This window comes from Heloderma suspectum, chromosome 1 (genome assembly GCF_057233095.1).
Source record: "Heloderma suspectum isolate Gila_16-S chromosome 1, 16-S_ref, whole genome shotgun sequence".
Classification (NCBI taxonomy): Eukaryota; Metazoa; Chordata; class Lepidosauria; order Squamata; family Helodermatidae; genus Heloderma; species Heloderma suspectum.
The window spans coordinates 439752428-439813375 of NC_139458.1; the positions used below are offsets into that span (position 1 = coordinate 439752428).

General features: G+C 51.3%; 1 protein-coding gene across 2 annotated transcripts; it reads left to right on the forward strand.

The window, feature by feature from the left end:
- Window positions 1-13166: 13166 nt before the first annotated feature.
- On the forward strand, window positions 13167-60198 carry KIF3C (kinesin family member 3C). 2 transcript variants are annotated; one of them, XM_084829560.1, is made up of 9 exons: window positions 13167-14801; window positions 47782-47883; window positions 48178-48300; window positions 50507-50625; window positions 52605-52724; window positions 53573-53708; window positions 55150-55325; window positions 56154-56193; window positions 58866-60198. In XM_084829560.1, the coding sequence occupies exons 1-9, from the start codon at window positions 13389-13391 to the stop codon at window positions 59007-59009; spliced, it is 2373 nt and encodes a 790-aa protein (XP_084685686.1). In that variant the 5' UTR covers window positions 13167-13388; the 3' UTR covers window positions 59010-60198. The 2 variants fall into 2 exon arrangements, with proteins under 2 accessions (XP_084685686.1, XP_084685687.1); XM_084829561.1 differs by lacking the exon at window positions 58866-60198 and having other exon boundaries at window positions 56154-56259.
- The last annotated feature ends 750 nt before the right edge of the window (window positions 60199-60948 follow it).

Genomic DNA, 60948 nt, shown 5'->3' on the forward strand with positions numbered 1-60948 from the left:
TCTAACTGATCTGTGGGTCTTCCCTATTCTCTTTAGTCTGATTCTAAATTGTGCAATAAGAAGTTCGTGATCCGAACTACAATCAGCTCCAGGTCTTGTTTTTACCAACTGCATAGATGTCCGCCACCTTTGGCTACAAAGGATGTAGTCAATCTGATTTCGGTGTCGACCGTCTGGTGAAGTCCATGTATAAAGTCGTCTTTTAGGTTGTTGGAAGAGAGTTTGTTATGCACAGTGAATTGTCTTGGCAAAATTCTGTCAGCCTATGTCCTGCTTTTACAATATTTACAATATTGTAATATTATTTACAATATTGTAAATATTTACAATATTGTAAAGAACAATATTGTTTAGGAACCTGGAATGTCAGATCAATGAATCAAGGTAAGCTAGAGGTGGTCAAACATGAGATGGCAAGATTGAGCATCGACATCTTGGGAATCAGCGAACTAAAATGGACAGGCATGGGTGAATTTAATTCAGGTGGCCATCATATCTACTTCTGTGGGCAAGAATCCCTTAGAAGAAATGGAGTAGCACTCCTAGTCAACAAAAGGGTGGGAAAAGCAGTACTGGGGTACAATCTCAAAAATGATAGAATGATCTCAGTACGAATCCAAGGCAAAACATTCAGCATCACAGTAATTCAAGTCTATGCCCCAACCACTGATGCCGAAGAAGCTGAGGTTGATCGGTTCTATGAAGACCTCCAACACCTTCTAGAACTAACACCAAAAAAAGATGTCCTCTTCATCATAGGGGATTGGAATGCTAAAGTAGGAAGTCAAGAAATCACCGGGATAACAGGCAGGCATGGCCTTCGTGCACAAAATGAAGCAGGACAAAAGCTAATAGAGTTTTGCCAAGAGAACACGCTGATCATAGCAAACACTCTTTTCCAACAGCACAAGAGGCGACTCTACACATGGACATCACCAGATGGTCAATATCGAAATCAGATTGATTATGTCCTTTGCAGCCAAAGATGGAGAAGCTCTATACAGTCAGTCAAAACAAGACCTGGAGCTGACTGTGGCTCAGATCATGAGCTGCTTCTTGCAAAATTTCAGCTTAAATTGAAGAACGTAGGGAAAACCACTGAACCATTCAGGTATGACCTAAATCATATCCCTTATGAATATACAGTGGAGGTGAGGAATAGATTTCAGGGATTAGACCTGATAGACAGAGTGCCTGAGGAACTATGGATGGAGGTCCGTAACATTGTTCAGGAGGCAGCAACTCAATCCATCCCAAAGAAAAAGAAATGCAAGAAAGCCAAGTGGCTGTCTGATGAGGCTTTACAAGTAGCTGAAGAAAGAAGGGAAGCAAAAAGCAAGGGAGAAAGGGGAAGATATATCCAACTGAATGCAGAGTTCCAGAGAATAGCAAGGAGAGACAAGAAGGCCTTCTTAAATGAACAATGCAAGGAAATCGAGGAAAACAACAGAATGGGAAAGACTAGAGATCTCTTCAAGAAAATTGGAGATGTCAAGGGAACGTTTTGTGCAAAGACGGGCATGATAAAGGACAAAGAAGGCAGGGACCTCACAGAAGCAGATGAGATTAAGAAGAGGTGGCAAGAATACACAGAAGAACTATACAGGAAAGATCTTAATGTCCTTGATAGCCATGATAGTAATGTCCTTGATAGCCATGATAGTGCGGTCACTGAACTTGAGCCGGACATCCTCGAGAGTGAAGTCAAGTGGGCCTTAGGAAGCATTAGTAACAACAAAGCTAGCGGAGATGACATTATTCGAGCTGAGCTATTTAAAATCCTAAAAGATGATGCTGTTAAAGTGCTGCATTCAATATGCCAACAAATTTGGAACACTCAACAATGGCCGCAAGACTGGAAAAGGTCAGTTTACATTCCAATTCCAAAGAAGGGCAACGCCAAAGAGTGTTCAAGCTACCGCACAATTGCGCTCATTTCACATGCCAGCAAGGTTATGCTCAAAATCCTACAAGCTAGGCTTCAGTAGTATGCGAACCGAGAGCTACCGGAAGTACAGGCTGGGTTTCGAAGAGGCAGAGGAACTAGAGATCAAATCGCCAACATTCGCTGCATCATGGAGAAAGCAAGAGAATTCCAGAAAAACGTCTATTTCTGCTTCATTGACTACACTAAAGCCTTTGATTGTGTGGATCACAACAAACTGTAGCAAATTCTTAAAGTGATGGGCGTACCAGACCACCTTACCTGTCTCCTGAGAAAACTGTACGAGGGTCAAGAAGCAATGGTAAGAACCGGACATGGAACAACCGATTGGTTCAAAATTGGGAAAGGAGTACGACAAGACTGCATATTGTCACCCTGCTTATTTAACTTATATGCAGAGTACATCATGAGAAGCGCTGGGTTGGATGAATCACAGGTCGGAATTAAGATTGCCGGGAGAATTATCAACTACCTCCGATATGAAGACGATACCACCCTAATGGCAGAAAGCGAAGAGGATCTAAAGAGCCTCTTGTTGAGGGTGAAAGAGGAGAGTGCAAAAGCTGGTTTGAAACTCAACATTAAAAAAACGAAGATCATGGCATCTGGCCCCATCACTTCCTGGCATATAGAAGGGGAAGAAATGGAAGCAGTGACAGATTTTACTTTCTTGGGCTCCAAGATCACCGCAGACGGTGACTGTAGCCATGAAATTAAAAGACGCTTGCTCCTTGGGAGGAAAGCTATGGCAAACCTAGACAGCATAGTAAGAAGCAGAGAGATCACCTTGCCGACAAAGGTCCGTCTAATCAAAGCTATGGTTTTCCCAGTAGTAATGTATGGCTGTGAGAGCTGGACTCTAAGGAAGGCTGAGCGCCGAAGAATTGATGCTTTTGAACTGTGGTGCTGGAGAAGACTCTTACGAGTCCCCTGGACTGCAAGGAGGTCAAATCAGTCCATCCTAAAGGAAATCAACCTTGAGTGCTCATTGGAAGGACAGATACTGAAGCTGAAGCTGAAATATTTTGGCCACCTAATGCGAAGAGAAAACTCTCTGGAAAAGACCCTGATGCTGGGAAAGACTGAAGGCAAAAGGAGAAGGGAACGACAGAGGATGAGATGGCTAGATAGCATCACCGATGCAATGAATATGAACTTGAGCACACTCAGGGAGAGAGTGCAGGACAGGAAGGCCTGGCGTGCTCTGGTCCATGGGGTCACGAAGAGTCGGACACGACCGAACGACTGAACAACAAATGTCCTGCTTCATTTTGTTCTCCCAGACCATGCTTGCCTGTAATTCCAGGTGTCGTTTGACTACCCACCTTAGCGTTCCAGTCTCCTGTAATGAAAACAACATATCTTTTTGGCGTACTATCCAGTAGGTGCTGCAGATCCTCATAGAACTGATCTACTTCTGCTTCTTCAGCATCTGTGGTTGGGGCGTATATTTGGATCACTGTGATGTTAAATGGCTTACCCTGAATTTGAATTGAGATCATTCTGTCATTTTTTGGATTGTATCCAAGCACTGCTTTAGCCACTTTATTATTAATTATGAAGGCTACTCCATTTCTTCTGTGGTCCTCTTGTCCGCAGTAGTAGATCTGGTGGTCCTTTGATGTGAAGTGGCCCATTCCAGTCCATTTCAGTTCACTGACACCCAAAATGTCTATATTTAATCTTGACATCTCCCCAGTAACCACATCCAATTTGCCCTGGCTCATAGATCTTACATTCCAGGTTTCTATGGTGTCTTGATCTTTAGAACATCGGATTCGCTGATCACCACCAGCACCATCGGCTGCCAGCCATCCTTTTGGCTTTGAGCTAGCTGCGTCATCACATCTGGGGCTAGTTGAACTTATCCTCTGTTCCTCCCCAGTAGCATTTTGACCATCTTCCGACCTGGGAGTCCCATCTTCCGATGGTATACCGACATATCTCTGGTTGTACTGATCCATTTAGTTTTCATGGCAAGAATACTGGGGTGGGTTGCCGTTTCCTTCCCCAGGGATCGTATTTAGTCTGACCTCTCTGCCGTAACCTTCCCGTCTTGGGTGTCCCTTCATGGTTGAGCTCACAGCGTCATTGAAGTGCTCAAGCTCCAGCACCACGACAAGGTAACGATCTCCTTTGCTGAAGTGTTATTATTTGGTATTTATTTATTTATTTGGATGGTACTTTCCAAAGCCCATGAGGAGGTTGGTGCTCTGGGGAGCTGAGCTTAAAATCTGAAATTCAACAGTGGGGAGACAGGAGGAGAAGAGGAAGGATATGGCGGTGTCAAAAGTTGATGGGGAAGAATATGCATTTTGGGAATAAATCTTGTTTAATGTCTGAGGCTCTCCTCAGTTTCAAAGTTGGTGGCCTGCACCCACAGATTCAGGAAGACTCTTTTTTACAAACAAATTAAGTCTTATTTAAAGAAGGGTTTCTTTGCAGAGTTCTTTCAGGCTGTGGCCTCTTTCTCCTCTGGCCAGAAGCTGTCAGTATTGCTTGTAACTCCTTCCTGATTCCTCCCAGGAAGCACAACCCACACAGGCTAAATCTGTTATTTCTTTCACATTGTTGCACTCTCTGAAGGGGGTTTGGAGGATGGCAACAAAGAAGAGGGCTTTGTCAGTGGTGGCCCCCCAGTATGGAACGCTTGCCCCAGCAAGGCCAACATGACTCCAACACTGCCCAATTTTTGGCACCAGGTTAGGACTTTCCTCTACTCCCAGGCATTTGATGATATACGATGGACTCTTTCATGCATCTGTCGAATTGTTTAAGGTTGTCACTAATGTTTTAGGGGGTGGTTGAATTTTAGTGAATAATTGTTTTTAACTGTTTTACATTTTGTATGTTTCAATTTTATAAGTTGCCTTGAGTCTTTTTTGAGAAAGGCATCTTAGGAAATGTAATAATAATAATAATTCTAAAAGCTTGGAAAATGCAGGGTGCTACATACAAGATTGAGAAGGGGAAGGGAGATTCATCAGATACTATGATGAAAAGTATAGTAAGAGCCACATCAAGGTGAAGGAATACAGAAAAATGAAAGTGGGAAAAGGGGAGAAAGGCTGTCAGAGAATTCAAGAAGGAGGGTGCAACAAAGGGGCAAAGACAGAGGTGGTTATTATTGGAAGAAGGGAGACTGCAGAAAAGGATCAAAAGAGAAAGAAGAGGAGAGGCAAGGCAACAAAAAAGGTGACTTCAACTACCCTCACACTGACTGGATAAATGCATGTTCCAGTTATGACAAAGAGGTTAAATTTTTCAATACCCCAAATGACCATGCCCTAGAATAGTTGGCCATAGAACCGACCAGAGGGGAGGTGATTCTGAACTTAATCCTAAGTGATGCTGCCCAGGACCTAGTACAAGATGTGAGGGTCAAACCAATTGAAAACAGTGACCATAATGCTACCGAATTTAATTTATATTTAAGTGGAAAACATTCTGCTGGATTGTATACCACAGGTCAGGAAAGGTATCACCAAGTCCAAGAGGTCAGCAGAATGGTTAACAAGCAGAGTCAAGGAAACTATTAGAGAAAGAAAAAGGTTTCTTCAGAAAATGGAAGTCTTGCCCAAATGAGAACAAAAAGGAATACAAACCTGCACAAAATAAATGCAAGCTGTTGTAGATCACAAGCTGAATATGAGCCAACAATGTGATGTGGCTGCAAAAAAGGCAAATGCATTTTGACTTGCATTAATTTGGCATAACTTCCAAATCCTGGGAAGTACTAGTTCCCCTCTACTCAGCACTGGTTAGGCCTCATCTGGAGTCCTTTGTCCAGTACTGGGCACCACACTTTAAGAAGGATGCAGACAAACCGGAGGGGGTTCAGAGGAGGGCAACAAAGATGATCAGGGGACTGGAAACAAAGCCCTGTGAGGAGAGACTGAAAGAACTGGGCATGTTTAGCCTTGAGAAGAGAAGACTGAGAGGAGATAGGATAGCACTCTTGACAGGTTGTCACAGAGAGGAAGGCCAGGATCTCTTCTTGATCCTCCCAGAATGCAGGACATGGAATAATGGGCTCAAGTGACAGGAAGCCAGATTCCAGCTGAACAGCAGGAGAAACCTCCTGACTGTTAGAGCAATACGACAATGGAACCCATGACCTAGGGCGGTGGTGGGCTCTCCCACACTGGAGGCGCTCAAGACGAGGCTGGAGAGCCACCTGTCAGGGATGCTCTGACTTGGATTCCTGCATTGAGCAGGGGGTTGGACTCCATGGCCTTGTAGGCCCCTTCCAACCCTACTATTCTATGATTCTATAGAATCATAGAATAGTAGGGTTGGAAGGGGCCAATAAGACTGTATAAGATCATAGAATATGATTCTATGAAGCAGTAAAGAAGGGAAGCAAAAAAAGGATTTTGAGGAACATATTGCTAATAGCATTAAGACCAACAATAAAAACATTCTTTAAATACGTCAGAAGCAGGAACCAAGCAGGGAGGCAGTTGGACCGTTGGATGAAGTACTAAAGGAGGATAAGGAGACTGCAGGGAAGCTGGGTGAATGCTTCTCATCTGTCTTCACTGCAGAAGATACCGTGCCATGCCTGAACGGATGTTTTCAGGAATGGAGCCTGAGGAACGGAAGCAAACAGTGTTGACAAGAGATGAAGTTCTTGACCTTACAGTCAAATTGAAAGCAAACATATCACCAGGCCCAGATGGCATCCATCTGAGAGTTCTAAAAGTATTCAGCTGCGAAATTGCTAGTCTTTTAAGTGAGGTTGAGAAGACATGACATTGCCAAGGTCACCCAATGAGCTCAGGCAGGAGGGTGGTCTCACGTGTCCCCACACTAGAATCCAAATCCAGCCATCAGCCACTGGACCACACAGCCTTGCTGCCTGTGCTGACTCTTCACAAGTCCCGTTCATCTCCCCATGCAGAAACCTCCCTTCTCTCCAACTGACAACAGGCCTCTCCTCCCGCCTATGGCAACCCGCCTCTATTAAAATAAAAATATGCACACACCATCGGCTTGTGGAACTCCCCTCCCTTCCCCAGTGCACACTCCAGATGCAGCTCTACTAATTTGGCCAGGTGGCGTGTGTTTATGGGGGATGGGGGGGCAGGCGGGTGCTGAGAAACCTCTGCTAAAATTAGGCGATGCACAGCAAGCAGGTCAGCCAGCAAAGTGCATCTGTTAAAAGCATTTTTGGAAAGTATCTTGAGGCTGGCCTGGAGCCACCAAAGTGACAGGATGCTGGGAGGGGAGCCAGATCCTGTTGCCGACACTTCCAGGCGAAAGGGGCATGCCAAGGCTTGTGGGGTAGGTTTACAAAACAGCAGGCCCCTGTGCAGGAATGGGGAGAGAGAGCCATGGGGAACAGCTGCCTTCAGAAAATGCAGACCTCCAAAAACTCTGAAAAGCTGCACCCTAGTGGTGGTTCCTTTGCACCCTGTGACCATCTCCGACAGCCTATACACCAGCCAGATGCCCAGGTGCCGACTTGCAGTTAATTCACCTTGACGTGGAACGGGCATGAGCAACCCCATTTCAGAGATGGGTTAACTGAGAGTGGGGCCCTATGGCTCCCTCAGCCCACAGAATAGGGAGAGGGGAACCCTTCTCAAGGCTGGGCGCGCACCGAAAGGCTCAGCTGCTGGGGGTGGGTGGGAGACGGCCTTGCCGGTTGGTTGGACGCCCGCGGCCAGCCAAGCCCCAGCACCCAGCCGGCTTCCTCAGAAGAGGGGCTATCCCCACGTGGACTGATTCACTGGGGGGTTCGTGTCTTTATTTTGTTCCTGCCTTATCCCAAGCTGTCCTCTGACAGAGAGCCAGTACAGATAGGAGTGCCATGCCCATGCCCTGTGGGCTGGTGGGGAAAGATCCATGAGTGGGATTGGGGCCCCTCGGGGGAGGAGGGGCTTTCGGGCTGCTGGGGGAAAACGCATCCTGAGTTGACCCTTTCCTTCTGGGATCAGGTCAAATTGTGGGGGTCAGAACAGTAAGGCCGGGGGGAGGCAGTGGGGCTTGGAGGGGGGTCTAGTGGGAGGGTGCTGTTGCGCTCCTGTCCTGCTCCTGGGCTTCCTCCATTGGGGCCATTGTGTGAACAGAGTGCTGGACTATATGGACGCTTGGCCTGATCCAGCAGGGCTGACGTTCTCATGCTCTAGCACAGCATTTTCCAGCAGACAGGCGGAAGGACCAACCCAGAGTGTAGCCTGGCCAGGCCTCACCTTGCTCATGAGGGTGCACATCCAATATCCTAAGGAAATGCTGCACTCGTGCACCCTCCTGGGAACCTCTGTAGCAGGAGGGAGGCCTGTGGTGAGGCTAAGTACTTTGCAGGGTAGCCCCATAGCCCAGAGCAGCATGTCCCCCCCCCCCACCAATAGTGATCCAGTTCTGTGGGATTGCCCAAAGTTAAAAGTTTGCTATCCATACAGGCTCTCCAGGATGAAAGCATAACAAGAAAATAACCTGATGTGCTCTTCTAAGATGACAGCTGTTCACATATTTAATTAAAAGATGGAATCAATGTTTGCAGATGTAGAAAAATGTTTTAAAAGTTTTGTTTTCCCCACTTTCCTGACCTGTAGGAAGTCCCAGGGGCAGCTTTTTACTGGGGTTATGTGGGGTGTTGCAAGATCAGTTTAGTTATCAGAATCCAGGTTGAGCAGGGAAGAGGAGGCAAGCACCCCTGCCAAAAGTGCTCATTTGTCAAATAGCAGGAGTTCCACCCAAAGCATCCCCTCCTGAAAGTCCTTTTTTTTGCAAGTTAGTGGCAAAAAAATCCCATCTCAACTTCTCTTTCTCCAATGGTTCCATTCAAACTGCCAACTTTTTTTTCCAGCCCCAACCCCCGGTGGAAGTAGGGTGTGTGTTCAGCTGCAGGTAGCTCTTGTGCTTAGAGGGACAGGACTCTTGGAGATAAGAGTCTGGATTCAGACTATGTTTAATAGATGCAGAGTTTAATTAGAGTATTCCTTAAATAAAGCCACAGGCAGAAGGCTGTTCTTCCTTCCAGAGCCCCACCTGCCCTGCCAGCCCAGTATACGCCTTGGGGTGGACTAAACTGTCATAGCCTAAAGCGTTCTGAAAGCCTAGCCTGGACCAAGGTTTGGATCTGCCACAAACATTACAGTAGCCAACTAGCCATCAAAACCCATCAGTGTTCATTTGTGCCAGCATCTAACTTGCACCCATTTGTTCACTCTTAAACTGAACAAAAGCTTAAGAGAAAATGTCATTTCTCTTTGTGGGGCCAGAACAATGCAGATAGTTGGCCCTGCAGAAGGCACATGATAACCTGCCTACACTGCAGAGTATCCTAGGAGTGTAAAGTTTGCTCAGGAGTTGTTGGTGAGGGACTTTATCAAAGCCTTTTGGAAGTCCAGTGTCCGGCAGGGCATCTTTATCCACATGCTTGTTGACACTTTCAAAGAACTCTAAAACGTTATGGAGATAGGACTTACCTTTTTGGAAGCCATGCTGATTCTTCTCCAGCAAGACTTGTCCTTCTATATGCTTGATCATTTTATATAGTATACTAATGCTTTCTTCCAGTTTACCTGGAAGAGATGTTAAACTAACTGGCCTGTCATTTCTAGGATTCCCCCACCCCCATCCCCCGCCGGATCCCTTTAAAAAACTGATGTTACATTGCCACTTTCCAGTCCTCAAGAATGGAGGCCAAGCATAGATACAAGTTACATATTTCTGTCACAAGATCAGCAATTTCACATTTGAGTTCTTTAAGAACTCTGGGGGTAGATTATGCATCTGGACTCAGTGATTTGTTAATGTTGAAGCTCAAACTAGACATGATAACCTCAGACACAAGTGCTCAAACCTGGAACTGCCCCATCACATAGGAAGTGTAGGGTGCGGGCTGATTTAAAGGGCACGAGGGTGATTTAAGGAGCAGCTCTTCCTCCCAAACTCCTCTCTCCAGCTGGGGGGAAAGTCACCCTGGAGGACAGACTGGGGGGGGGGTCAGCTGTGAGCAAAGGGGGGGATGCTCACACTATGCACACTCCTTTTGCTCCTTAAATTGCACCCCCAACACACACCCCTCTGCTTTCTATGGGATCGAAGACTCAGATCTGCACAGTTTGGGGTGGGGTGTATGTGGAGCCTGAGTGACAGCGGAAGGGCCATCAAAATTGGACCCACCCCCACAGAGAGCCCAGGCCAAGGGCACAGTAGCCCTTTCCTCCCCTGGGTAAACAACAATGGCCATTTAGCAGGGCTCCTCCTCACCCTGCTTGCTTCCTTGGCCCTGCGCCCATGTGCCTTGGCTTGCAACATGACAAATGGGGGGCGGTCCTCAGGGAGCCTCAGTTTGTTTGTTATTCCCACTGGAGAGAAGGGGTTAAAGAACCCTTGGCCTGGAAGCACATCAGGGTGGGAGAGGATGTGTGAGGCAAGGAGACTGTTACATGTGATACCTGAATGCAGCCTCTCCCAACCTGGTGTCAAATTTGCATGGGGGATTCCACACACACACACCCTGCTGGCAACCCTAATGGGAGGAGCCCTTCAGATTAGGGGCGATGCTGGGCAAAGGTAGATGATGGGGAGCCCTTGAGAGCCCGAGTTGTCCAGAGGCCTCCCTTTGGAACAAACTGCTGCAAGATGCGGTGATGGCCACTGACTGAGGGAGCTGTGAAAGGGGATGAGACAGACCCATGGAGGGGGGTGTCTACCCATGGCTATTGGATGCTGCCTGCCCCAATGTGGTGCCCTCCAGATGTGTTGGACTTCAACTCCCATCATTCCAGGCACGAGGGATCTCCTGATGTGCTTACATCCCAAAGCACCTGCATACTGCCATCGCTGCGTGTCAACATGGCTGGGTAGATGTGGGTGGGCTGAGGACAGGAGTTCATCTGGGAAGATGAAGACATCTGCCAAGACAGGCACACCCAACAGGACCCCCTCATCTGCAGAATTCAAGGCTGATTTAGGACACGGGAAGAGTGCTTGGGCCTTGCAAAGTCCAGCTTGTTTGGCTGAAGTGACCGACGAGCGGGGAGGGCTGCTCCTCACCCTCTTTCCCAGAGGCTGAGTCAGCTGGGGAGTGGGAGCCGCACCACCGGGGCTTAGCTGTGCTTGGCAAAGCCGCCAGGGCATTGTGGAGGGGTGGGGAGAGGCACGGCCCCCTGCCTGCTGGCCCCTCGCTCCATCCTGATCCACCTCAGCAGCCCTGCCTGGAATGTTCTCTGCCGGCTGCTTCTGTCCTCGCCGGTCGTTGCAGGGGGGCTCGGAACGGTCTCCCTGCTCGCATGGCATGGTGGACCTTCTCCCCCGAGGGTGCCGCCCACGTGGAGGGGGAGGAAACACGCTGTGCACCAAGATGGACAAAATGGTGGGAAGCGTGCTTCTCAAAGCCTCCAAACTCCCAGACGGCCCATAGAGATGGCAGGCAGGGCTGGGCCGGGTCTCAGGGGCTGCCTGAGGGTTGCTTGGACTGCCATGGGGTGTGTATGTGTATCCCCACCCAGCCACCCCAGGAAAGGCCAGGTCAGTTGGTGACATTGGTGCTTCCACCTTTGCCCCTTCACCTCTGGTTTTCACACCCATGAGTTTAGTACCAATTTGGTGGTCTATTCTTAGGCTGCTTCCTCCTCCACCCCCCTCCTGCTGTTTTCATTTTGTTTTTAATTATTATGTGGTTTTGTGATCTTTTATTATAAACTGCTGATAATTTCTGTTGAAAGAAATGTGTGTGTGTGTGTACGTCGATTAAATAAGGAGAGAACCTGCATTAAAAAAGCAACCCCCCCCCCAGATCTTTTCATTTGTGCTCAGAAATAACCAACTGTGTATTCCCGCCATGCCACTCCTGTTGCTTACAGCCTCACTCCAGGAATCTGGGTGCCTGAAGCACAAAATCCAAATTAAGGGAGGTCCATGGGAGAGCCCCTGCTTAGCATGCAGAGGGTCCCAGATTCCATCCCTTTCCAGGTGGGGATGGGAAAGAATCTTGCCTGTGACCCCAGAGAGCCATGGCTGCCCGCCAGCGTCGACAATGCTGGGCTAGATGGACATAAGGGCATCGGAAGAGCCGTGCTGCATCAGACCCAGGGTCCATCTAGCCCGGCATTCTGTTCACACAGCGGCCAAGCAGCTGTCGGCCGGCAACCCACGAGCAGGGCAGGTGCGCAACAGCACCCTCCGGCCCATGCTCCCCAGCAACCGGTGTACACAGGCTCCCTGCCCCTGGTGCTGGAGGTGGCAGAGCCGTCAGGACTAGCGGCCGTTGACAGCCTCTCCCGCCAGGGATTTGTCCAACCGCGTTCGAGGCCGTCACGGTCGGGGGGGCAGCCCCGATGGCCCTGGATGCAGCGCAGCCCCCCCCGCTGCCGGGGGAGCTCCCCGATGGGCGGGGCTCCCTGCCCCGCTCTCGTGCCGCTCCCAGTCGTGTCGGCGGCTCGCGCTCAAGAAACCGCCCCGGCGGGTCGGGCGCCATGGGCGAGCGCCGCCCGCCGCCCCGCTGCGACGCCGGGCGCCCAAATCAGCCCCGCCCGGGAAGGCCGCTCCGGCCCCGGTCTGGGCCCCGCGGCGCGAGTCCTGCGCGCGCGAGCTGCCGGGCAGGCGGCCGCCGCCGGGCTCGGCCGAAGGCCCTCCGGGGGCGCCCGCGCGCCCCGCTCCTTTGCTCCGGAACGCGCGGGGCGGCGGGCGGCCGAGAAGCAGCCCCGCCCGCCCGGCCGCTCGCCAGGCAGGCCCGGGCCCGGCCGCGCGCAGCCCGGCGCGAGGGCTGGGCGGAGCGGCGGTCGCCGGCGGAGAGGAGGCCGGCGCGGGCGCTCCCGGGCTCGGGCCGAAGCGCCGCGCGGAGGCGCCGGGGCACCCCGGGGCACCCCAGGGCAGGGCGGCCCGGCCCGGCCCGGCCCGCAGCAGCGGCGCGCCACCCTCGGGCAGCCCGGCCGCTCGCCGCCGCACCCCCGCGCGCGGGCGGCGACCAAGGCGGGGCTGCGTCCCCCGGCACGCCTCGCGAGAGGGGGCGGGGCCAGGCGGGGCCGAGGGAGCCGCGCCGCGCCGCGCCAGGCAGCCCCTCCCGCCGGACCGCAGCAGCCCCGCCCCGCCCCGCCCCCTCCCTCCCGCGCGCACCCACGGAGGGCGGCGGCGGCGCTGCGACGCAGGAGCATCCCGCGAGGGACGCGCGAGCCCTCCTGGGCGCCGGGAGCTGCTGACGGCCCCTCGGGCGACCCACGGACTGGTCCACGGGGCAGCGCCGCCCTCCGCTGCCCCCAGGAGCCGCCCGGCCCGGCCCGGCCCGGCCAGGACGCGCTGAGCGGATCGCGCTCGGCCGCACCCGCTGCGCCCCGAGAGCGCGCAGAGCAGAGCCGCGGCGCCGGGGCCGGGGCCGGGGCCGGGGCCGGGGCCGGGGCTGGGGCCGCCCGCGGAGCCGCCGCCGCCGCCGGTCGCTGGCAGCCCGAGGGCGAGCGGGGCCCGGCGGCGGCGGGGCGGCGCGCGCGAGATGGCTCTGCGGCCGCGGAGCAGCGAGGCGCTGAAGGTGGCGGTTCGCTGCCGGCCGATGCACCGCAAGGAGGAAGCCGCGGGCCACGAGCGGATCGTGGAGCTGGACGCGCGGCTGGGCCAGGTGACGATCCGGAGCCCCCGCGCCGCGCCCGGCGAGCCGGCCAAGACGTTCACCTTCGACGCGGTGTACGACGCCGGCGCCACGCAGGCCGACCTGTACGACGAGACGGTCCGGCCCCTGACCGACTCGGTCCTGCGCGGCTTCAACGGGACCCTCCTCGCCTACGGCCAGACGGGCACCGGGAAGACGCACACCATGCAAGGCGTGTGGGCCGAGCCCGAGAAGAGAGGCGCGATCCCCCTCTCCGTCGAGCACATCTTCACGCACATCTCCCGCTCCCAGAACCAGCAGTACCTGGTCAGGGCCTCCTACCTGGAGATCTACCAGGAGGAGATCCGGGACCTCCTGGCCAAAGACCAGAGCAAGAGGCTGGAGCTGAAGGAGAACCCGGAGTCGGGCGTCTACATCAAGGGCCTCTCGTCCTTCGTGACAAAGAACATCAAGGAGATCGAGCACGTAGTGAACGTGGGGAACCAGGCGCGGTCGGTGGGCAGCACCAACCTGAACGAGCTCAGCTCCCGCTCCCACGCCATCTTCACCATCACGGTGGAGTGCAGTGAGCCCGGCCCGGATGGAGAGGACCACGTCCGCGTAGGGAAGCTCAGCCTGGTGGACTTGGCCGGGAGCGAGCGGCAGAGCAAGACGGGGGCCCACGGGGAGCGGCCGAAGGAGGCCTCCAAGATCAACCTCTCCCTCTCGGCGCTGGGCAACGTCATCTCGGCCCTGGTGGACGGCAGGAGCACCCACATCCCCTACCGGGACTCCAAGCTGACCCGCCTCCTGCAGGACTCTCTCGGGGGCAACGCCAAGACCATCATGGTGGCCACGCTGGGCCCGGCCTCCCACAGCTACGAGGAGAGCTTGGCCACCCTCCGGTTCGCCAACAGGGCCAAGAACATCAAGAACAAGCCCAGGGTCAACGAGGACCCCAAGGACACACTGCTCCGGGAGTTCCAGGAGGAGATCACCCGCCTGAAGGCCCAGCTGGAGGAACGGGGCATGCTGAGCAAGAAGCGCCGGAGGAACAGCCGGCGGAAGAAAGCCCCGGGTGGGGAGGGCACCCCCGAGGCTGAGGAGACGGAGGACCGTGAGGATGGGGGCCTGGAGAAGAACATGAAGGACTACCTGAAGGAGCAGAAGGAGCGGCTCGAGGAGGAGAAGGCGGCGATCCAGGACGACCGCAGCCTGATGAGCGAGGAGAAGCAGAAGCTGCTGGGGGAGAAGCAGAAGATGATTGAGGAACTGCGGAAGGAGCAGGAGGCCACGGAGCTCCTAGCCACCAAGTACAAGGTAAGCCTCTTTCCCGTGGCTGTTTCTAGAGTGCTCTCCACACACAGCCTCTTTCTGGGGCATCCCCACAACAGCCTTGGGCAGTAGGGCATTCGGCTTCCGTTACACAGGCAGGGAATTGAGGGCAGGGGGAAGCCTGGCTCCCCAGTTGCCATCCAGCGTGTCCGTGGGCCCACAGTCAAGATCACATAGCAGTGCAGCCTTCTCACAAGCCTTCGCCCGCCAGGTGGGCTTGGCTTTCCCACCCCCGATCGCAACACCTCCCTTTCATCGTAGGAGCAAATCTTGGCTAGTGCTCAGGGGAAGGCAGGGACCTGTGTCTTGGGGGGGGGGACAGCTGTGGCTAATGCTGTCCCTGTGGCCAGCACAAGCCCTTAGTGCCATGGGTCACATGGCACTAAGGGCTTGTGCTGGCCACAGGGCAGCTGGGCCTCGGCCGTCTGTGCCAGGTTCCTTTGCGTGGGCTGTCAGGTGTGGCTCCATCTGGCCCTCACGTAGGCGGGGCCAAGCTGTGGGGCAGCCACGCCCGGGAGGGGGTCGTTGGCGGTTGGGCTAATAGGCTCCAAGAATGCCACCCCTGGGGTGCGGAGGTGACCTCCTGCGTGCGCATTGGCCAGCAGAGCCGGGAGGCCGACCAATGGGATCCTGCCGCTCCAATCCGAGGGGCTGTCCTTTTGTCTCTGCAAGTGGGTGTTGGCCAGAGGGGCCGCCTCCCCCCCCCCTCCCAGGCCACTTTGCCTGCAGCCTCTTGGGGGCTTTCAGGCCCCCCCACACTTTGGGCCTCCCCTGTCGCCTCCTACTGGACCCGCTGTGCCCGGAGGGTGGGGATCTGCCGAGGCTTCTCCTGGTGGGCTCCCTCTGTGCTGAGTCTCGGCTCCTGCTCTGTGGGCAAAGGGGGCTGGGGGGGGCCGCAGCTGCCTCCCAGGGTCAGCCAGGAGCACAGCAGGGCGGTGCCTCTGTCCAGAGGGCCAGGCGTGGCTCAGACCTCAGCGCACCCAAGACGTGGCCTCTGCAGAACGGAGTGGGTGGCTGGCATCTGCCAGGGCCTGCGAAATAGAGCACACGTTGCAAGTCCGGATGGGGGCTCCCCTGGGCGGCACAAAGCCGCAGCTGCAGTGAGGCTCAGGAGAGAACCCAGGAGCTCTGCCTCCCCCCCCCCCCCCGAACCTGGCTCCAGCTCACTAGCCCCCTCCCCTGCCACTCCTCTCCCAGAGCTGGCTGGAGAACCCAGGAACTCAGTTCTTCAGGCAACCACCCAGCGATGAAGGGAGATCCCGCCCTCCTCCCACAGACCCTGTCCAGCCACTTCACCTCCGCCCCATTCCTTCCCAGCACACACACGCGCGATGTGGACTGAAGCTTAATCTGAGCATCTGAGTTCATAATAAAGAAGACAGTGTCCCTGAGCACGCAGAGAGGGCTTCCCCCTCCTTGCTGTGTAATCCCTGGTGAGAGGATGCTGGTGGGCGCAACTTTGAGCTGGCCTGAGCCCGGCCCGTCTCCCGGGAGAAAGCTGGCGCGGCACAGGCTCCTGGGGCCCACCCCAGACTCGGGGCTGCTCAAGAGCCGGGGGGTGTGGGGCCTCCAGCAGCCTCGCAGAGTGGAGCTGGGGCCCTTCGTGCCTCCCCCGTGAGCGGCTGCCTCAGCGCCCCGCCCTCCCGGGACTTGTCCAGGTGCACCAGGCTGAACCGAGCCAGAGCGCCCGGGCTCAGCTCCCCTGCTCCTTTTCAGTGCCAGAAGCGTGTTCCCAGCCCTGGAGCTTCTAAGTTAACAGCATGCTCCTGAGCATGCACAGGATGCCGTTCCCTCGTGCCCGAGGAGCAGCAGCTTCTTCATGTACTCGGGAGCCCTTAGAGGCTGACTGTGTGGAGGTGTGTCCGTGCATGGGGGCACTTGCTGGCCTCACTCCAGACCTCCATGTGTGTGTAGACAGAGGGGGCAGAATCCCCCCATCCCAGCATTCAGCCTACCTGGTTTCTGGCTGTACAAAGAGGGCTTGCGGGGGGCAGAAACCACTGAAGTTGCAACACCGCTTGCTCAAGGAATTCTGCTCTGGAACTGGCCAGCAGTGTGGGGGCGGGGCAGATCGTGCATAGTTCTAGGCTGCCCACTTGCCTGGAAACCCCTCCCCAAATCCTCTGTGATGGGCTACTCTCTGGTGAGAGAGCAGGACTCTGCCCATGCCCAGAGGCACTCTCTTCTGGGCTATTACATCACAGGTCCCTGGGGGTCTTGGCACCGAAAACATGCTCTGGAGCCATGCCCCTGGGACCCTTGGTTCACTAGGGTGCCCATTCTCTTGAATCCCAGAGAGCTGTGGTGGGAGGAACGCCCTTTGCATATGCTTAGAGGCACCCTCTGATTTGTCACTACTGGAGACATGCCAGGGCTGAGCCCTGGCTCCAAGGACCCCCGCCCCGAAGAGCACGCTGGCCCAGGGAGGCGCTCCTCGGTGGGGCCTCGCAGCTTGAGAGGATGGCTGCAGCATCTGGCAGGCCGCCTTCCGCGGTGGAGGGCAGGAGAGGCGCTGAGTGGAGCAGGGGCAGCCGGGACAGCTGGGGCAACAGCCGCTGCCTGAACGGCCCTCTGTCCAGCACCGGTGCCCTCCCTGCGAGCATGCACAACGTCGCTAGCCAGCATCCGGGCCCACGCAGCCCCGGGCCAGTGGCGGCACTCGAGAAGAAAGGGGGCTCTTGTGTGCTGGAGAGAGGCAGCTCCGCAGACGGGGGTGGGAGGAAGGAGGGGCATGCAGGGAATCCCCCCCCGTCCAAAATCCAGCCTCATGGAATACCACGTTGCAAGTGAACAGGGCCCCGCGCCCAAGGACCAGCCAGGCAGGAGCCCTGGCAGGGCCGCGTCCCTGTTCCAGCACGGGCCTGGCTAGCTCGCTTTCCCATGCGCCACCTCCATCTCTCTCCCCGCTTGCTTGTGTGTGGCCCCACTGTAGTGCAGAGGAAGCCATGATCCTGGAAACTGCCTGTTCCTTCAGCTCTTGTGGGCGGTGGAGGCCTCATCCTGTGCCATGCTCTGCAGCATAGCTAGACTCCTCTTTGCCACTGTAAGCGGGAGAAAAGGATTGGAGAAGGCGCTGGGAGGGGGCGGTGCTGCTGCAGCGGCCAGCCCTCCCCTTGCGTTCCCCCGGCATGCGCACCACTGAGCTCTGCCTGCCTGCCCAGTACCCTTGGCTCGGGCGTCAGGGGCCCTCTGTGGCGACAGGCCTTCCCAGCTCTCAAGGGGCGTCTCGCTAGGAGCAGCTACTAAAAGCAAATCTCTTTGACAACTGGGTTGCCCGACCACGACCCAGAAATCCGGCCGAGGCCTTTCAAAGAGGGCCTGCTGTTCTGCTGGCCCTCCGGGCCTCCTTCCTCACCCAACTGCTGCAGCAAGCAGGACCCTGGATTTCCTCCAGGCAAGCTGAGGAGGAGAGTAGACCAAGGATTGATCCTGTGGAGGAAAGGGGTGGGGGGCGCAGCTGCTGCACCCCCTCTTGCTTGGGAGCTTTTAAAGGCCTGGCCATGATCTCCCAGTGTAATCCAGCAGCCCCACAAGGATGCACGTGGGTCAGAAGCTGAGCCACGAAGCTGGAGCAGAAGCGTTGCTTAACTTCGTGCCAGTCTTCTGTTTCCAAGTGGACAAGAGTAGCATAGTGGCCCTGATCCAGGAAGGGGGACCAGGCATGAGGGGGACTCAGGCTTCCCTGCGTGGGTTGTGCTGGGAGGGGACCAGTTGGTGTGGCCTTTGAGGGCCACAGGGAGCCATTGGAGTCTGATGGTGGACCCTGGGTGGGCTTTGGCAAGCTGTGCGCACACAGACTTGCCCAACCCGGTGCCCTCCCGGTGTTTTGGGGCTCAACTCCCACCAGCCGCAGTGAGCATGGCCAATGGTCAGGAAAAAATGCTGGGAGTTGTAGTCCAAAACATCTGGGGGACACCAGGCTGGCAAGAGTGCTTGTGGGCATGGGGGGCGCTGGAAGCCCAGCATGACCGAAAGATGAAGATTGGGCCATGGCTGCTTTTTTTAAAGCCCCGGGTCCCAGCGAACACTCTGTCCTGGCAGAAAAGTGAACCCACTCGCTATTCCAGCATAGGCCCTCCTCTGCCCCTGCCCCACAATAAGCCCCCCCCCCAAGAACACAGCTCCTGCTCCTCTGACCTCCTTCTTCCAAGCCATGAAGCATGTTTCCAGACGACGTGGGCCACCTCCTTTGGCCTGTGGCTTTCCTGCATGGAGCCATTCCGCACCCCCTCCTGCTCCCTGCCCCCTTTCCAGTTTGTGCAGATGTCTTCTCAGCACCCTTCTTTTTGCCTCCCAGAGCCAGATGCTCCTGAAGGCCCAATGGAGGGAGCTGCTGCCCCCTCTGCCACTCAGTAGCAACACCGGGCGAGACGGACCCCTGCTGTGGCTGGGAATAAGCCAGCTCCCCAGGTCTGGTGCTGCCGCTGCCGCCACCATGACTGAGACCAGCAGAAAGCAAAGTCCCGAATCCCAGAGCCTGGCTATCCGTCTTTCTCAGGGCCAGGAAGCACCGTCAGGCTCCTTGGCAGGCGGGATGAGAGTGGCAGGAGAAGTGGACAGTGCCATGTTGTGACGCTCTGCTGGTTACCCGGGGGCACTTGCCGCTCGCCACAGGCGAGCAGGTGAGTGGCAAGTCACACAGCTATGTTGTCAGAGGTACTGGTCTCCAAAACACTTTTCGTTCCACAGAAGTGGTGCGGAGTGTTCAGAGCCAAAACAAAATGAGTGCTGTTGTCCCCCACCACCCGTTTACTCTTGCAACATGGCAAGGAATCCGGAGGCCCACCTTCAGATCGTGCCGTGCAGCTGCTTGGGGTATCGAAAGGTCTGTGCACGGCTTCTTGTGAGGCTGTAATGTGCCACCTTGTCCCAAGTCAGGCCAATAGCTCAACTGCGACTGATGGCTGTTCTCCAGGGCTCCAGGCCAGTGTCTAACTCAGCCTCCCCCACTCTGGCTGGTCTGGCTTAAGCAGAGTTAGCAGGGGAGGAACGTGAAAGGCCCCCTCTTCAGCGCTGGCGCAGCGTGCGCTCTGCCGCGGAGCTGTGGTTTGTACTGGGAACAGGTCAGGAAAGCGAGCAAGAGCTCGAGGAACTCATGGACCCCTGCTCCTTCTTCATCTGTGGCTCATGCGCTTGAGCACTGTGGTGTTTGCTTGTCATCTGCAGTATTGTGGCACGGGCATCTTCAACATGAAGACAAAAAATGGTGTGGGGGGAAGGGCCTTGGCGGTGGAGTGTTGCTCTCTTCCTCCCCGGCATGAAGGCATCAGGAGCATGTAGGAGGATAGCTTCCTCCTACAGAAAGTAGAGGAAGGAACTAGAGGATCGGCTATCCTTGACTTGATCCTAACCAACAGAGATGACTTAGTGGATCAAGTAGCAGTTACAGGAACTCTGGGGGAAAGCGACCATGTTGCACTTGAGTTCTTGGTTCTAAGGGAAGCAAAAGCCGAGTGTAGCCAAACACGTACCCTGGATTTTAGGAAAGCTGATTTTAATAAACTCAGAACAATGATCAGTAAGGTCCCATGGCAAGTGACGCTAACGAGAAAAGGAGTCCAAGATGGATTTGTTGTTGTTCAGTCGTTCAGTCGTGTCCGACTCTTCGTGTCCCCATGGACCAAGATGGGTGGGAGCTTTTAAAAAAGGAAATTCTCAAGGCACAATCACAAACAATTCCAACAAGAAGAAAAGGTGGAAGACAACAGAAGAAGCCAATGTGGCTTCACAAAAAGCTTGGGGATGACCTGAAAACAAAAAAGGACACATATAGGAAGTGGAGAGAAGGCCAAGCAACAAAGGAAGAGTGCAGGCAGGTAGCACAGAATTGCAGGGATGGTGTCAGGAAGGCTACAGCTGAGAACGAGCTGAGGTTAGCGAGGGATGCTAAAAGCCACAAAAAGGCTTTCTTCAGCTACGTGCATAGTAAAAGGCAGAGGAAAGAAATGGTGGTTCAGCTATTAAATAAGGATGGCAAAACGATAACAGATGACAAAGGCAAGGCAGAGGTGCTCAATTCCTACTTTGGCTCAGTCTTCTCCCAAAAGAGGGTCTATGACCCCCCTGGCAAAGGCCAAGTACAGGCTGAAGGGGCAGGATTGTAGCTTGAGATCGATAGGCATATGATATGATGCTGCAGACATCATATACCTCGACTTCAGCAAAGCTTTCGACAAAGTGCCCCATGATCTCCTGATGAGCAAACTAGCTCAAAGTGGGCTAGATGAAACAATGATCTGGTGGATCCACAGCTGGCTACAGATTTGGATTCAAAGAGTGCTTATCAATGGGATCTTCTCAAACTGGGGAGAAGTGACGAATGGGGTACCGCATGGCTCAGTCCTGGGCCCAGTGCTCTTCAACATTGTTATGAATGACTTGGAGGAGGAGGTGCAGGGAATGCTGATCCAATTTGCAGATGACACCAAATTGGGCGGGATAGCTAATACTTTGGAAGACAGAAACAAAATTCAAAGTGATCTGGATAGACTGGAGCGCTGGGCAGAAAACAGAATGACATTTCATGGGGGTAAATGCCAAGTTCTGCACCTAGGAAAAAGAAACCAAATGCACAGATACAAGATGGGGGATACGTGGCTCAACAACACTACAAGCGAGAAGGATCTTGGAATTGTTGTCGATCACAAGCTGAATATGAGTCAACAATATGATGTGGCTGCAAAAAAGGCCAATGCCCCTTTGGGCTGCATTAGTAGAAGCATAGCTTCCAAATCACGGGAAGTACTAGTTCCCCTCTGCTCAGCACTGGTTAGGCCTCATCTGGTGTACTGTGTCCAGTTCTGGGCACCATACTTTAAGAAGGATGCAGACACGCTGGGGAGGGTTCAGAGGAGGGCAACAAAGATGATCCGGGGACTGGAAACAAAGCCCTATGAAGGGAGACTGAAAGAACTGGGCATGTTTAGCCTTTAGAACAGAAGGCTGAGGGGAGATATGATAGTGCCTTTCAAGTACTTGAAAGGTTGCCCCAGAGAGGAAGGCCAGGATCTCTTCTTGATCATCCCAGAGTGCAGGACACGGAATAATGGGCTCAGGTTACAGGAAGCCAGATTCCGGCTGAACGTCAGGAGAAACGTCCTCACTGTTAGAGCAATACGACAACGGAACCAATGACCTAGGGAGGCTGTGGGCTCTCCCACACTGGAGGCGTTCAAGACGAGGCTGGACAGCCATCTGTCAGGGATGCTCTGACTTGGATTCCTGCACTGAGCAGGGGGTTGGACTGATGGCCTTGTAGGCCCCTTCCAACCCTACTATTCTATGATTCTATGATGTCTGAGCAGTGGTCCTTAGAAAAAGACTTGCTGGGGGTGGGGGGAGGCTGGCCTAATTTTGGCAGTGACTGAATTGTGGGTTGTATGGCAAAGCGGAGCAACTTGCCCTCCAGACTGGGCTTCCTCTGGGGATCCGTGCACGCACAGTGCAGCTCTGGAGATGTCATTCTTGCTGGCAAAAAGTCTGGTGGGGAAAGCGGCAGTGTTGTGCTGATAGTGCTGCGACAAGGTGGGGAAGGAACAATGGTGCTGGGCCACAAAACCCAGCTCTTACTCTGCCGTAGAGCCGAACTGGAGGCTGCTTCCAATTGGTCCATCCCGCTTTCGCTTTGGCACAGCTGTGTCTGTGCTGCAGCTTTGTAGGAGCAGACACGAGCCCAGGATGCCACCTCTGGATAATTTCCGCTTTCATTTTAGAGCATGTTTCTTGCCCGTGTGGTGCAAACATGGGCTTGAAAGTGGCAGTGCCAAAGTCTGGTGAAATCCCGGAAGCCCGGGGGGAGGGGCTGAGCAACATTGCCAGGGGCCTAGGGCACGCCGGAGCTGAGCGCTTCTCCCCCAGATTAGCAACACTAGAATGATGCAAAGTGGCAAGCATAGTAAACAATGCAGAATAAACAGTGCAAAATACCAGGAATGAGGCAGATGTGATCAGATACTGATCCTGCCAAGTGTTGCAGGGAATTCTCTTCTCCTGGCAGATGAGCAAAGATTCAGAAGCCGCCCTCTGGGGGCCTCACACAGGTCCCATTACGGTAGCACTCTACACCCTAGACAGACTTGCCCCACCAAGCAGGGTTCCTCCTTGGAATTGCAGATCTCTCAACTGGACGGTCTCCTCTGCTCAGACGGCACCCCACAGGCCAGCTTCCCCCCTCTCCCCAGTCACGTCCATACTGGGGGCAGGTTGTAATGGGATGGGAACCTGCTGCTTTCAAATCTCCCTCCCTTCTGCTCCCTCCGCATCCTTTTAAAAATGTGCCTCATGGCTTTTCCATCCTTCAGGCGGACTTAGAGCAGGAGGGTCAAATTTCTTTCAGCCAGAGGGCTGAATTCAGTTTTGGAGAAGGGACCTGACGAGAGAGGCTGATCTTTTTAACTCTATGGGAATTTCTATGGAAAAACAAATCCATGAGAATCATGGAGTTGGGCATGGCATTGAACGCACTAACATTTGCCTCTTTTTAATGGTCTTTTCATGTTTTTGTCTGTCTACATCCCACTTCTCCTAAAGTTCTTTCCATTCACGCAGATTTGCCCCTCCCAAAACTGCACATGTAGGTGGTGGCTGTTTTTTAAAGGGGTCATGACCCAAAGGTGGCTAGCTGAAAATCCCCGTATTTATACAATTACATATATGCAGCTAGTTGCAAAACTGAATATTTACACGTGCACACAAACACAGCCCTTGACTCAAAAGAGCATTTCTCTGGCTCGACTTTCCAGGAGGTTTTGATGTGTGCAGTGACGTGATGAGCCACCACACCCTTACTTGGCCCACCTTCACTATTATCTTTCGGATGTGCACCATTTTATCAGCATGTGTTAATTATTTAATTTGTACAAAACCCCGTGTGTATTTTTTTTAAGACTGAAATATTTGCACAATAGAATTGAATCGGAAAAAACATTTCCGTGCAAAATTTTAAAATGATATAAGAAATCCAATAACATTGCCTTTTCCAGTCTTCCTGGATGGCACTGTTTTAGCACTGTGTGTCCTCCCCCCACACCCCCATGGAGGGAGGACTTCTCATTGCCCTGGAACACTTCAAAACATTTTTAAAAGATCTTGCAGTGATCGCACAATAGCACTTAATGAAAAACACCTCTATGCAAACTTTCAAAGCTGATGTAAAAATGGCACGTTCAAATGAACTGTAACCTCTTCCCAGCCACACCGCCATGTCATCTTTGCCCAGTCGTGTGGATGAAACATATTTATTTGTATTCGTTAAAATACTTCTATACCACTTAGTATATGAAAATCCCTCAGTGGTTGACATTGTGGGATGGACACCAGTGAGGGAAGTCTATTGTGATCCCACGTCAGCTCACAGTGGAGGCGCGATGGAGCCTTGAGGAGCTGCTTGCCGGGGCGCTCCCTTTGGCGCTGATCTTGGCTGCCCGTCCTCGTGGACCGGGGGAGGGTGGCCGTGAAGGGCGGCGTCAAGCAACTTCAGCAGCAGGGAAATGTCACAAGCTTTTGATTTTCTTGTCAGAGGAGCAGAGCTAATGATTAGTTTAAACCTGGGGTCACTTATGGCTGAAAGCCGGGAGTGCCCTTTTAAAGACTGGAAGTAATTCTCCATAATGCTGTCAGCATGATATGTGGAAGGGCTGGCATAACAGACATGGCAGCAGGGAGCTCTTGGTGTGTGACATGCACAGAGCAACCCGAGAGTCTGTGATGTCTGGAAAATGAATTCCGTGGTCTTCGTTATGGGCTGCATATTTTCAAGAGATGCTGGTTTACATACACATGTGTGTATCTTTTTCTGCCTTACCAACACGCACACTCACAAACTATTGCCCAAACCATATGACAAGTTCATCAGCTTAATAAGCTATCTCAGAGTGTTGTGGAGTCACAAGGAAGGGTCGGCTGGGGAGTTGTTGGGAATGCTTGAAAGAATCACACGCTTTGGGGAAGGGGGTAGAATGAATCATTGCATCCCTTGCAGTTCTATGATTCCAAGTGACAGGAAGCCAGATTCCAGCTGAACATCAGGGAAAACTTCCTGACTGTTAGAGTAATACAACAGTGGAACCAATTCCCTAGGGAGGCAGTGGGCTCTCCCATGCTGGAGGCGTTCAAGACGAGGCTGGACAGCCACCTGTCGGGGATGCTCTGACTTGGATTCCTGCATTGAGCGGGGGTTGGGCTCAAGGGTCTTGCAGGCCCCTTCCAACCCTACTATCTATGATTCTATGATTCCATGGAAGTATGCGCATATATGCCCCTTATATGCACACAAGGCCAGTGGATGGCACAAGCCATTCCAACATTTGGGTGGAGCAGCAGCCTTTTCTGGGCACCACAGAAGCAGCCACATGCAATCCAAAAGCCCCCCCCCCCCCGGATCCCTTGCGCTTTGAGAGTAGCGCCCCGTAACCTCTGCGCTGTTGCAAGGGGTCCTGCAATACCCCCCCCTCAGGTCGTGTGATGCAGCAGCTTGTGGGGGTAAAAGGTCTTGGGCCAGCTCCGAATAAGCACATGGGTGTGGTGCTTTTGCACTTGAGCCAGCCTGGGAACTGGGTGCTGGATGAGCCCAGCTGGAGAGGACCAGCAGCCTTGGATCTTCCAGCAGAGTCCAAGACGCCAGGCCTTTGGCTGAAATTGTCCGGCAGGCTTGAGACAAGCAAACAGAAGTCCCTCTTCCCACAAGCAATAGAATTCATTGCTACGTGGTGTGACGGCCACTGCTGGCATAAATAATGCTGACTGAGTTGTATTACTGTATTACTATTGTTATTATTTATTATATTTCTTGGAGGGGAATAGGTGTCTGCCACTGCCTCCCACCAGCCATGAAAGGCAGCCCTGAAGTCACCGCTGTCTGTGACCGGAGGACAGGCGCTTCTGGCCGCAGGAGGCTGGGGAAGCAAGGGGGCTTGGCTGTCCCATCATGGCTTGTTTGGGAGCTTCCCAGGGGCGTCTGTCGGATCGTGATGACAGAGTGCTGACCTAGATGGACTGGCGGAGAAGGCTTCTCATACAGAAGTGTCAGTATTTTCCAGGGAGAGAAGTGGAAGTGGAGAGAAGACAGATAATGTAAAAAGGGGAAAGGAAAGAGATCACCCGTTATTGGTCCCTGTTTGGTGGATGAAAAGCTTTCTTGTGTAATGAAAGACAGAGGCGCATTCCCCAAGGGAACCCCTCGTCATCCCACCTGGTGATCCCCAGACTGGCAACCACACAGTGCTGAGCACCGCACATTCAAAACACGTTCAGAACGAGGCCTGCTGTGTCTCTCTCCATCTCCGGAAGAAATCCAAGGAGAGGTTAGTCTGCTCAGGGCAGCTGAACTGAGAAATGTGTCTCAAGCACCTCCAAGGCACTCAGCTGATTTATAGCTGTTGTTGCAGGACGATACAACAGCTGTCCTGAGTGCAAACCCGCAGAAGCGGTTGCTTTGGAGGGGCACTGCTTTTAGGGGTGCTTGGTGTGGGGTCTCAGAGGAATGGCGCAGGATCCCTTGCAGCTTTGTGGGGGATGCTGGGACACAGCACTGGAATGGCATGCAGCTGCCTCTCAGGGAGGCCGGGAAGGAGCATTGCCCAGCAGCAGAGATTTTACTGCATTTATATCCTGCTTTTCCTCCAAGGAGCTCAAGGTGGCATATCTGCTTCTTGCTCTACCCCCCACTTTTATCCTCACAACGACCCTGTGGGGTAGATTATGCTGATAGATAGTGACTGGTCCAAGGTCACCCGATGAGTTTCATGGCTAAGTGGAGAACTGAACCTGGTCCCCAGAATTTAGTCGGACATTGTAATTAGTACACCACACTGTCCCTGCTTTGCATGCAGAAGATCTAAGGTTCAGTGCTCAGCATCTCCAAGCAGGGCTGGGAAAGACCCCTTGTCTGAGACCCTGGAGAGCTGTTGCTGGGCTCCTGCCAGGGTCATGCTAAGCAGGAAAAACCCCAAACCCACATCTGCATTAGCCCTGAGATCATGTTTGTTCACAGGGTCAAAATAAGGCACATCCACCTGCTCATTCCCATTAAACAACAGCAGTCAGGTGAGATTACTGCAATGAGCTCATCATGGCCACCACACCTGAAAAAGGATACTGTAGAGCTAGAAAAGAACAGAAAAAGGCAAGCCAAATGATTTAGGGGCTGGAGCAACACGCCCATGAGGAAAGGTTACAATATTCGGGGCATTTTAGCTAAAGATGTTTTTAAGTGAGTAAGGTGTGACATAATAGAGCTGTACAAAATTATGTATGGTATGGAGAAAATGGATAGGGAGAGGTTTCCTCCCTCATAATATTAGAACCCAATGGGGTCATCCCATGAAGCTGAGTGGTGGGGGATTCAGGATAGATAAATGCACAGCACGCATAATGGAACTAAAGAATTTGCTTCCACAGGATTTAGTGCTGGCCGCAAACTTGGACTGAGTTAAAATGGGATTAGACAGATGCATGCAGGATAAAGCTATCAATAGCTACTAGTCATGATGGCTGTATATTACCTCCAGCATCTGAGGAAGAATGCCTCGGAATACCTCTTCCTGGAGAACATGAGCAGGAAAGTGCTACTGTGCTCATGTCCCACTTATGGGCTTCCCATTGGGGCATCTGGTTGGCCACTGTGGGAAGAGAATGCTGGACTAGAGGGGCCTTTGCTCTGATCCAGCACGGCTCCTCTTATGTGCGTATGTCTCAATTGTGTTTGATGTTTAAGCTACTTTATTGGTTTGAACTGTATTATAATCTGCCTTGGGGGGCATTTTAAGGTTAAAATACTGTCTAGAAATGTTCTTCTAAATTAAAAATAAATAAATTAAACTGGAGCATTTTGTTTGGGTTTAAAATGGCTGTTTTTCGAGTTACACATTAACCACTTTTACAAGGCTTAAAAAACAACACACGTTAGACATAAAAAGGTGTTCCTAAGCTACATGCCCATGATCACTTAATGCAGATTGGTAATGCCTGCACATGCTTTCATGGTCTTATTGTACTGCTAACGAGAGAGAAATGTGTGTGCGCATGTGTGTATTCCACCCTTTTAATGCCAGCGCATGAACTCATAAAGCTAGTGGGTAAATCAGAACTGTGTGTATGCCTGTGTTAGTTCTTGTGGAGGAATTGTATGGACTTCAAGATATTGTCTCGTACTAAGACGGTGGTGTACATGCTGTATGTGTTCGTGTTGCACAGGGAGGACACTGTTTGAAGGTGGTGTGTGTGAGCCACAGAATCATAGAACAGGAGGGTGGGAAGGGGCCTGCAAGACCCCCAAGCCCAACCCCCTGCTCAGTGCAGGAATCCAAGTCAGAGCATTCCTGACAGGTGGCTGTCCAGCCTCGTCTTGAAGGCCGCCAGTGGGAGAGCGTGGATGTGTAACTGATAGAGGTGTATTTATGGTGGGGCGTGTATGCGAGTTTCCAGTTAAACGCCTTAATCTTTGTCAGCCCCCCCCCCCCCCCCGATCCATAGTAGGTAGTAAAATCCGAGTGCAGCCTATGAAAATGCAGGCAGGAAGCCTTTCGAGCAACCCCCACCTTAGAGCACCCATTGAGAAAACCTGGAGCTAGCAAGGGAGGAAAGGCCACCATGCACAGATAGGAGGTTGTGTGGGTGTGCGGGAGAGAAAAGAGAGAGCCTGTGGTTATAGCCAGCTGAAGCCCAGCAGCTGCTACTGGTGACCTACATACTACAATACATGCTGGGTATGTGGAGCAGAGGCCCCCTGCGCTGGAGCCAGGAGCCTGGGAAAGGGGGGGCAGAAGACCTCCGTTCTGGGGAGGAACCAGCTCTCAGTGCCTCCCCCCCCCCCATTGCTGCCACAAGGGCAGGAGCCATTGCTCTCTTCCAGAAGCTGGACCTTGAGTAGGGAGCCTTCTTGCCTCCCTTCACCTTTGACCTCCTGGCCTGTGCAAATAGGTGCTGGGGCTCGCAGGTGCCTTCACAGCCACGGCCTCTTGCCTCGCAGCCCCCTGCCTGCCCTCCTCAGCTTCACTGCTTGGTCGGGGCTTATAGGTGGCTGCCTTCCCATGCAGTCACAGGTGCCACCAAGTGTGCTGTTAAAGTGGATCCTTTGCAGGTATTCATCACCCGACCTTGCCCTGGGCTGCTTCGGCAGCTTCGTGGATGCTCTGCAGCGCACAGTTGCTTCTGAATGGAGTCCCAGATATCCTCCAGCAGTCTGTGTATCTGAACAGGTACAAGGGCCGTTCTCAGACAAGATATGCAGAGGTTGCCAAGGATGGTGAGTCCCACTTTCCCACCGAATGCTGAGAGGTAGCTCTGTGTTGCACCTCCTGGGCAGGCATGAGGCTGCCGGGCTTGTCAAGGGACTGGATTTTTGCAGTGTAGCCATGATTTGCTCAGTTTCAAAACTGCAATGTATTTAGGCAGGGAGATGTCACACTGCCATCCAAAATGCAACCATTGGTGGCACCTAACAATGAAAATGTGCTTTCCAGGTTGTGCAGAAATGTTATATTTCACTATTGGTGTTTCCATCACTCTTTGACAGGGCCCATCCTGAGACCCTGTGGAAGGGATGTCTTTAGTTTACAGGCTGTTTTCCTTGCAGTGAACCCCTTGCCCCCTTTACATGATAAAACACGTGTGTTTGATTTCCTCTGCTTGATGTTGGGGTCAGCAAGCTGGAAGGCACTGCTGCCCATAAGCATGTTCACACCAAAGTGAAGCACACAGTGGACATGAGAGACCCCCTCCGCCTGCTCCCCATTCCTGTATCTGCCCACTTCAGTTGTTCTCCGAGGCCCTGCTCTCAGGCCTCCACATTGCTGAAGCTTGGCACATGGGAACAAGAGGTGGCAGCAGCAGGGACTTTTCAGCTGTGGCATCGGCACAGTCCTCCTAGCCCCTTCACTGCATTCTTTTAGACACCTCATGAAACAGGGCTATTCAGGGAAGGCTTTGAATCATAGAATCATAGAATAGTAGGGTTGGAAGGGGCCTGTTTGGAGGAGGCTGATGCTTTTGTTGTTTTCTGTTCTGTTTTGCCTTATTCATTCATTCATTCACTATTACATTTATAGCCCACTGTTTTTCTTCCTGCAAGGAACCCAAGGCAGCTTCCATGGTCTTCCTCCTCTCCATTTCATCCTCACAACAACTCTGTGAGGTGGGTCAGGCTGAGAGTTGGTGACTGGACCAGGGCTACCCAGGGAGCTTCATGGCGGGCCCATACCACCTGGGGCTCCCCAGTCCCAGCCCAGCGCTCCAGCGATACCATGCAGGGTTCCACCACACTGGCCTCATCTCTTTCTTTATCTCTTTCTTTCATTCTTTCTTAGTCTGCTGACTGCATTATTGTTTTAGCTGGACAGGTTATATTAGGCTGCCAACTGCCTTTTTATATTGATGTTCTTTGTTCTGTATTATTGTCTTGATTTCACAGATCCGATTGTTAGCCGCTTTAAGGGTTTTTTTAAGTGAAATAATTTCCAAACGAATGAATTAAGTGGTGCCCCTCTGGGATCACCACCCAGCCAGGCCGGCCCTGCTCTGTTGGGGTGGGCAGGGAGCCCTGGCTCTTCGAGTCTGCTCCTTCCTTGGGCTTCGATATCTAGAAGCTCCCACATTCCACTGCGCAGGGGCCGCCTGGCCAGCTTTTCATCCAAGGTAGGCAATTTCCACAAAAAGCTTATTTCATTGCTCATCTGTCTTGGATTTCAGCAGATATAATCCTGTAGATTACAGACCAAATTGGCTTACCTCCAAGTACTTGGTTTAACTGGATTGTGCATCTGCAGCAGATGGGAAGTTTGTCCTAATGGATAACCTAAATCTATCTTGTTGTAATTTAAACTCAGGGATGCTTATCTTACTGCCGCTGCAGTGCAGGGATAGTGATCACCTTCACCTCTGCACCTGCCAGGGGGCCAGCGTTAAAATTGGAGCACTTGTGCTGGATATGGAAGGAGATGGGAAGCCAGTGAGGGTCTGATGAGGGGCACTGTGTGTTCAGAACAACAGCAGAGAGGAATCCTTTGGCAGTGGAGCTCTGGAGAGAGGCGAGAATTCCTTTATGCACGTGTAGAGATCCAGCCAGTTCCCCCGCCATCAGGGTCTGTGCCAAAGTATTTCCAGGGAAGAGGGCACGTGCTCCTGGCAGGCACAAGCCTCGGCGATTCTGAAACATCGCCCCACTCCTGCTCCCAGACCTTCCTCCCAAGCCAAGCTTACTCTGGAGCCAGGAAGACCTGCCCCCCCGCTTGTGACTTGGCATCTCCTTGGACACCCTTCCGTCCTTGCTCGCCTTCCGCGGCCCTGAGCCTCAGGCAGCCAACAGATGCCACAGGTAACTGTCCGGCTGGTTTCTGCTGCCTTTGGAAGGTTAATCTTGATGCCATCTTTGGTGGCGGCATCTCCCAGAAGGGCTGTCTGGCTCTCTCTGTGCTCCACATTCACAGTCCGGCCCAGTTTCTGGCGAGTGGTTACTTAGGGCCACAACAACCCCCCTTCCTATACCCTATTGCCTCTCCGTGGTCCAAACACTTGTTCTTAGAGGGGGGGAGGGTGATAAGTCCCAGCTAGGAGCATTGGGGGCATAGTCAGCAGGAGGAATAAGCTGGAGCTGGAAGGCAGCCCATTGCCGCCCTGACCTCTGGATGACGAGAAGGCCTTTCCCAGTCTCTCTTCAGTGGGGAAAGGTGGGGGCGGCATGAATAAGGAGTCCCAACCTTTGATTAAAGGAGGAAGCCCAGCGCTATGCAAAAAATTAGACACGGATGGCGTCCTGGCCTTTGCAGAGGGCTTTGGGCAAGTTTTTCTCTCTCTGCCTCAGTTCCCCCATCCACCAAATGGACATTTGTGGTGACTGAGGATGACAGAGATGATGACCGTACAGCACTCTTAATGCTAAAAGGTATAAGGAGAAATAGTGAGCTGAAATTATAAATCGCGAGGCTGTTCATACAAGGCTTCCCCCTGCAATTATTTATTTATTTGTAATACTTATATACCACTTAATAAAATACACCATTAAAAACCATTCCAACTACAATAACAATAACGCCCCACCATTTCACAAGCATGTTTGAACCAGCTGTGTCCCCTGCACCCTCACCCCAATCCCAACAGTGAAGCAACATCTTTCTGTTTGGGGAAGCATCAGGCCAGCCAAGTGATTCTCCTTGAAGCAGGGTTTCCCTTGCCCTTCAGTAGAATGATCTGGCTGTCAAGTGACTCATGAGGGTCTTGGGGCTGATTCCTCCCTAGTGATTGAGCTGGGGGTGAGGAAGAGTTGCTCCACAGATATTGGGGAGGTACTAGTAGTAAGGGGTGAATCTGTGCATTTTATGTGTTTGTGACATCCATCCAGCACTGGTTGAGTTATAAGAACATGAGAAGAGCCCTGATGCTGGATCAGGCCAAGGGTCCACCTAGTCCAGCATTCTGTTCACGCTGTGGCCATCCAGCTGCCCAGGGGAAACCCACAAGCAGGACACGAGTGCAACAGCACCCTCCTGCCTGTGTCCCCCATCAACTGATGTACACAGGCTCACTGCCTCTGATACTGGAGGTAGTACAGAGCCATCAGGACTAGGATAAGCCCCCCCATAGCCCTGCTGATTTCTCTGATCAGAGATAACAGCATGGAGCCCTCCAGTAGGTGATCCTCCAGGGACCCAGCTCCATGGGCCGGATGCAGAATTTCTCTCTCTTTTAAAAAAAAAAACTTTTAATTCTATTTTTTAACTTTATGAATGAAATACACAATACCAACAACCTAATAAATAACTACAATTTCCAAACAATGCAGTATTCTTAAGAGGACATAGCGATAAAGAAAAAGAAAACAAAAGGAGAGGGAAGAAAAGGAAAAAAAGAAAAAATATATAAATAATCATTTTAAAAAAATTAATTTAAACTCCATTACATAAAAACTTCAAATCCCATTCTGCTTAAAAATTATATCTAATAATTGGCAATATTACAATTCAATACAACATAAATAATCAACCTAACATTTCAGTATAATATTATCAGTCTTATAGCAAGGAAGCAGGCCTACAATTCATTTCCAGTAACCATATATTGCCCTTCAGCTAACATATAGTAATAAAGCTTAACAATTTAACCAACCAAAAATCTTACTAACCAGTAATAATAATAATAATAATGAGATTTAAGAGTATATATAATAATAATAACAAATCACTAATAACTTTTATAATATTTTATAATAAGCTTAAAATCAACCTCACAACAATCACTAATATATTTTGTAGTAGATCTATAAATGAGTGTACACATTATACAGTATATCATATCCATTTTAAAAAGAAAGATTTTTAAAAAAGAGAAAAGGGAAAAAAAAAATAAATTCTGACCTAGCTTGTATCTTCCAGACTAAACATAACCAGTTAGCAAAACATGTTTGTAGATTCCAGTTCATGGTGCTGGAACAGACATCTCACATGATTTTCCATTTAGCTGCACCTCCACCCTTTCATGATTTAGGAACTTCTTCATCTGGCCTTCAGAAAAGATGCAAAATGCAGCAGGATATTTTAAATGATATTGTAAATTCATTTGTTTTGCCAAATTTTTCACCATAGTAAATTGCCTTCTTTTACCAGAAATTTCTTTGATGTAATCCAGAAATAGCATAACTTTATCTTGTTTCCAAAAAAGGTTTCCAGCCGCTCTTGCCAAATGCAGGATATAATTTTTTGTGGAGATTCTTGCAAATTGGGCTATAATCGTATAACCAGTCCCTTTGGCATTTGACACACGTAAAGCCTGCTCAATATCAAATGAATAATCAGATGGCACAAGGAGTATCTCATGCAGGAACTTATCTACAAAAGTAGACAGGATTACATCAGTAGGTAAATATTTAATCCCAATAATACGTACATCTGCCCTGCGCGCTGACGCCTCCAGTTGAGAAATTCTGACAGAAAACTCATTGAAAAAAGCTTGTGACATAGTTTCATTCCCTGCCAGTTGATGTTGCAACTTGTTAACCATCACCTCCATTTTTTTGCCAAGACGTGTTAATTAAATCCACAGCCCCTTGCAGGGCAGTAATGGAATTCTGGATGGTATCCAGCCTCTTTGCCTGCTCCGCAAATTGCAAGGACAAAGTTTTTATCAGAGCAAGTAACTCCTCTGTATCTCCGCTTCTTGCTGCTTTTGCCAAGGGGGGTGGGTGGAGATCCCCTTTTCCCCGTCTTAATGTAGTCATCCTTCTCTTCAAACAGATCTTGCAGGTTCTCAAATATTCTTGATATTTCTTATTCCATTCCTCAGATGTCGTTGGTGTTTCTTAATCCATAAACTACAATGGAGCACGTCAGCCCTAGTTTCTCCTAATTAATTAGGAGGTTCACACAGCTTTGAGCGATGGTTATGCTCTGGCAGACTAGCCCTGGAGTTCAGCCCCCCTGCTATCACACCGAGAGATAAATGGCCCCTAACATTTATTTTTTTCTTTTTGAACACACACTTCCACACCAGTGGGACTCTGCTTTTAACCTCTACTGAGTAGAGGAGCAGGCACAGGCTAGTCTAGAACAATCACAAAGCTAGACACAAAAAGGGAAAAGAGACAATGGAAGGACAGGACTCTCCAGTGGTGGTGACCTGCAAGGTGGGTGCAATGTTTGCTTTCTTGCCTGAGAACAACATGGCCTACACCTGCAACAAGCGCAAGTTGATCACGCTGCTGGAGGAAAAAGTAAGTGGACTGGAGTGGCGACTGTCGACCCTCCGGGGAATAGGAGACCATGAAGAGTTCTTGGACAGAATGGGGGAACTACAGCAGCAAAGGGAAGACCAGAAGCTTGAAGAGCAACAGCAAGATGAGGCAGAAGTGGGAAATGCTGAGGAGAAGAAAAATGGAGTAGAGGATACTCCTTGGAAAAGGGTGACAGTTAGGAGAAGAAGAACGAGACGCCACTCTGCACCAGTGGAAGCAGTGGAGCTGTGGAACCGATTCCAGGCACTTGCGGATGTGACTGGAGGACAGCCTGCAGAGGAAGAATCACAGGGGAACCTGCATGAGAGTGAGCAAGAGGCTGAAGGTCAGTCAGACAGAGGCAATGAAACCCAGGCCTACAACAAGAAGAAAAGAAGAGTGGTAGTAGTGGGAGACTCCTTGCTGCGTGGGATCGAGACCCAAGTATGTCGCGAAGACCCGTGGACTCGCCAGGTATGTTGTCTCCCAGGAGGACGGATTAGAGACATGACTGAAAGGTTGCCTGCACTCATAAAGCCCACTGACAGGTATCCCTTTCTTCTCAGCCATGTGGGAACAAATGATACCGCCAAGCGGAGCTACAAAGAAATCACGTCAGACTTTGAAGCTTTGGGAAGGAAACTCAAAAACTTTGGGGCCCAGATAGTTTTCTCATCCATCCTTCCAGTAATTAGAAGAGGGATAGAAAGGGAATGAAAAATATTCCGGGTGAATGACTGGCTATGAAGGTGGTGTCGACGAGAGAGATTTGGATTCTGGGACCACGGGCTATACTTCCTGGAAGATGGGCTGTTGGCAAGGGATGGGTTGCACCTCACAAGGGCTGGGAAGAATGTGTTTGGCCACAGCATGAAGAACTTCATCAGGAGGGCTTTAAACTGAATCCTACGGGGAAGGGAGATGTAAAGTTGGGGGTAACAATGGACATAGGCGCATGCACTGCAACTGAGAGAACAGCTCTAATAGCACCCAATAATAGTCTTCCGACACATGTAGGAAGAAAGCCAGACTATGAAGCACATGGTCTTCGATGTCTATATACTAATGCCCAGAGTATGGGAAACAAACAGAACGAACTTGAACTCTTAATACAGGAGGGAAATGATGACATGATAGGTATAACTGAGACTTGGTGGGATGACTCCCATGACTGGAATACAGCAACTGAAGGATATAACTTGTTCAAAAAGAACAGGAGGAACAGAAAGGGAGGTGGGGTTGCACTGTATGTGAAAAATACATATCTCTGCACAGAAATACAGGAGGATGAGCTTGGTAGCCCCATCAAGAGCATCTGGATCAAAATAAATGAAGCAAAGAATAAAAGGAACCTGGTGGTCAGAGTCTATCGGCCACCCAATCAAGGAGAAGACGAGGATGAAAACAAGGCCAAGCAACAAAGGAAGGGTATAGGCAGGTAGCACAGAATTGCAGGGATGGCATCAGGAAGGCTACAGCTGAGAACGAGCTGAGGTTAGCGAGGGATGCTGAAAGCAACAAAAAAGCTTTCTTCAGCTACGTGCAGAGTAAAAGGCAGAGGAAAGAAATGGTGGTTCAGCTATTGAATAAGGATGGCAAAATGATAACAGATGACAAGGAAAAGGCAGAAGTGCTCAATTTTTGGCTCAGTCTTCTCCCGGAAGATGGTCTATGACCCACCCACCCACCCCCGGCAAAGGCAAGGTTCAGGCTGAAAGGGCAGGATTGCAGCTTGAGATTGACAGGCATATGGTCAAAGAACACCTATTTACTTTGAATGTATTCAAATCTCCAGGGCTAGATGAACTGCATCCCAGAGTAATAAAAGAACTGGCAGAGGAACTCTCAGAACCACTGTCTATTATCTTTGAACAATCATGGAGGACGGGGGAAGTGCCAGATGAATGGAGGAGGGCTAATGTTGTCCCTATCGTCAAAAAGGGTAAAAAGGAGGAACCTGGGAACTACAGACCAGTCAGTCTGACATCAAGCCCTGGGAAAATTCTGGAGCAGATGATAAAGCAATCCAACTGTAGGCACCTTGAAAACAATGCAGTGATTACTCGAAGCCAAGATGGATTTGTCAAGAACAAATCCTGCCAGACGAATCTGATTGCATTTTTTGATCAAGTAACCTCCCTTGTGGACTGTGGGAATGCAGTGGACATCATAGACCTCGACTTCCGCAAAGCTTTTGACAAAGTGCCCCATGATCTCCTGATAAGCAAACTAGCTCAAAGTGGGCTAGAGGAAACAGCGATCCGGTGGTTCCACAGTTGGCTACAGAATCGGACTCAAAGAGTGCTTCTCAATGGGACCTTCTCCAACTGGGGAGAGGTAACGAGTGGGGTACCGCAGGGCTCAGTCCTGGACCCAGGGCTCTTCAACATTGTTATGAATGACTTGGAGGAGGAGGTGCAGGGAATGCTGATCCAATTTGCAGATGACACAAAACTGGGCAGGATAGGTAATATTTTGGAAGACAGAAACAAAATTCAAAGTGATCTTGATAGGCTGGAGTGCTGGGCAGAAAACAACAGAATGACATTTAATAGGGATAAATGCCAAGTTCTGCACCTAGGAAAAAGAAACCAAATGCACAGTTACAAGATGGGGGATACGTGGCTCCACAACACTACAAGCGGGAAGGATCTTGGAATTGTTGTCGATCACAAGCTGAATATGAGCCAACAATGTGATGTAGCTGCAAAAAAGGCCAATGCTCTTTTGGGCTGCATTCATAGAAGCATAGCTTCCAAATCCCGGGAAGTACTAGTTCCCCTCTACTCAGCACTGGTTAGGCCTCATCTGGAGTACTGTGTCCAGTTCTGGGCACCACACTTTAAGAAGGATGCAGACAAACTGGAGAGGGTTCAGAGGAGGGCAACCAAGATGAACAGGGGACTGGAAACAAAGCCCTATGAAGAGAGACTGAAAGAACTGGGCCTGTTTAGCTTGGAGAAGAGAAGACTGAGGGGAGATAGGATAGCGCTCTTCAAGTACTTGGAAGGTTGTTGCAGAGAGGAAGGCCAGGATCTCTTCTCCATCATCCCAAAGTGCAGGACACCGAATCATGGGCCCAAGTTCCAGGAAGCCAGATTCTGGTTGAACATCAGGAGAATCTTCCTGACTGTTAGAGCAATACGACAATGGAACCAATGACCTAGGGAGGTGGTGGGCTCTCCCACACTGGAGGCATTCAAGACGAGGCTGGACAGCCATCTGTCAGGGATGCTCTGACTTGGATTCCTGCATTGAGCAGGGGGTTGGACTTGATGGTCTTGTAGGCCCCTTCCAACCCTTCTATTCTATGATTCTACTGTTTGCATATGTCTATAATGATAATTGACTATTTATTCCTTCTCACAGCTGCCTGTACCACCATTTTGGCTGGACCTGCAGAGGTCCCTTCTTTGTAGCTTGCAGGGTAGAGAGGCATAAATGCCCCCCCCCTTTTTTTTTCTTTCTTTCTGGCCAGCTCACATTGCACTGGTACCTTAGGTTCTTTTCTTCCAGGGCATCTGGGACATAAGTGGCAGCCATTTATAGGGTCTTTTCTACTTTGCCATTTTGACTGTGTGCCATTTTGACTGTGTTTTTCCTCAACAACAATCCTGTGAGGTAGATCCTATCAGCCTCAGCTCTTTTTCTCCATTACATCTGATTCAGGACAAGTTGTGCATGACCTGGACTGGTGCTTAGATGGAGTGGTGGGCTAGATGAGAGCCGATAAGCTGAAGCTGAATCCTGACAAGACGGAGACACTGCTATTTGGTAGTTCTTGGGTCTGGGAATTAGGGAGTTTATCTGTCTTGGATGGAGTTCATAGAATCATAGAATAGTAGGGTTGGAAGGGGCCTACAAGGCCATTGAATCCAACCCCCTGCTCAATGCAGGAATCCAGTTGCACTCTCCATGAAAAACAGGTATGCCGTTTGAGGCCATTCCTAGATCTGTCATTGTCATTAGAAGCTCAGTGACTTCTGTGGCACGGAGCACCTTTTACCAACTTCGGATGTTGCGTCAGCTGCACACGTTCCTGGACAGGGATAGCTTAACCACTGTGATCTGCGCACTGGTAACCTCGAGACTGGACTACTGCAGTGCTCTTTATGTGGGGCTGCCCTTTAGGCTGGTTCGGAAGATGCAGCTAGTGCAGAGTGCTGCAGCGAGGCCGTGGAGTGGAGTGGCTTGCCACGTCCACATACCGCCTGTGCTGAGAGCTGCACTGGCTGCCAGTGTGCTACCGAGCCAGGTTCAAGGTGTTGTTTGTTCATATATTTAAAACATTTGTATCCCGCCCTATTTCATTAGGATCTCAGGGCGGCTTAGTATGGACATAAAAAGCCCTAAACAACTTAGGGCCTGGTCACCTGAAAGATCATCTCTCCCTACATAGGCCCGTTAGACCACTGTGATCTTCAGGGGAGGCCTTGCTGTCTGTGCCACACCCTGCAGAGTCCCACCTGGCAGTGATACGGCAACGGGCCTTCTCTGTGGCAGCCCCCTCCCTCTGGAATGGCCTCCCTCTGCGATACGTCAGGCACAGTCCATCATGTGCTTTCGACGATTATGAAAAACGTACTTGTTTACACTGGCTTTTCCCAACCACTAACTAATCTAAATGCTGTTCTTTTTTTAATGATATGTTGTTTTATAGTATGCTGTGAACCACTTCGGGATTTTTAAAATGGGAAGCAGTATATAAATATTCTAAAATAAATGAATAAATACTGACATTTTACAGAGGCTGAGAGACAGTGACTTGCTCTGAGCAGAAGCAGGACTTGAACCCAGTTCTTCCTGATCACACTGGAATCCAGTACTCACACTTCTGTCTCAAAGGCTTGCTCTCTTCCTTACATTGCCATGGGAGATGACTCCAAACATCCACTAATGTGGACACAAGACCATGATCCTGGAGAAACTGTGGCCAACCATAGCGCATAGCTGTCCTGCTGGATCAGAGCAAGGTGGGTCCCTCTCATCCAACAGTGGCCAACCAGATGCCTCTGGAAGACCACAGGCAGAACACGAGATGGGCTAAGCCCTCTCCCTCAGTTCCCCCCCCCGCAACTGGTACACAGAGGCATGCGCTATCTCTAAATATGGTCATCACACTGGTTCCAGGGCACATCGGAGTGGGAAGCAGACCCCTGAGACAAGGCTGGCATGATGGGATCTACAGAGGTGACTGCCTCTGCTGCCCACATCAAGCATCCCAAAGGGCAGTGGGGCAGCTGAACGTATTCTTTGCCAGACACAGCCTCCCTGCTGTGCATGGGGGAGCACACGCTCGCTGGCTAAGGCTTGGGAGACATAGGAGAGCTGACAAGTGCCTCCTGTGAGAGAGGAAAGCAGGAGGGGGCTGTTTCAAGAGAGAGCTGGAAGGAGCAGTACCCCGGGAACCCAGCAGCCTCGGACCATGAGTGCTGACCCACGGCATCGCCAGCCACACGGGCTGAGGGGTTTGTCTTGCCCTAGTTCCCCCATTTGAGGGAAATCTCGGGGTGGGATCGGATGTTCGCAGAGACCCACCAGGCATCTCCAGTTCTGGGTTCTTGGAACGCCAGCGTATTTGGATAATCAAGATATTTTGGCCCCTGAGGCAGCTCTTGACATACACACTCATTCACACGGCAGCACAGTCTAGCCAGAGGTTCTCCTGTGCAAGTTGCACTGAAGTGGGCAGAAGTTCTTAGGTAAAACAAATTTAGTTAGTTAAGTTTATTAATTGCCCATCTGGCTGGTCACCAAGCCACTCTGGGCAATGTACAAGCATATAATAAAACAGTTTAAAACAATAACATTCTACAAAAACATTTTCTAAAATACCCTAACCCACCCCCAATGCCTGCCTGAACAACGTTTTTAATGCACAGCAGAAGCTCATTAAAGAGCGGGCATGGCGGAGTGCCCTAGGGAGGGAGTTCCACAGAGTGGGGGCCACCACAGAGAAGGCCCTCTCCCTTGTCCCCACCAGTCTAGCTGTCCTGGCTGATGGGACAGAGAGAAGGCCATCCGAGGCTGATCTTGTTAAGCAGCCTGTCTGGTGTTGCTGGAGGCGCTCCTTGAGATAGGCTGGGCTGGAACCATATAGGGTTTTAAAGGTCAAAACCAACAACTTGAATTTGGCCTGGAAAACAACTGGTAACCAGTGCAACCCCTTCAACACTGGAATGATGTGATCTCGCTGGCGGCTGCCTTTAATCAGGCGAGCCACCATGTTCTGTACCAGCTGCAGCTTCCGAACCGTCTTCAAGGGTAACCCCACGTAGAGCGCATTACAGTGGTCTAAACGAGAGGAGACCAGGGCATGTACTACCGATGGGAGCAGATGGTCAGGAAGGAAGGGGTGCAGCCTCCGTATCAGATGGAGTTGATACAGCGCTGTCCGGCTCACAGCTGACACCTGAGCCTCCACGGACAGCTGGGAGTCCAAAATGACCACCAGGCTGCGGACCTGGTCTTTCAAGGGTAGCCGTACCCCATTCAACACCAGGTCAACATCCCCCAGCCTCCTCTTGTCTCCCACCAAAAGTACCTCGGTCTTGTCAGGGTTCAGCTTCAGCTTATTCCTCCCCATCCAGCCAGTCACCATCTCCAGACATTTGGACAGGGATTCCACGGCCAACCTTGGTGAAGATTTGAACGAGAGGTAGAGCTGCGTGTCATCCGCATATTGATGACACCGCACCCCAAACCTCCTGATGATAGCCCCCAGCGGCTTCACATAGATGTTAAATAGCATCGGGGAGAGGATGGAACCCTGTGGCACCCCACAAGTGAGCGGCCACGGGTCCAAAACCTCCTCTCCCAGTGCTACCCTCTGGTACCTGCGAGAGAGGAAGGACCGGAACCACCGCAATACGGTGTCTCCAATGCCCAACCCCTCTAGGCGGTCCAGGAGGATACCATGGTCAACGGTATCAAAAGCCGCTGAGAGGTCAAGGAGAACAAGGAAGGAGCATTCACCCCTATCCAGAGCCCTCCTCATATCATCCACCAAGGCGACCAAGGCTGTTTCTGTCCCATGCCCAAGCCTGAAGCCTGCCTGAAATGGGTCTAGATAATCGCTTTCTTCCAAGTGTGCCTTCAACTGCATCGCCACCACCCGCTCAATCACCTTGCCCCAAAATGGCAGATTCGAGACTGGGCGAAAGTTGTTCAGAACTTGGGGATCCAAGGAGGGCTTCTTTAAGAGTGGTCTTATCACTGCCTCGAGGGCTGATGGCATCACTCCCTCCTCAAGGTAAGTGTTCACCACCGCCCTGCTCCCCTCACCCAGTCTCTCTTTGCAGCCCATAATGAGCCAAGATGGGCAAGGATCAAGTAAGCAGGTGGTCGGCCTTACAGATGAAAGCACCTTGTCCACTTCATCAGAAGGAAGAAGCTGGAACCAATCCCACAAAACCGGTTTGCCACAGGCCGCGTCTTGCTCACTAACTGTATCCACGGCGCATGGAATAACACTCCTAATCCGATCAATTTTATCTGCAAAGTGCCTTGCCAAGGCCTCACAGGAGGCCTTGGAATGCTTCAGTGGTTCCAGAGCACCTGGACCAACCAGGCTCCAGCCCACTTGGAACAGCCTCCTGGGACAGCACTCTGCGGATGCGATAGAGGCAGCGTAATATTCCTTTTTTGCTGCCTTCACCGCCATGTGATAGGCTGAAGATACAGCTCTAGCCCGTGTCTGATCGCCTTTGGAGCAAGACTTCTGCCACCAGCGCTCTAGCCATTCCACATCCTGTTTCAGAGCTCGTGACTGCAGATTGAACCATGGTGCAGTCCGAGCCCTGTTCAGGGGGAGAGGGCGTTTCGGAGCCACCCGATCTAATGCCCCAGTGATTGCGGCATTCCAGCCACCCACCAGGGTCTCGACCGAGTGGCCGTTGGCGTGCCCCAGAGAATCCCCAAGCACGTTCAGGAATCCATTTGGATCCATAAGACGCCTGGGGCGGACCATTTTAATGGGTCCTCCACCCCTGCGGAGGGGTTGTGGAACCGAGAAGTCCAACGTCACCAGATAGTGATCTGACCATGACAAGGGGGTGGTGGATATACCCCCGACTTCCCAATCACTCCCCACTTCTCCAGAAACAAACACAAGGTCTGGTGTGTGACCGGCTACATGGGTGGGCCCAGTTAGAATATGGTGCAGCTCCCAGGAGGCCACGGTCTTCATGAAGTCCCGAGGTGCTCCTGTGAGGATGGCCTCCGAATGTACGTTGAAGTCCCCCAACACCAGTAAGTTAGGATGGAGAGACCTGGATGGAGAGAGGAAGTGAAAACATGCACGTTCCCTGGGGTGGGGGTGCCCTTGCAGGCTGGCCAGTCCCCGGGTGCAAACTGGAACCCTGGCCCAAGTGCCCTGGCCGCTGGCTTGCCTTTGAACCACCCACCTGGCTCCAGGTAGGGGGCTCCAGGGCTTGGGTGGGGAGGGGCTGCTCTCTGCAAGGCACACAGGAAGGAGGCTCGCGAGCTGGGAGTACTGTTGGCCCACGCTTGCCAGCAGCTGTGGGGCCCAGCCGCTGTGCAGAAGAAAGTGGCCCTGGCCACGGGCCAGCACCGCCCAGGATGTGTCAGAACCATGGCCTGGGAGCAAACACACCGTGGGGATGCTGCTCACAGCACCTCCCGCTTCAGAGGGCCGCGGCCTGGCTGGGCATTCCCCAGGGTGCAGGTGGGGGGCTCTCTGCTGCCTCCTCCTCACAGCAGCGGGACTAGGAGGGCAGAGCAGCACTCCTAAACTTGAGATCTGGAAGGGACACCCGGGAAGCACCTCACGCCAGCCTCCAGGGGGATGGTCCCCTCCAGGCCTCCCGCAACTACCCCGGGAGCTTGTGTTGTTTCTAACTCCACTTACTCATGCGCAGCATGACGCACGTCAACCTTGTTTAGGTTGTTCCTTCTACTCACGTGCTTCCTTGTCAGGGGCCACTAGGCAGGTGCTGCGATGCTCTTACTGCTGTTACTCGCTTCTAGCACGCTTTTTGCGTCAGGATCAATTGCAGCTCCTCCTCTGCTTTGCCATCACAACAGCCTTGCAAAGCTAGTTACTTTCTTCTCCATTTTACAGTGAAGGACTGTAAAGTGGGCCTGTGGCTTAATTGGGATTTAATTTAATTGGGATTTGGACCAGCCCTCATCCCAGTCCCAGGCCCAGCAGCTGCACCACACAGGTCCATGTTAGGCATTGGGCAAATATCCCAGTTTAATTTATCCACTACCAAAATTTCCAGAGAAATGGAAAATGCTTGATTGCATTTGCATCTTTAATTAATTAATTAAACAAAAACCAGCAGCACTGGGGGCCTCTGATCAGGACTGGGACCATGGTTGATTACTCATGAGCATTTGCAGGTCCTTTTCACGATGTCGTCAACCACCAGTGCCTCTCCCATTGTTTTTAAGCTTTATTCCGCCTTTTAAAAAAATGGCCAAAAATGCAGTAATAAATATAAACCACCATCAAAGTGATGGTGTATTTCCAGAATCGCTCAATATTGCATTGCCATCTACTGGCTGTATACATGAAAAGTATGGAACTTGCCCACAAAGGAAATGGCCAAAAGGGGGGGGGGATTTATTGTGCTGATCATAGTCCTGCAAATACTCTGGAAGATGAAGCCCCGGTAAGGGTGTGGGATTTTTTGCTTCAGTGTAGAGAAGCCTTGGGAATCAGCGAACTAAAATGGACAGGCATGGGCGAATTTAATTCAGGTGACCATCATATCTACTATTGTGGGCAAGAATCCCTTAGAAGAAATGGAGTAGCACTCATAGTCAACAAAAGGGTGGGAAAAGCAGTACTGGGCTACAATCTTAAAAATGATAGAATGATCTCAGTACGAATCCAAGGCAAACCATTCAACATCACAGTAATTCAAGTCTATGCCCCAACCACTGAGGCCGAAGAAGCTGAGGTTGATCGGTTCTATGAAGACCTACAACACCTTCTAGAACTAACACCCAAAAAAGATGTCCTCTTCATCATAGGGGATTGGAATGCTAAAGTAGGAAGTCAAGAAATCACCGGGATAACAGGCAGGCATGGCCTTGGTGTACAAAATGAAGCAGGACAAAAGCTAATAGAGTTTTGCCAAGAGAACATGCTGATCATAGCAAACACTCTTTTCCAACAGCACAAGAGGCGACTCTACACATGGACATAACCAGATGGTCAATATCGAAATCAGATTGATTATGTCCTTTGCAGCCAAAGATGGAGAAGCTCCATACAGTCAGTAAAAACAAGACCTGGAGCTGACTGTGGCTCACATCATGAGCTGCTTCTTGCAAAATTTCGGCTTAAATTGAAGAACGTAGGGAAAACCACTAAACCGTTCAGGTATGACCTAAATCATATCCCTGATGAATATACAGTGGAGGTGAGGAATAGATTTCAGGGATTAGACCTGATAGACAGAGTGCCTGAGGAACTATGGATGGAGGTCCGTAACATTGTTCAGGAGGCAGCAACTCAATCCATCCCAAAGAAAAAGAAATGCAAGAAAGCCAAGTGGCTGTCTGATGAGGCTTTACAAGTAGCTGAAGAAAGAAGGGAAGCAAAAAGCAAGGGAGAAAGGGGAAGATATATCCAACTGAATGCAGAGTTCCAGAGAATAGCAAGGAGAGACAAGAAGGCCTTCTTAAATGAACAATGCAAGGAAATCGAGGAAAACAACAGAATGGGAAAGACTAGAGATCTCTTCAAGAAAATTGGAGATGTCAAGGGAACGTTTTGTGCAAAGACGGGCATGATAAAGGACAAAGAAGGCAGGGACCTCACAGAAGCAGATGAGATTAAGAAGAGGTGGCAAGAATACACAGAAGAACTATACAGGAAAGATCTTAATGTCCTTGATAGCCATGATAGTAATGTCCTTGATAGCCATGATAGTGCGGTCACTGAACTTGAGCCGGACATCCTCGAGAGTGAAGTCAAGTGGGCCTTAGGAAGCATTAGTAACAACAAAGCTAGCGGAGATGACAGTATGCCAGCTGAGCTATTTAAAATCCTAAAAGATGATGCTGTTAAAGTGCTGCATTCAATATGCCAACAAATTTGGAACACTCAACAATGGCCGCAAGACTGGAAAAGGTCAGTTTACATTCCAATTCCAAAGAAGGGCAACGCCAAAGAGTGTTCAAGCTACCGCACAATTGTGCTCATTTCACATGCCAGCAAGGTTATGCTCAAAATCCTACAAGCTAGGCTTCAGTAGTATGCGAACCGAGAGCTACCGGAAGTACAAGCTGGGTTTCGAAGAGGCAGAGGAACTAGAGATCAAATCGACAACATTCGCTGCATCATGGAGAAAGCAAGAGAATTCCAGAAAAACGTCTATTTCTGCTTCATTGACTACGCTAAAGCCTTTGATTGTGTGGATCACAACAAACTGTGGCAAATTCTGAAAGAGATGGGAGTACCAGACCACCTTACCTGTCTCCTGAGAAACCTGTACGAGGGTCAAGAAGCAACAGTAAGAACCAGACATGGAACAACCGATTGGTTCAAAATTGGGAAAGGAGTACGACAAGGCTGCATATTGTCACCCTGCTTATTTAACTTATATGCAGAGTACATCATGAGAAATGCCGGGTTGGATGAATCAGAGGTCGGAATTAAGATTGCTGGGAGAATTATCAACAACCTCCGATATGCAGACGATACCACCCTAATGGCAGAAAACGAAGAGGATCTAAAGAGCCTCTTGTTGAGGGTGAAAGAGGAGAGTGCAAAAGCTGGTTTGAAACTCAACATTAAAAAAACGAAGATCATGGCATCTGGCCCCATCACTTCCTGGCATATAGAAGGGGAAGAAATGGAAGCAGTGACAGATTTTACTTTCTTGGGCTCCAAGATCACCGCAGACGGTGACTGTAGCCATGAAATTAAAAGACGCTTGCTCCTTGGGAGGAAAGCTATGGCCAACCTAGACAGCATAGTAAGAAGCAGAGACATCACCTTGCCGACAAAGGTCCGTCTAATCAAAGCTATGGTTTTCCCAGTAGTAATGTATGGCTGTGAGAGCTGGACTATAAGGAAGGCTGAGCGCCGAAGAACTGATGCTTTCGAACTGTGGTGCTGGAGAAGACTCTTACGAGTCCCCTGGACTGCAAGGAGGTCAAATCAGTCCATCCTAAAGGAAATCAACCCTGAGTGCTCATTGGAAGGACAGATAATGAAGCTGAAGCTCCAATATTTTGGCCACCTAATGCGAAGAGAAAACTCCCTGGAAAAGACCCTGATGCTGGGAAAGACTGAAGGCCAAAGGAGAAGGGGACGGCAGAGGATGAGATGGCTAGATAGCATCACGGATGCAATGAATATGAACTTGAGCACGCTCCGGGAGAGAGCGCAGGACAGGAAGGCCTGGCGTGCTATGGTCCATGGGGTCACGAAGAGTCGGACACGACTGAACGACTGAACAACAACAAAGAGAAGCCTTCAATCCTTCCCTGCATGCCATTTTCCTGATGAAAATGCCCTCCTTCAGAGCTAATTGTACAGGGAGGAAAAACACAAAGCATCAGAAATGTTCACTTGAATGAGGGGCCCCAAGGAGGCTTGTGGGAAAAGCAGCCTGTAGACTTGCTCCCTCCTCTCTTTAACCCCCTTTGCAGTGTGGATCCAGATGAGCAGGTCTTGCCAGCTGTGTTTAGCAGTCATTGCACACTGGGAACCAAGCTGAACCAGAGACCTCTTCCAGCCCTCTTTAGCACAGCTGCTTCTGCACATACCAGCTTCAGTTGCTGTGTGAAAGCAGCCCCCGTATGTAGGACCCATTCTGGATCATCAGCTCTTTGCTGGCTGCTGCAAGGGTGGTGGTTAAGGAGCAGACCTGCACCACATTCTGCACATAGCACCAGTTCTTAGATGATCACCCCAGGATGTGGCAGGGAGGGCAAGAACACATCGGAAGGACTCCAATGCAAGTCGGACTCTAAGGCCCATAGAGTAAGCAGAAGAGCTCACTACACAGGCTTGATCTTTGCAGGGTGTCCTTTGAACACTATGTCATCCATCATGTAACTGCCTTGAGTGCCATTTTTCTTAGTAGAAAGGCAGGGTACAAATCAAATAAGTCAGTAAGATAGACCCCTTTGGATGAATTAAGTCCCTGGGGGGAACCTTGTTCATCTGAATCCATCACCAGAGAGGATGGGAGTTCAGGCACGCTCAGGCCTGCTCTCAGCTGTCCGTGCAAATGCAGTGGAACCTCTAACCATCACCTTCTGCCTCTTTCTTCCTTTCTCCAGGCGATGGAGAGCAAGTTGCTGATTGGCGGGAGGAACATCATGGACCACACGAACGAGCAACAGAAGATGCTGGAGCTAAAGAGGCAGGAGATCGCAGAGCAGGTAGAGACCACGTGGGGGCCGGGCCAGCGACAGCCTCCCTCCCCCCACCCAACCGGGCTAGGATGGAGGTGACCCTTGCCAGCAGACTCCACCTGAGATCCCACTCGATGCACGCGCCACCCTCCCTTCAGCACAGGCACACTGCCTCCGCAGGAGAGCAGCCGGCTCTGCATGTGGGGATGAGCTGGGCAGCCCTCGGCCGTGGCTGCCAGGGCTGCGCGCGGTTCTTGTGTGAGCAGCGGCAGCTGCAGTGTGGTCACACTCAGGGGTCCTTGGCTCGGTCCTATAACACAGAAGCGACACGAGCGTGAGATGCAGCAAGAAGTGCTCTTGCGGGACGAGGAGACCATGGAGCTCCGGGAGACATTCACCTCTTTACAGCAGGAAGTGGAGATCAAAACCAAAAAGCTGAAAAAGGTGAGAGGTTGCCAGGGATACTGGGGCTGGGGGCCACTGGGTGGTGGCGGCAGCAGCAGAGAACTCCTTTGGAGGGTCTCTTGGGTCTCTCTCTTCAGCTATAGTCCTACCTACAGTTCGAGAATGCAGCCTTTGTGGGCCAAGAATCAGGGCCAATGCAGAGACCCCTCAGGGAATGGCGAGTCCCGCGGGCTGCACAGTGAAGAGTCTGTTTGGCTGGCAGAAGCGTTGCAGAGGACAAGGGCTGCCGTTCACATTACAGCTAAGGCTGGGGAGACCGCTCCCACTTTGCGCCTCCTCTCCATCACCAACTTGCCAAAGTTTGTCGTTATGACAGCTGGGACATGTGTCGCGAGAGAGACTGTATGTTGCAGGAACCCTTAGAGAGGGGCACCATGGGTCTTCTTGCCCCCCCCACTCAGAGACCCACTGCATTCCCCCATGGGGTGGCTGTTGGTGAAGGCCAGGCTGCCATGGTTCGGGGTGGTGATGGCTAGGTTTGGCCCTCACTGCAGCATTGACACGGAGGGCATTTCCCTATTCCAGTAAATGATAACCACTTACTAGGACAGGTGTTGAAAGACAGTGGCCCTTCTTATTAGCAATTATGAAGACTTTGGATCTGGCCCAAGCTTTTCTACACAAGGCTGTTAATCCGCTGTATCTACTTTCAGTTTCATCGCAGAACTGAGATCCGAGCACGTCATGAAGTGTTTCCTTTCCTGCTTTTCTTTAACCTCTAGGTGGCACTGTGGTATAGCAGAATAGCACAAAGACACAAGTGAAAAAAGCGGTTTCTTTCACTTTTCCAATTAAACATTGCATTTTCCCTACTCTAAAAAAAATTCACCTTAAGTACTCTTTAGATACAGAAGTGCAACTGGAGGATCACAACATCGTCCAAAGAACCCCTAAACAACCACGAGCAGGGGATGATGAGCACATGATAAATGCCTCGGGTAGAAAAGCTTATCATAGAATCATAGAATCATAGAATAGTAGGGTTGGAAGGGGCCTACAAGGCCATCGAGTCCAACCCCCTGCTCAATGCAGGAATCCAAGTCAGAGCATCAGCTTGTGCTCCATCAATGTGACAGCTAAGTTTTGGCAATGGTGAAGATCTAAGTGATAATATTTGCATGACTGTGCTTCTCTCCACCCCCTTTTGCACGCCGCATAGAATTGGCTGTCTCCATCAGGTCCAGTGATAAGATTAAGAGGGCTTAATTAATACAGAAGGAATGAAATGTTTGCCTCTATGAAGGCATCATGTTGTTAGGAATATAGAAAGGTGCCTTAAACCAGGGCAGACCCTTGGTCCATCTAGCCAAGTATTGTTTGCTTGACTGGCAGAAGAACTCCAGGGTGGTCTCAGGCTGAGAAGGGTCTCTTCCCCTCACCTGCTGCCTGATCCGTTTAACTGGAGCTACTGCCAGGGATGGAACCTGGGGCGCTCTGCCCACAAAGCAGGTGCTCTGCCTTTGAGCTGTGGGCCCTCTGCAAATGTTGTTTGTTACCAATACAGAGAATGTGGCCACGATATACCTGCTGGATCTCTCCTTGCCCCCTTGAGTGCCCAAGAACACAATTTGGGACTAAGAAGTGCGGGCCCTTCTGTGGTCAGTGCCTGCCCACAGTAAGAACTTTCAAGCCAGACTACATGCAATGCTAAGCATGTCACTTGACGTTGCCTGCATTTTTTTAGAACTGGAAATAATGGCCATTGGGGGCCCTAATCAGGACCAGTGTGCAGGGAGGGGTTTTAGCCTTGTGCAGGATCCCAGTGAAAATCCCCCCTCCCGCTGCTATTTGGGACCTTCCTTCCTGAACCAAGTAGCAGCGGGGGGGGGGTGACTTTCATCAGGTTCACAGTGCAGGAGCCAAGGATGGAGCGTCCAGGGTCCCCCAGTGACTGCTATGTAAAAAGATCCACGAAGTTCAAGGGATGCATTTAGTGCAGGGGTGGGCAACCAGTTGCTCTCCAGATGTTGTTGGACTGCAAGTCCCATCAGCCCTAACCAGCAGAGCTGATGGATGATGGGAGCTGTAGTCCAAAACATCTGAAGGGCCACAAATCGTCCACCCCTGATTCAGTGTCATGTGGGGTTTGGCCCTTGGACTGTGCGTTGGGGCTTCACTCCATGTGGTAAGGTGCCATGTCCACATCCAGTTCTCTAAATGGGCCACCCTTTTCTTGCCACGGCAGCTCTACGCAAAGCTCCAGGCTGTGAAGGCAGAGATCCAGGACCAGCATGATGAGTACATCCGAGTGCGGCAAGACCTGGAGGAGGCGCAGAACGAGCAGACGCGGGAGCTGAAGCTCAAGTAGGTGCTGTGGCAGGCCATGACGAGAGGTGGCGGGGTGTGCGTCTGCGTGCGGGGGCAGCCAGGTTTAGAGGATCCCAAGCAAAGGTCAGCCTCCCCGATTTCCTGCCCCTGCTGCCAGCCACTGCCAGGGCTGGAGGCAAGCGGGGTGGGCATCTCACGGAGCTGTTCCAGCTGGAGGGGCCAGGCAGAACCCGCGGCTTTACAGGAACAGGTAGGACCTTATAGGCCCCTTGGTGTCACATGACCCCTACGAAGCGGGAAGCTGCAGCACCACCTTCCGGCCTCCTTTGGAGGCAGTGCTGGAACTTGCCGGCCAGCGGCCCCTTCCTCTGGTGCAGGGAGCGAGGCACCTTGGCCCTGCTGCCAGAGCCCCTGGATCAAGGTCCCCAATGCCTGGTGCTCACGAGGAGTGTTTTTCTTCCCCCAGAATTCTGATGGATTTTGGCATTTGGGGGCATGATTAGGGGGAGCACTGTGTGGTACTGGTGCACCGAATGAAGACTCCCCACCGCTGCTGGATGTCGCCTCTCTCCAAGAGGGAACGCGGGGCAGGGCCTCAGCTGTCGGTCGTGGCGGTGGGTGGCGCTTCTGGGGACAGGCCATTCCCTCCGCGATTGTTTTCACCTCCACAGCTTCACGTGGCAGCTGGTCTTTCCCACGTCGAGGAGGCCATTAGTGCTTGAACCTTTCTCCTGACACAACAAAGACTGCCCGTTGCTGTGTGAAGGTGCATTCACAAGGAATATTCACCACAGGAAACTGCTGAGGCAAAAGCTGTCCCTGACAATGAGGCCGTGCCCATACGGGGGGAGATCAGCTCCCGGGGCTGTGGCTTGTTCCCGCCTGCCTCCGTAGCCCATCTCCACTAGTCCCGCGCCCCCTCCCCCTTCTCGGCAGTTCATTCCCAAATTCCATCCTCTCACTGCCTCTTCCATCTTGTTATACTATTCTGCATAATTTGCATGGCCCCCACAGCGCATGTCTGGTGCTGTGCTGCACAGAACACAGAAATGCTACTGTCTCTACTGAGGGGACTCATAATAGCCCAGAGATAGGCAACCTGGTGCCCTCAAATATTTTGGGCTGCAACTCCAGTATTGCAAATGTTCCATGATTATGGGAGGTGTAGTCCAAAAACCTCTGGAAGGCACTGGGTTGCCTCCCCCCGCTTTAGATGGTCCAGACAGGAGTATAGGCAGGATTGGCCCAAGACGGTTAGTTTATTAATTACATTTCATGTCTATACCACCCAGTAGCTGAAGCTCTCTGGGCAGATCACGAAATAAAGCTTAAGCTCATAAAACGTAATGTAAAACATAATGGTAAAAACCTGTAAAAGCTTTGACCTGCCTGTTCTAAGTCCACTTGACTGCTATCCTGCCACTGCTCAACAAAGGGCACGATCCACCATGATCTCCTGTGCAAGAGGCCTCGCTGGAGGGAGTGGGTTGTGGCCCTGGGTCAGATTCGCCTGCCCCCCATCCTCCGCGGCACCGCAAGCTCCCTGCCTGAGGGGGCCTTCGTGCCTCGCCTCTCGGCAGGGCCGGCTCTGGGTGGAAGGCGGCCTCAGAGATGCGGGGGGGAGGGAGGGGGAGCACGCAGGCAGCGGAGGGACGAAGAAAGGCGAGGGACCCAGGCGGTTCCAGAGGATTTGGAGGAGGAGGAGGTGGCTTGATTCAGAGAGAGCAGGGCGCAGCTGATGCGTGTGGACGTGTGCATCAAAGACCAAACTGACCATGCAGCTGAATCCACTCAACTCCTAAAGATTGTAACCAGTACGGAACAGTGAGTGGGTTACGCATCTTAGAACAAACGAGAAGGTGAACACGGTGTGGCTCGTCTGTTTTCATTCCTGCACTGAGTTTTGCCCACCTCATCTCTCCAGTCAGGTGGGGCAGCCAGGTCAGAAATCTCGTGGGGCCTCTTTTCCACAGTAGCCTTCTGTCACCTGCCTCTGCCCTTTCCATTTTGCTCAGGTACCTGATCATTGAAAACTTCATCCCCCCTGAGGAGAAGAACAAAATCATGAACCGCCTCTACTTCGACTGCGAGGAGGACCAGTGGAAATTCCAGCCCTTGGTGCTGGCCGCGGGGGGGTGAGTCTGTGAGCTCCGTCCCCCTGGTGAGAGGTGTTGTCTGCAGAGGCAACTGGAGACACGGCTCCTCAGCTGGAGCCATGGCAGTTCAGCAGGCCTCAGGTTGGCTTATGTTTGTAGCACAGGAGACAGATCTGCTCAGAGGAGACAGATCTGAGGACAGCCAGAGGGCCAAAACAACAATGACAACACCCGCCCCCCCTTCCTTCCATCCAGTGGTGTAGTGGACACAGGGCCAATAGGGACTCAGCGCCCGCACTTTTTCATTAGCAGGGGCACGGACGTCATCTGCAGCCTCCCGCAGAATTCCTGGGTCCCTCTGAGCTTAACTGCAATCCTCACAGTAGCTGGGGGGGAATGAATTTTCCCTGTTGTAATGTGAAGTATTTTGGGGTGGCTTGGTCTTGAGTAGGCAATTAAGACCCACTAGCTTTACAAAAGACCTGCTCCTGATAGAGATGGAAACTCCCAGAACTGGCTTGTTATAGATCAACACAGCCACCTGAACCATCGGACTCTCCTTGGGGGCGTGGCAATGGGGGCTGTCATGAATGGTGCCTGCACTTCCAAATGTACCACCACATCACTGCTTCCATCACCCTTGCGTTTGTGTTAGGTACAGTGCATGCAAAGATGAGACTGATGAGGAGGCTGGATGAAAAGCAGCAACAGAAGATGTGCCCAGTACCACATTTTAGAGGGGACAAGGCAAAAGGGAATCCCCTTCAACTCAGCCATATGGTGCCAGAGAAGCTCTGTACACTAAGCCACCTGTCCTGCTTTTATCATAGCTGTTCCTGAGCACATCCGTGCACATTTTTCATTTTTGAAAACTAATCTCTCCACAGCAGCAGAAGCAGCAGCAGCAACGCCCCCACCGGAACCCAGATGAAAAAGCGGCCAACTTCTGCGGTGGGCTACAAGAGGCCAATTAGCCAATATGCTCGCCTAGCCATGTCGATGGGCTCCCACCCTCGGTATCGGGTGAGCCAAAGGGATTTGGCGGAAGGAGTGGAGAATTGGCATTTGGTGGAGGAAAGAGGCCCCTAATACAGTGGTGGCAGAACGCAGAGCTCCAGATATTTTGGACTTTGACCCCCAGAAGCCCCTGCCAGCAGAGCGAGTGGTCAGGAATGCTGGAAGCTGAAGTTCAAAACCTCTGGTGATTTGCCTTCTGCCCACCCCTGTCCTAATATAACCAAGCTTGCAAGCCACAAGGCAAGTACTGGCCACTTATTGATTGAGTGGCTGATCAACTGACAAATTTGTATCCAGCCTTTGGAACTGAAAAAATATATGAGGCAGCCAGCAAGATATTAAATCCATAATACAAAAGTTGATAATAAGTCAAAGCCAAGATAAAAAACTCAATAAAACAAACAGCACAGACCACAACAGGGAACTGATAACTAACTGAATTCAGCAGCATTAAGCAACTAATGAGAACAACAAATCAAGGAAATGCAGATTCAGGGAGTTGTATCCAATGTTAGTACTACTTAGAGGTTTTCTACATGAGGATGTTAAGCCGCTGTATCTACTTTTAGTTTCATTGCAGAATTGAGATCTAAGCACTACATGAAAAGTGTTTCCTTTCCTGCTTTTTTGCCACATGACCTCTAGGTGGCACTGTAGTATAGCGGAATAGCACAAAGACACAAGTGAAAAAGTGGTTTCCTTTAGCTTTCCTATTAAATACTGCATTTTCCCTGCTTGAGAAAAAACTTGCCGAAAATGCTCTTTAGATACAGAAGTGAAACTGGAGGGTCATGACATTGTCTAAAGAACCTGTAAACATCCATGAGTAGGGAATGATGAGCACATGATAAATGCCTTGTGTAGAAAAGCCCTTAGAGTAGACCCATTGAAATGAATGGGACTTAAGTTAGACTAACATTGCATACAACCCATTGTCCCAAAGTCTGTCTGACAAAGCACTACCTTTGTCCAATGACTGAAGGTCAGCTGGGGGGAGGGGGGCAGAATGTACCTCCCAAGAAGGGAAATCCCTAACCTTGAAGGTCTTGTCCCAGGTAGTGCCCAATCATAACCCTGAGAGCCAAGAGATCCTAAGCAAAAACTTGAAATATGAGCAGGTTCATATGCAAGAATAGAGACTGTAAAGGATCCTGGACCCAAACTGTTATGGGTGAGTTATAGCTAATATGCTTAATGCAAAGGTCTCGGTTGACCCAAAGAATCCATAGGGAATTAGCAGAAGGCAAGAGCTATCCATGTTTTTCTAACTTTCAAGGGGATTTGGGGGGTCCCCTTCCTAAAGAGAACGAGATGTGAATACCCTTCTCTCAATATATTTTTGCACCTGCCTTGAATTCTCATGCTCAGCAAAAACTCCATGGCAAACTGACCTCTCATTTCTTTCGATATCTTTGTGCATTGTCTTCCTCCCCCAATTTCACCACAGGCTGAAAACATAATGTTTCTGGAACTGGATGTCTCCCCACCAGCTATATTTGAGTTTGAGATCACACGAGACCAAAGTGAACATGACCCACGAGCCCTGCACCTGGAAAGGCTCATGCGCCTAGACAGCCTCATGGAGCGACCTGCAGCATCCAGAGTACGGAAGTCGCGGTCTTGGTGAGCGAGTGCATGAGTGTGTGTCCTGCCATCAGGAGCCTGGGTTCTAGTGCTTCCATTGAGGTTTTATCTTTCATAGGGCATAAGGTAGTCAATGGTACTAGTCATGCTGGCTATATGTTACCTCCAGTATCAGAGGCAGTATGCCTCTCATACCAGTTGCACTCATGCCCTGCTTGAGGACTTCCCACTGGAGCATCTGGTTGGCTGCCATGCGAACAGAATGCTGGACTAAATAGGCGTTTGTTCTGATCCAGCATGGCTCTTCTTATGTTCTTACATCCCAAGATTATGGGCAGTTTTGTGGTGATACAAGTAGCTAAGTAGGAGGTGAGGAATGAGCCATGGAGTCAAGGTTGAGGAATGCAGCTCAGGTAAAAGCAATGGAGTGGTCCTAGTGGCCCCAGCCACCCAAAGAATCTTCAGGACTGGAATTCGACCTAACTCAGAAGGGGTGGTGTTCTGCTTGTATCCATAATGCCCAGCCAATCAGGTCCTGGGATGTTCTGCATAAATGGCAGGCAACCACAGGCTCACTTCAGGCCCTACTTTTCAGGCTGGCCCCAGGTTTCTGTGGATTAACAGCAATGGGCGGACATCTCCACTGTGTCCTCTCTCTGAACTTCCCTTTGGCAAGTGGGAAGAGCAACTGCTGAGCCTGAATGGACCATTGGTCTGTCCTGAGTGGCAGTTCTTGGGTTCTTATGGCAGAGGAACTATTGCTTTGAAGACCTGGGGCATTTTGACAGGGAAGAGGGTGGTAAAGAGGAAAACATGACCATCTTTCATTCTTTCTTTCTTCCTTTCTCTTTCTCATCTCAACCTCAGGTGCCAGAGTCCTCGCTCCCTGCCATCTTCAGCAACACAGGTGTCCCTTGCCTCCAGCTCGCAGAACCCCTCCACAACACCGCCTTATGAGTAATGCCCCGTGTGTCCTTCCCCTTCTTCCTTCTCACGTGGAGGACTACGCTTGTTCTCCTGCCACCGGCTGCCTCCGAGAACATGTGGTCCAGGAACGGGCTTCCCCTGCACTAACACATCTTTGTCTTTAGCTACTTCGTGTGTTGTGTGTGTCTGTATGAGATGATGGCTCCTGGGAGCTGCATCCCCTGCCCTCTCTGGATCTGTCACTCTTATTTATTTAACATATTTATTTATGGTGTGTCTTTGTGATGATGTGGGGTTTCGGACTGAGCAGCATCTTCAGTTGGTGAAGGGCACAGTCCTGACGGCTCTCCTGCAGACATTGGGCACTGCGCAGCACACAGCGTGCTTAGAAGACAACTGTTGCTCTTTCTTCACCCGTTGATGTTCTGAGCCTTTATTTGGGGCAAGGGGAGGACGAACAATCTGCATTCATTTCCAGTGGCAGGTCACAGCTCCCCCTGTTTTCTCCTGGATGCTGTGCAGTGAGCATGGAGCAGGTGGGACTTGGGGGCACGACCTTAATCTCACCAACTATGGAATTCCCTCCGTTCTTGCAGTAAGAGCATAGGGCCCATCCCACCTTCTGTTCACCCTGCCCCATTGACACAAATCTTACTCCATGTAGCACAGGGACACCTTGAGCACCACTTATGCAAGCAGAGCTGTGAGGGGGTAACAGAAATATCTCCATGATTCTAGGATACCTTCTCACCAGCACCAACTTCAGACGAGGGCCAGAGTGGCCCTCTTCATCCACCCAATGACTGTGAACACACATGTGGTCAAGGTGTGGGTGCATCTACCCACCCATGACAGGAGTCCTCTATTTTCTCATTGGAGAGAGATAGCCTATAGTTGAAAAGCAGCTGTGCATGGGGAAAGAGAGCACCCAGTTCCCCCAACAGAGTAGAGGGAATATTGCATCTTTGTCTGGAGGTTTACCTAAAATTCCTTGCCATGACAACTGGGACAGGCGGGTTCGACAGAGCATTCATATAGTGGTGGCAAGGACTTTCTGAGGCCAATCTGAGGACAGGAGAGAAAGGCAGAGAAATCAGGGAGATGGAATATTCTACTCCAAAGTATCATGCACTATTTGTTGTCATGTTCAGTGTGCCTCTTTGCACGCTGGCCTGTAGTTAGCTGTATGGCTGCCCCAATGATTGGCCTTCCAGGGGACATTTTCTAGAAGCATGTAAGAATCTCTCTGGAAGAAACGGCAAGCTACCTCTAGCCTGGAGTTGTGCATTTAAACCTAGGGGTCTGGCCACTTCCTGTGCTGCGAACCTGCTACTTGTTCTGCTCGCTGCTAGCACTCGCCACCATGTTTCCTTGCGGTATCCCTCATGAATAAGCCCAACAGCTTCCAGGACTCGGCCACTAGTGGCTGTCACGGGCGGCAGAGAAAGGTACAGGGGCAATGAATGACTTGGGAGGGGAGGCGGGAGAGTGGTGACAGGCCCACAAGTGAGGTTTGGTGGGCCTGCTGTGAGGAAGCACTGAGATTTGCAGTGGCCAGAATGCTCTGTTCTGTGCCTTCAGCACCTTGGGTTACAGAAGGGTTGTTCAAGTCTCCGTGACCTGGGGCCAGAGCTCTGATGTACTCCAAGGGAAGGGAAGGAGGCTGTTGTACTGAGCTGGGCCAGGTCAAGAGAGAAGTCAGAGGCCAGCCTGTGAGAGCACAAGCCCAGTGGCATGTAACCTTTGGTGGTCCTCCTCTTCAGGGTTTGGCTAGCAAACTGCAGTTTCCTTCTTTGCCTTGCTGATACATTCCTACCCAAGGACCCTGTGGCTCTTTCAGCTCCTTCCTCTGGGAGCAAGCTCAAGATAATACCCTTCAGCCATTAAGAGAGTGGCAGCAGAACACATTCTTTCCAATCTTAGGATGTCCTGCTCCTGAATGAAGCTGCAACTCTAATCTGTGTATAGTGATTTTGAGTGCAGAATGAAAAGCAGTTGCTATTCCCACTGCTGTGTGCTAATGATTTTGGGTCTTGTGTTTGTGGTGTCTGCTTCTGAAAGAAGGAACACCAAAAGGTGGGAGGGGGAGCCACTGGGTGGGAAGGGGAGGTTGGTGACTTTGGCAGCTGATTTTGGCAAGGAAATGGAAACAGCGTGTTTTCTGGAACACTCTCGTCGTGATGCAGGTTTCCCAGAGGGGTCATCATGGGGCAAGTGGGTAGGCTTGCAATACAGTGTTATGTAATTTGAGAATGGGGTGTGCCTGTCTGTTCTTGACCTGCTGCTGTGGTGGCTGTCAACCATCCTTGGCACTTGGCGCTCATGGTGCCAGCTGCTGGCGCTCCAGTTGTGCTGGTTTGCCATGCTTTGTTTTGGTCCTGCACATGCCTAGAGAATCATGGTGGACAGTACAGGACCACTAGAGACCAGCAGCAGCAGAGAAAGTGGTGGGGACAATGCCAACAGGTGGGGAAGAGGAAGAGATTTGACAGACCAGCCAGAACGGCTCAGGGGGCCTCCACACACTTATTGAAGAATATGCATTTCTTTAGGCCAACTGTTAGAAGAAAGCTCCCTCTGCTTCCTTCTTCACCTGACTGTAAGTGCGGCTTCCACCAACTCAGTCCATGCTTCCTTGCCTTTGATTTCCAGAGTCTCTTAAGAGAGCTGTGCATGGCCCTGGAGCCAGGAGCAAGCACATCCAGATGGGATCTTGTAGGTTTACATTACAGCACAACAGCCATGCACAGCCAGGGGGATCTGAGACATTTCAAGGCTGGCCAACAGCACATCTGAAGGCACATCTGCAGGCTCAAGCCAATGACCATGCTCTTCTTGAGTATGCTGATAAGTGGGCCTTTTCTCCTTTTTTTGCCATGGGCCATAGAAGTGTATTATCTGGAAACCTGCTGGAACAAAGGAGATGCATCCTTCCCATTAGCAAAGACTGAAGGCATTCATTCTCCCTGAGGAATTGTTTTCTGCACCACAGCAAAGACAAGAGATGCTGTCACAATGGAAAATACAGCAGAAGAGAATTCTTCCCATCCCACTTGGATTGGAATTGGATGTAGGTGTGCTGAGGCCAGATTATGCCCTCCGGCACTACAGGTTTTTGGTTTTAGGTGTTTGGGGGCATCACTGGAGAGGTAACCACAGCTACCCCCTCCCCAGCGGTAGTGCCGGTGGACACACAAACCAGGGGAGCAACAAGCTACTTTGGATGCCAAAGTGCCCCTTTTACTCTTGCCACATGCATATTCTGTGTTTGCAGATCTCCCACACGCTGTATCTCAACCCACTGCTGTGCTGCCAATAATCTCGGATAACTTCCTAGCACAAAACCCAAGAACAATGGTAAAGAAACACAGTTCTTTAAGACAAGGACCAGTTCCTTTTGGCTGTGGCATCCTTCCTGCCTCTGTACAGTGGGCCAGGTTTCTCCAGTGGCTCTGCTGCATTGCTGCGACAACCTCAGAGGTAGATTTCTGATGTTCTTTGTACGTTGGCGAGTCTGTGTTTACATATGAATGTACGTGGTGGGTGCGCATGTTGTGTGGGTGCACATGGGTGTCCCACCCAGGGAAAACTATGGAATTGTTGTCTATGTGGGTGGTTGGCGAGGGAATACATTCCAGAGGGTCAAAAAAGTGGGAGGGATCGGTTGACTGGCAAGGTGAGGGCCTCGACTGGAACCAAATCTTTGTGCCTGTTGCTGTGGTGATTTACTTAGGCAGTCAAAAGTTGGTGTACGGTGGCCCGTGCTTGTTGCTCTAAACATATGAATATACAGGAATATTATGCATAGATATATTATACATAATGTACCGGCAGAGGCCGTTGTCCTAAACCCCCTCTGGTTCTGGATGGGTAGCTCTTCAATTTTCTGTAATGTTGCTTTGATTTGGTGCGGGCCTGAACAGTGCTCTGGCAGCGCCACAACCAAATCCAAACCATGACAATAAAGGAATGAGCATTGTTGAAAAAGGACTTCTCTCTCATCAATTTGCATCTGTCTTGCCTTTTTTGGGATGGGGGAGGGAATGCGTGCCCTAAATTCCCCCGTCATGATCAAGATAGACCTCCACAATGGATTCCTACATTATGAGCAACAAAGAGTCCAGACCAGGAAACAGTAGTGTAATACATAGATTTTGGCTGCAACCCAATGCACACTTGTTGTTGTTCAGTCGTGTCCGACTCTTCGTGACCCCATGGACCATAGCACGCCAGGCCTTCCTGTCCTGCGCACTCTCCCGGAGTGTGCTCAGGTTCATATTCATTGCATTGGTGATGCTATCTAGCCATCTCATCCTCTGCCGTCCCCTTCTCCTTTTGCCTTCAGTCTTTCCCAGCATCAGGGTCTTTTCCAAAGAGTTTTCTCTTCGCATTAGGTGGCCAAAATATTTCAGCTTCAGCTTCAGTATCTGTCCTTCCAATGAGCACTCAGGGTTGATTTCCTTTAGGATGGACTGATTTGACCTCCTTGCAGTCCAGGGGACTCGTAAGAGTCTTCTCCAGCACCACAGTTCGAAAGCATCAATTCTTCGGTGCTCAGCCTTCCTTATAGTCCAACTCTCACAGCCATACATTACTACTGGGAAAACCATAGCTTTGATTAGACGGACCTTTGTTGGCAAGGTGATGTCTCTGCTTCTTACTATGCTGTCTAGGTTTGCCATAGCTTTCCTCCCAAGGAGCAAGCGTCTTTTAATTTCATGGCTACAGTCACCGT

Excerpts from the sequence above, each read along its gene's own strand:
- KIF3C (XM_084829560.1), top strand. The coding sequence starts at position 13,389 with ATGGCTCTGCGGCCGCGGAGCAGCGAGGCGCTGAAGGTGGCGGTTCGC. Across the intron at positions 14,802-47,781 it reads TCCTAGCCACCAAGTACAAG|GCGATGGAGAGCAAGTTGCT; the intron begins GTAAGCCTCTTT and ends TCCTTTCTCCAG. Across the intron at positions 48,301-50,506 it reads AAACCAAAAAGCTGAAAAAG|CTCTACGCAAAGCTCCAGGC; the intron begins GTGAGAGGTTGC and ends TTGCCACGGCAG.